This window comes from Sebastes umbrosus, chromosome 9 (assembly GCF_015220745.1).
Source record: "Sebastes umbrosus isolate fSebUmb1 chromosome 9, fSebUmb1.pri, whole genome shotgun sequence".
Taxonomy (NCBI): domain Eukaryota; kingdom Metazoa; phylum Chordata; class Actinopteri; order Perciformes; family Sebastidae; genus Sebastes; species Sebastes umbrosus.
This window is the reverse complement of record NC_051277.1, coordinates 24,348,810-24,409,757: the sequence shown is the minus strand read 5'-3', so window position 1 is coordinate 24,409,757 and position 60,948 is coordinate 24,348,810. Positions and strand designations below refer to the sequence as shown.

Genomic DNA, 60,948 nt, shown 5'->3' with positions numbered 1-60,948 from the left:
TTGTGGGAAATGAGTCCCATAACTGCTGTGTCGTCTGCAAACTTCACAATGTGACTGTTCGGATACTTAGCTGAGCAGTCATAGGTCAGTAAGGTGTACAGCAGGGGGCTAAGGAAGCATCCCTTGGGGGAACCGGTGTTAAGGATGATAGGGGAAAAAAAAGTCATAGTGTAGTATGTTGAAAAAAATAAAAAAAGTCATAGAGTATGTGGAAATAAATAAAAAAAACTATAGTATAGTATGTGGAAAAAAACTTCATAGTATAGTATGCTATAAAAAACAGTCATAGTATAGTATGTCGAAAAAAAACGTCATAGTATAGTATGCTATAACAAACGTCATAGTATAGTATGTTGAAAAAACGTCATAGTATAGTATGTTTTAAAAAAACAGTCATAGTATGTTATGCTGTAAAAAACAGTCATAGTATAGCATGCTATAAAAATAGCATATTATATTATGTCTTAAAAAATTTCATATTATATTATGCAATAAAAATATCATAGTATAGTATGTCATAAAAATGTATTAGTATAGTATGCTATAAAAGTATGTCAAAAACAATGCCATAGTATAGTATGCTATAAAAATATCATAGTATAGTATCTTGAAAAAAAATGTCATAGTTTCATATGCTATAAAAAACAATAATAGTATAGTATGTCGAAAGAAATGTCATAGTATAGTATGCTATAAAAATATCATAGTATATTATGTGGAAGAAAATGGCATAGTATAGTATGCTATAAAAAACAGTCGTAGTATAGTAAGTCGAAAAAACTCTATGTTATAGTATGCTATAAAAATATAATAGTTAGTATGTAGAAAAATATGTATTAGTTTAGTCAGCTAAAAAAACAGTCATAATATAGTATGTGAAAAGTATTTTTCCGACATACTATACTATGACTTTTTTTTCGACATACTATACTATGACTTTTTTTTTTGACAAACTATAGTATGACTTTTTTTTCGATATACTATACTATGACTTTTTTATTACTTTCCCATGAAATACTTCAATATAAGACAAAAGTCTTTCAAAAGTCAGAGTATAGGATGTCAAAAAAGAGAGAAAGATGAAAAAAGAGAGAAAGAATTTAGATTAGATCTAACTTTATTGTCATTGTACAGAATAAAGGTACAGAGACAACGAAATGCAGTCTAGCGTCTAACCAGAAATACAAAAGACGGTCAAGTGCCAAGTAATGTACAGACTACATACAGAATAAAATATATATATATCATAAATATAATGTGGGGTAAACAAAATGGGTATCAATGAACTAGATATATACAGTATGAGCATTATGAACCGTAAGAACACACTTGCATAGTCTGGATATGGTAAGCAGTGCAGGTATAAGTATAAAATATATAATGCAGAGTGTAATTACAGATAAAACTAACAGTAAACCAATAAATACAGAATAAAGGTGACAGCTGAGGGCAAGAAGTTGTTCCTGAGCCTGCTGGTCCTGGAACGTAGAGTCCTGTAGCGCCTTGCAGTTTTCACCACGCTCAGCACTGCTTTCCGGTCCAAGCAGGTGTCACACCATGTTGTGATGCAAAAATGGAACACTAAGCAGGAAAAAAGTCATAGTATAGTATGTCCAAAAAACGTCAGAGTATAGTATGTTGAAAAAAACAGCATAGTATAGTATGTCGAAAAAAACAGCATAGTATAGTATGTCGAAAAAAACAGCATAGTATAGTATGTTGAAAAAAGTCATAGTTTACTATGTCGAAAAAGTCATAGTATAGTTTGTCAAAAAAAAAACATAGTATAGTAGGTCGAAAAAAAAGGTCATAGTATAGTATGTCAAAATAATAGGTCATAGTACGGCGGAAAAAAAGGTCATAGTATAGTATGTTGAAAAAAAGTCATACCATAGTATGTCAAAAAAAAAGTCAAAGTATAGTAAGTTGAAAAAAACAGCATAGTATAATATGCTATTAAAAACAGTCACAGTATAGTATATAAAGAAAACAGTCATAGTAACGTATGTCGAAAAAAATGTCAAAGTATGGTCTGCTATAAAAAATATCATAGTACATTATGTAGAAAAACATATATTAGTATAGTCTGCTAAAAAAACAGTCATAGTATAGTATGTCTTAAAAAAGCCATAGTACAGTATGACGTAAAAAAGCCATAGTACAGTATGACGAAAGAAAGTCTTAGTATAGTATGTTGAAAAAGACAAAGTATAGTATGTCGAAGTTGGACAAACCTGAAGACTTTTCCATAGTTCCCACGGACCGTGTCAACACCAGTCCACCTGCAACACAAAACACAAAGAAACACAAAGTAAATAAAGTCATCAGAATTTTGAGTTGTGTTAAGTTCAAGTTGATTTAAAGGCCTTTACACACCGGTGGCGTGATGAATAAAAGAATCAAAAATGCGAAATACTCGCCTGAGAATATTCTAGGGCTTTGTGAGTGGATCTGGTATGCATTGCCTTTGTCAAGGTTGAAAGGAGTAATAAAGTTTGCCATCTTGGTTCGGACTAAAGAGGCCTCTGTGTTGTCGTTGTTTTATAATCTTTATATATGTAGGTGTAACTTAATCTGCTCTGCACGACCTGACTGGTTGATTTCTTTATATGCAACAACGACCGAACGTACGCCTCTGGGAAACCCTGCCCGGAAGCAACAAGGACAAAGCAACAGCATAGATGTATTAATGACAAGGGGAAGCAAGGCCGGAGGCACCAGACCCTCACGGCATTTTAGACTTGTTTTGGGACTTTTATTAATATAAACAATAGCCAAAACAATGTATGTTCAAAATGTTTCAAAAACATTCTGTTCATTCCAAACCATTTCCAGGCCTTGAAAACAGTTTTTCTAATTTCATAACTTTTCAATGAATTTCATGACCGTGGGAACCCTGATAGTCAGACTTTGTAGCCAACTGTGTCACATTTAAAAAGGAGAGAATGTTTAGAAATAACAGATATGCTGACTGATAGTTGTAGCCTATGAATTGCCTCAAGAAGAACACACACACCACTTGTTTCCAACTATGTTCAGTGTTTCCAACTATGTCCCTGCCAGCTACAATGGTGGAATAATTCAATCAATCAGCCATTAATCTATAAATAATCAGTCATGAAATATGTTCTCCCATCAGTGGTAGAAGATTTTATTGGAGAGGAGTGGCTGTGACTTAGTTTTTTAGTCTTTAGCATTGGCACCAAGTAGCAACCTCCTGTGTTGAGAAATTAAGCCAACGCGCAAGTGCCAAAAAACTGCAGCTCCTCAAATGACCACCTGAGGCTGGCTCCAAAAGCGAGTCAATCTCCATAGACCCCCATGTTCAAATACCCAACTTTAGAATTTTTATATAACTCAACCGTTTAAATTATATTAAGGCTTAATGTTAGGCATAATTAAGGGCATGGTCGCTTTGAGAGACAGGTGAGTGCCGTACCAGGTCAATAGCCGCTAGCTGTCCAGCCGTGTCACCCGGGCCTGCCTCAGCTCCACTGACGATCCACCTCTTTGTCCATCTTTGGATGAGCCGGGAGTTAGGCTGTGTCATCACTGCCAAGATGGCATAGGACGGAGCCACGCACTTTGAGCTTCACGACAGCTCTTTAGATACCTATAGGTGACGCCACGGAGACTACGTCCATATTTTATACAGTCTATGATTGCCAAACAAACAGACCTCTTCGATAAGCGTAATTTGCGCACAGCTGGCACAGGGTGGGTAACTTCACTTATTAACTTATGTCTACCAACATGGATTTCATTCATGAAGGTTATATTTAATATATTATAGCCTGCCCAGTCCTTTTTACCTGTTCAAATACCTTTAAAAGGGCCAATATAACCCATAACATGTAGATTCCACTTGCAAACATTTTTTACTAATAACCTTTGAAATCAAAATTCACCCCTGCTCCTATTATTACTTAATAAACTTTTGGAATGACTGCTGGGGGGTGTAAACAGGAAATATAATGTTGCTCTGGATTCAAATTAGCAGCATTAACAATATGTCGAATAAGCTATTAGCAGTTTCAGTTTGCAACATGAACATGGATGTATCACTGGATTACTTCGATACTGAAGAAAACTTAAAAACATGTCGATTCTCAGGCAAGTTCTGCAGTTATAAGGAGTTTTCTAGGATTTCTGAGTGAATTTCTGGATGTTTAATTGTAATGTGTAAGTCACACAGAATCTAAAACTATGTGTATGACATATGTATGTTCAGATTAGACAGTGTTATGACTCGAAAGTGTGCAAGTTTTGTCGCACATTGCGGCTATCGGGCGCTAAGCGCTTTGAAGGAGCTGTGAGTCACAGCTGCAGCTCCAACTCTGTCGCTGAGTGGGCAAAATCAGCAGGCCAAACTTCATCAACTAACTGTCAGAACATCGGCATGCACCTGTCCCTTTCACCCCACGCACCTCACCTTAACGTCTCTCCCACGGCCCCCTGGGGAGGCACGCCTCCCAGTTTGAAAATAACTAATGGCACACATACCCCCCAAAACACACACACACACCTGCAAGGCAAATCTGAGTTAAAGTCAAGTCTTAAGCATGCTGATACCTCTCAACAAAGCACACAAATCCAATTATAACCCCTCCTATAACATACACACATGAACCCACATACACACACAAACACACTCTCAGCCCAACTTTTATTGAACAAGAATCCAATTACTTAACCCAGCTTCAGGTTCCATGCCCTCTTTGCTCCTCCACCTTGACAAGTCTGCGTTAATATCTGCTGACAGCCTATGTCCACCATGCACACACTCACACACACACAAGCATACAGCTGATCCCCACAAGAGTCTGATTAAATGAAAACTGTGATGCCCATTTCTCCATCCCAGGGTCAATGAATACCAATGAGAGACAGATATCACAGTCCTTGGTATGTGCGTATGTGAATGACAAAGAGAAAGAAGGGGGAGATTCATGCATTCCCACCGTACTGAATATTGCTCCGTGGATCACCTTTTTTTTTTTTTAATCTCTGCTGTTCATATGTCTCCATGACATCTGGATCTTTATTGTTCCCAGTCCATAGATCACTTATTAAGCCAAGTAATGAGGAGGTCATGCATAATTTCATTTGCTCTAGCGCTACCTGGGGACATTTTCTTACTTCACTAAAATCTATGATAGTTTCCTTTTGAAAGGCCATAACTCTCCTTCAGTAGCAGGCATTGGGGTCACAGATGCTAAATGGGCCATTTATAGATTCCTGGTAGAAGGAGAATATTGTGTTGAGTCGTTTCAGACCTCTTATTGAGGCTATTTGACTCCACGTGGTTTAATTTGCTCCCGGTGATATATCTGATAAAGGACCAACCTTACAAATCATTCTTGTAGCGTTGCTCCTACACACACGCACTCTCCCCCTACACCAAGTGCAGGGCAGTGTATGACGGATGTTATTTAAGAAGAGCGACTTCAGTTAAGCAAATCGAATATCAATATTATCGTCCAATAGATATTCTTACCAGCAGTGGTCCATCGGGACTGGCAATGATTACTGGTAAATACAATTATGTCCAGAGCAATGGGGCTTCAGCCGGTGCACAATTTTGAGCACAGCGGTCCTGCATTCTGTTTTGCAGCTCAATAATCACAATTTAAACCCATTTCCATTTATACGAGATATCTGCAGGCATCATTATAATGCCTGTATTTAGCCACTGCATTAACACCACCGACTGTATTGTTTACATCGGAGACAAAAAAGCATACACAACCTATCATTTTCCCTTGTTCTGCATCGCTTTATTTCCTTTTGTTTATGTTTGTATAATGCATGTGATAACCCCACGTCGCTCGCTAGACGCGCCATCCGACAGGGCTTTCATATGGAGAAATATCAAATCACTGCAAACAAATAACACCAGACCGGCACACTTTAAAAAATTGATGTCCTTGGAGGCGGTTCATGTATGACAATCAGAGACTTTGAGAGATGGGGAAAGCGGTCTGTGTGATACTGCACGTGTTTTCCCTCCCTGTCCTTCTCAGCTTAAGAAGTGGGCCGCCATTGGTCAGTTGTCCTGCAGGGATGCTTGCCAAGCTTATCGGTCTGTTACAAATCAGGCAGAGAAATTGCAGCAGGAACATCTCTCCCTTTTCTCTCTGCTCTCGCTCACCAGGATCACTCAAGGGGATTGAGGCGCTAAGAACAGCACAAATCTTCACTTCCTTTTTTGCCTTGCATCTACCTCTGATTTTTCTCCTCTTCGCCCCTCATTCCGGAGAAAAGTTACATGTCCGTTTTCTGCAAAATGTGAAACTTTTTTTAACTCATGTGATTCGTTTTAGGCAGCATTGATGTCACATTATATATTTGTATTCAATTGACTGCAGTTTTCAGTTTATGATCCAGCATTAGTTATTCCAGCTTTTGTATAATCCACGTCTGAAAATGGCTCAAAGGTTAAAATATCCTACTGCAATGCATCCCCTCTCCCTCATCTAAATTCCCATTCATGACTGTAGTGAATTTACTGATAACACGTGAAGTCAGCGTGGGTGTAGCTTTCACCCGAATTTACCTAAAAGTATGATGAAAGGAACCACAAAACGTTTAATAAGGTTGGGCGCAAACAGCTCTAGGGAATTTGAGTTGCATTCATGGGTCAAATTTGTTTAATGGTGTATTTTTCATGTGGATAATTGGCCACATGAAAGAGGCAGAGATACCAATTTCACCACTGACAATAGCCTCGATAGTCCATGAAGCAGCCACAAGAAATGTTACATCTTATGCTGTAAAGAAGGAAAAGACGGATGGATTGTTGTCATTACCTCTTGTTTGGTCTCGAAGGACAGTGACAGAATTATTGTTAATTTCCAACCAAATCCTGTATAAAAGACAGAAGTTATCTTAATGCTGTAAATCCAGTGAATAATCCTTCCTCTATTTTAAATAACTTCTAATATGTGGGTTAAAGCTAACTTCATCCCAGTCATGCATTCATACCCGGTGAAAGTCATTCTGGATGATACAGGAAAGGAGAAGAAGCCAAGGCATGCTCACGGAAAATACACTTTATCCTCAAAAGTATGTGGATAAAGGTATCTATACAGATACTTTTTGCCCCAGGCTGGTTTTTATAGTTCAGGCTACAGGCCCCTTAGCTACGAGTAAGATAATGTTTTTATGCTACAACCCAAAACGATATTTTAGACCAGACCAACCTACAAGACTCAAAATGATATATGATTTATCTGATATTTCTCAAATCTTAGCTTTTTTTTTCTTATGAAATTGTGGATAACCTTTTTTAGACTCTAACAACGATTAAAATGAAGTAATCCGATTTGGGAACATAACACTGCAACCTGGAACAAAGGGATTTGTGAGTGGGCATTGTTTCACCATAAAGGATCACCAGCCAAAAAAGGTTTTGAGAAATAGTGTGCTTCCAACTTTATGGCTGTTTGGGGAAAGCTGTTTCAACACGATAATGTCCCTATATGCACAATAGTGAGGTCCACAAAGAAACGGTTTACCCAGTTTGTTGTGGAGGAACTTAACTAGCCTGCACAGGAACTCATCCAATACCTTTGGGATGACATAGAATAAGCATTGGAGCAAATCCCCGCAGCCATGTTCTTAAATCTTGTGGAGAGCCCTCCCAGGAGAGCAGCATATGCCCATTGTCTTAGAATTAAGTATTCAACAATCACAAACAGTGTAAGCATAATGTTCAGGTGTCTACATGCATACAACAAAAAGAAACTTCATGCAACACTGCATCACATGGTAACGGCGGTGCATGCAGATGCGGCAGCCGGTAGCTCCCATGAACAATTAGTTGTCTTTTCGCCTTTGTTACTGGAGCACGTATGGTATACAATAGAGATACACATCAATATCAGAGAAGGAAACACGGGGATTGAAATCAAAATTCCACCCATGCTCCCATCATTATTTAATAAACTCAGAGTTTTGGAACTACTGCTGGGGGATGTTAACAGGAAATATAATGTTGCTATGGATTCAGTGAGCTATGCTGTGAGCTACAGATTGAGCCAAATTTATTTTGCCTGTATTATTTTTGGCAAATTAGCACCATTAACAATATGTCAAATAAGCTATTAGCAGTTTCAGTTTGCAATGTACACATGGATGTAAAACAACCATCACTGGATTAGTTTGATACTGAAGAAAAGTTCAAAATGTGAAAATTCTCAGGCAAGTTCTGCAGTTATAAGGAGTTTTCTAGGATTTGTGGGTATTTATTTGCAATGCAACCTAAACCTAGATACCTAATCAGAACGTGTACGTCACACAGGATCTTTAAATATGTGTATCACATATCTGTGTTCAGATTTGACTGTGTTATGACTCAGCAAAAGAGTGTGACTTTTGACGAAAATTGCAGCAATCAGGCGCTAAGGGTTTTGAATGAGCTGTTTGTCACAGCTGCAGCTCCAACTCTGACGCTGAGCCGGCAAAATCAGCAGGCCAAACTTCAGCGGACCTTGGGACGATCAGTGGCAACTTCCGACCACCCAGTCGGTCCAAACGCAACGCCAGGGAGGGCGAGGGGAGGGAGGGCTGTTCCACTACCCAGCCTGGTCCTGGCTGATGTCCGGTTGCAGGAAAAGTGGAATGCATGAAATGGGACTCGAGCAGGACCAGCAACAGGAGATTAGAGACTGTTGTGCCCACATCTTTGAGACCTGGCTCCATCGTGGCATCCCGAATTGGGCTGTTGCACTTCACCGGTGGACCGACAGAGCACAGGACTTCAAAGCGAAGTAGACTCTATAGCCCCTTTCCCACTGGACAAAGAAAACCCTAACATCTGGCTCATTATCTTTAGTGGGAAAGGTAACAATCTGCTTTCATTCCCGGGACAAATGACTCTGCATTAGTCACAGGTATTTATCGGCTCCAGCTACACGTTGATTTTCACCCCTTTTCCAGCGCGCCGCAATGACACGCCCACAAATTCCATCCAAGCAGCGCTCCAACATCGCTCCAAATTAGTTGGCACCGGTTCAGTGCCTGTTTGCAGCCCCTCCATGTGAAACAGCTTAAGTAAGCACCATTTCCATATTTCAGATTCTGATAATGGACTGCCTTGCCATCACCAAATTACCCAACACCACACTGCCAGCCAAGTGAGTGAATTAGTAAATGTCCAAAAATGGCGGTATTTCCCTCCCTCCCCTTACAGTACGTTTAATGTGTTGTGTGTGCGTGTGTGTTTAGGGAAGCTTGTGCTTGGAGAGCGTGCTTAATGACTTTTTCACCTCTCACACGTGCTTTGAAGACACATTTCAGTTTACATTTGCGGTATTGAATTCATAATTGCTTGTTGGCCAAATAACTTCCTGTATAATGAAATGCTTTCATAATAATCAATAAAGGAAATAGAGCGGGTCCATTTAAATGTTGTGGCAATAGGAGAAACCCATCAAGCTGAACCAACGCTTTCAGTGCGGCAGTTTGCTTCCATACCAGTGAGTGTAGCGCGCAGAGGAGGAGAAGTGGAGTGGATTCCATTTCAAAAAATCTCCACTTGGTGACCGCTATTTGTCTTTCCTGAGTGATGACACGCAGGAGGCGAGGAAGGATGGATGTCTGTCTGCAGAGTTGGAACTGGTCCTGGCCCTTAGGTGCCCCCTCGCCCAATCTCTCTAGCCAGCTCACAGTGGATTGTGCTTACTCTCATTTAGTCAGGCCAATTTGTCTTCCCTCTAAAGCCCAACCTGCTCCAAAGATGTAATTCCATAAAAGCATGCAATCAATACACCAGAAACTGTACTCTCATCTATCATTTTTGATAAAAAAAAGGGGGGAAATTTGTGTCTCTGTGGGTGCATGTGTGAGTGCATGCATGTTTGAGTATGTCTATGTTCAGACACAAATATTGCAAATAAGCCAGAGCAGGGCAGGTCACAAAAATGCTGGCTCAATCATGAGTGCTGGCATCACACAAGGTGCACAGGAGAGCTGCGTCCACTGGATGGCACTGTTATGAGGATTTTTTTTTTTTTTTTCAAAGCGGCGGCAACAATCAATTCATGTGTGGTGTACTGTGTCAAAAACGAGGAAATATTAATTTCTTTGCTCCTGGAAATCTTAACATTTCCAGGAAAGATATAAATACAATATCCACACAGACACGTACACCCACACACATGCGAGGGCCTCATTAATCTCCTCTGTAACAGGACTCTATCCTCTGGCTCCAATATTACAGTAAATGGTGATGCTTATCTGCAAGCAGTCCTGCCCTTGAAATAGGTGCTGTTCCATTCCCGGCTAATTCCACAGCCATTAAATGGTTGGCACATTTTTCACAGGTATATAAATTGCTTTAAGCTGTGGCTTACTCTCAGCACATTGAAATACAAACACGGATGTTCTTTTCTTTTTTATCTCACTCTGCCCTCTGTCTCCCTAATACTTCCAAACTCCCCACCACCACCACCACCACTGCCTTCCCATCCTTCTTCCCACCCCTCCCAACCACACCTCCCTTCCACTGGCAAGTGAAATGAGCATGGATTGCCTTCTTGCTTGCAGCAAGGTTGAGGTAATAGCTTATTAGCAGCCAATAAACATCAGTCATTTCCATTTAAGCTAACACTCCAATCGTGTTCATAATCACCGAGACACAGATAGGGCTGGAAATCAATGGCACATTTTGAACAGGGTGTCCCCTGTGTAGTGTTTGATCTACCTGATCAAGGAAGTGAGCGGATGCTTTTTCTCATCCAAACATATGCAGATGCATTAATAAATCAACAGCAATAATGGCATAACGCTTGCAGGCTATACATCAATAAGAATCAAAAACAAATAGTCCACAGTTACTTGCATTTTATTTAACTTCCTCGTACCATTGTGCTGTACTAGTGCTGTCAAAGTCAATGTGATAATAACACGTTAACGCAAATTCGTTTTAATGCCACTAATTTCTTTAACGCATTAACATAACTTGCAATTATTAGGTTGTAGCGGGCTCAGTTTTAAATCTAGAGTGAAGATACTGGTATCATATGAATAGGGTGACCAGGTGTCCCAATTTCCGATGGACTGCACAGCATTTTTATCCCTTGTCCCACGTCCCACATATTGCTGTCCCACATTTTCTTTGGCTCTAGTTTTCAAAAGTCAAACCACTGCAGGACAGACGCTTTTTTAAAAATCTGGCTTTTATCTAAAGGAGAAAGCAGGGAAGGCTGTCATCATGGGGCTGTTTTTCCTGTCATTCAAACTGTGCACGCATGGGTCAAATGCAGGTTAACCTGTCACCGTCTTTGCTCCGCTATGCCCAACGGAGAAAATTGTGAGTCACCGAAAAATCACAAGCTATGCAGATTAAGGCGGAATATGATGGAAGCTACCACAAAGAAAAGGGAGAGCAGCTTCATAAAGACTGCAAAACTACTTATAAGTATTTATAAGCCGGTGGAAGGCGATTTCACACAGAGGGATTACGACATGAAGCGACACAGTTCATGCGAATCTCACAAGAAAATGTGCGGATCAAAAAGAGATGTGCCGATCTATGGATGCATTCGGGCAAAGCATAGAGATGTTACAAGATAAGGGGCAGAATTTAAATGTTTATTATTTAAGTTAGATGGACAATATATCAAAATTGTAGACTACCTCTCCTACATTTTCCCACACAAACATACTCTTTGTCCCACATTTGGTTTGTTGGGATCTGGTCACCCTACATATGAAACTAAGCTAAGGAATCCATTGCTATCAACTACCTTGTCGGTTAGGAGGCCAAATAACGCTCCAAACTTGCGCTAACTTTTGTAGAGGAAAAACTGTCCATTTTCAAAATGGTCTCTTGACCTCTGACCTCAAGATATGTGAATGAAAATGGGTTCTATGGGTACCAACGAGTCTCCCCTTTACAGACATGACCACTTTATGATAATCACATGCAGTTTTGGGCAAGTCATAGTCAAGTCAGCACACTGACACACTGACAGCTGTTGTTGCCTGTTGGGCTTGAGTTTGCCATGTTATGATTTGAGCATATTCTTTATGCTAAATACAGTACCTGTGAGGGTTTCTGGACAATATTAGTTATTGTTTTGTGTTGTTAATTGATTTCCAAAAATAAATATATACATAAGCAATATTTGCCCACTCCTGTGTTGATAAAAGTATTACATACTTGATAAATCTCCCTTTAAGGTACATTTTGAACAGATATTACTACGGACAATCATCATGCTATTAATTGCGATTAAATATTTTAATCGATTGACAGCCCTATACTGTACTAGTCTACTGTATTGTTTGGACTCTGCTGCATGCCAACATGCTCCAGAAGGAGGAAATGTGAATCTAGAATATGCCTGAAGGCGACATCTCCTCTAGAGAAAGGGGGTGTAGATCAAACATTCACATCACACCGCTGTCCATCCAGACCTGACAGCAGGACACCTGCAGCCTCACTGATGAGGGGATGAAGTACTCCTCCCCTCCGAAACTCTCCCATACTCTCATCCATCCATTTTATATTCCTCTCTCCCCGTGTGCCCACAGCCACAGAGCAGCTGGCCAGTTATTTGTGACCTGCCAGTCTGCGGGTGTAACAAGGTTTCGACGCAATTAAGAATACATTTCCCAGGTACCAACGCAACAAATCACTGGCTTGAGTCCCTGGATACGCGCGCACATAAACTTTGCCTCGCTAGTCGCACAAATCAAACGGCACACAAATGGCAACATGAAATAACTACTCATTGTTCGAGAAGAAAAGGCAATTATTAATCGATTCCATTTGTGTTGGGCTGAAAGGGGGTTCAAGCAGCCCCATTCTTTAGAGGAAATGTTTGCTGTGGTTGTGCAGCTTGCCTGGTGTAATCACCGCCTATTATGTGTGTTGATTTGAAAGTAAGAAGCGAAGTGGTCAAATACATCACTGGCAGCCATTACTGTGTCAATTCGACGACAGAAAAACAATCCATTGTACGCGATAAATTATAAACATGCAGAAAGCAACGTGAACTTTACTCAACGTGTTGATTTTACAATCTCGGCGGAGAAGTGCGGCTGACGGGAAGAATGTGTTTTGGTTTAACAAGGAAATGGTACACTGTCATATCAGAATTACAACCTAGAGTTTTCCTGTCCAGTCCGCTCTTCAAATAAGAGCGGCAGTAAAAGGAAAACAAGCCGAGATGGAAGGTAATTTACAATTATTAGTACTTGATTTTTTTTGTCTCGATTTTATTTGGGGAAGTTTGACAGCCTTGCCACTTTTATTATTCACGTAATGAGAGGAAACATGAAAGCTTATTTCAAGTTGCATGAATTTGAATTTGGCCAGCTCATTTTAAGCTTTGCATTAGTCATTTTAATCGTTTCTGTAGACACAGAAATACCTTTTAAACCTTCTTCAATAAAGTCCTATTACTCTTGTCACTTTCACTAAAGGAAGCACTTATGATAAACAATACATGTATAGGCTATTTTTGAGAGAATTAACTTTTATAGCGAAAGCTATCAAATAGTTATGTTTATGTTTTTAAATGATCAGAACACAGCATTTAAAGTGAGTGAGAAAGTGCTCACATAACGGTGTCAGTCTTCGGTATGTGGGCTGTAAAGTAAAGCAGTCCCTTCTGCACTCTGTAATTATTCAACACTAGTGAAGTGCACGTTCAGATCGCGTGCCCGTCCGGAACAATTCCTTGGCCGCCAAAAGTTCTGCTTGCAGCTTGTCGAGAACCGCAGTATGGCTGCTTGTACCTGCCAAGCGTGGAGTTGATAGGATGAACCGTTCTCGAACAGGGTTTACGTTGCGTTTTTGTCAGTATCACATATAGTTGTCAGGCACATTAAAGGATCAACGGCCAAAATGTCCGCTGTGCTTCTAATCCAATAAACTTTTTGGCAAATCCTGCTAATATCTCCACACGGTCTGCTGGCTGTCCGTTCTGTGTGGACGCTGAAAAAAACGGTCTCCAAACACAGCCAGCTGACTGTGTAAATGCGAAACAAACAATGACGATATAAATAATGATTACATCTATGTTTCTTCAATACATTTGGACTTTTGGACTTTGGACTGAGACAATTACAGAGACGAGGCGCGCGACGTTGCATTCGCTGAGTGGGTGCGTGTTTGAGAGAGAGACAGAGAGGGTAAGAGAAAGCAGCCCTATATGAGCCAAGCAATACTATTTGGAATTTGACAAATGCGGAAATTGGACCGAACAGCCTATTATTTAATCTTTTAGACCGCTTCTTCATTTATCTTATTTCCAAGTTATGTCAAATGTGGGTTATTATATGGCTATTTAAAACATATGTCCGGTAAATGTTCTACATGGCCAGAATTCTGGAATATTAACGGCTATATTGGTAAAAAAAGAAGTCTAACTTAAACCCTGTTTCTTGAGATATGCAAAATGCAGTCATACATACACAGACAGGCACCTATTGGCCAAATGACACCAAATTTGCCATGGTCACTCAGACTCCATGTCTACACAAGTTCACCAAAGCTGGTTGCAATAGCACAAAGCGTTCAGGAGATTCAGTGACATTTTTTGTAAAATATAACATATATAAGCCCTTCCCACAGCATTTGAGCTAACTTTGAGGGTCAGCTATAGCAGAACTGTATGGAACATTAACAATCCAAAAAAATAACTTTTTCCGGCTTGATCCAGAAATGTTCTGTACCAAATTTGGTGACAATTGCTCAAAATTTGTAGCAGAAAAAAAAGATTTGGGCAAAATTTAAAAAATCAGTCTACACACAAATGGGCGTTTCTGAGACTTACGGTTCAAAAGTTACAGGCCAAAACGTAAAGTTCATTGTTATAGCGCCACATCTGCACTCCCTTGGGTCCTCCCTCACTCCATATACGCATTCCATTGTACCTAACTGTAGACGTCCAGTGAATATTTCATTGGTACCCATACATAGGGCTGTGATCTAAAACATTACACAAAAGTAACAAATTCAGTGTTGATGAGCCACGTCTCTTCCTCACATACTACCTTTTAAATGTGTTTGTCTGGAGCTAATCACTTAGCATATGAGCATATCAATATTAAATTCAGCCACTGTCGGCAGAGAGCAGTAATCACAACACACCCTAATAATGGAGCACTGAAAACCTGCTGGAATAATCAATAAACATCACTACCATATCCAGCGTACACATCACACAGATGACAGGTATTGTTAACACGGACTTCATGTCTGCGCGCTACAACACGATTTCAACTGCTGCTCATCCGGTGTCACATCATAATTTGCTGGCGGTTGATTAAACTTTCCATCATTTATGTTAATTGCAGGATGGGTGATTTCTTTTTATGCTCGGCTCTTTCCTCGTTGGCAATTTTCTGGAGTCTACTAAATCAAACTATTAAGAAAATCATAAATTCTTTCTTTTATTGTTGTTAAGAAAATGCACACTGAACCGCTTTCAAATTCCACAGCCTGCAGTGAAAGATCCCTCTGATTACTGATTACACATTGTGCTTCGTGCAATTTAAAGAAGTTTCTCTGGGGTTTTAATGTTTTGGGGGGGGGGTTTTCACAGCTGTAGGGCACGAGGATTTCATTTTCAGTTTAAATGATATATCCCATCGTGTGAGTGATACAACCCTCACAATATATACTCATAGCATGAAGCACACAAAAGAGCACATTGATCATATGTATGGACCGGAAAGGGTTTGGAGTGCACCTCTTCAATCCCCCCTTTCCCCCCCGACTATTCTGAACAACACACTTATCTCTGCCTGATATAGCTTTGTACTGTAAGAAGCACATAATAAGCAAGCATGCACCATTTGTGTATGCGTGGGGGTTTTTGTGCGCGCACATGTGTGTCTGTGTGTGCTTTTCCTCACAACCCAGACATGCCGCGGAGACGGAGGGGGGCGAGTTCGACATCTGCAAATTGAATTCTGCCCAAACGTGACAGTGATGAAGTGTTGTTCATAGCAGCCGTGATTGTCTCTATCTTCACTCCTGTCCGTGAGTATTACAGCAGGTCTGCCCGCTCCGCAGGCCGCGAGCCCAAGCTCCAGCTAGCTCATCTATTAATGACAGTATTGAAAAATCAAATTCATACTAGATACATGTTTTATCAGCTCGAGCTGGCAGGAGAGAGGGGTTGGTGTTTGTGTGCCTCCATCATCTCTCACCGTGTGTTTTTCTCTCCTTCTGTTTCTCCTTGTAAGATCAGGTGTCCTTAGCCCTCGGGCCAGCTTTTAATAATAGGATAAGGTGCAGCAAAATTGATCTGGCTTCACAGGCGCAAGCTTTTAGGATTATGTCAATAATAAAACAAAGTTTGGCCTTTCCCTATCCTGCATTTCTCTTCAGGCGAGCAGAGGACCTCTGTGTTGCACTATGACTCTCTTTGTGGCTTATACCTTTCAAAAGAAGAGAGAAAAGGAGGAGGAGGACAGAGGGAAGGGAAGGAGGAGAAGGTGTGGTTACCTGGGGAGATAAAAGAATTTAGAAAGAAACCTGGGCGCAGGTATCTCAGCGGAGCTACCCTTCTCCTACAGGGTGTGAAAGAGCGTCGGGGAAGCAGAGTAACTTAAAGGGGAAAGAAGTCAAAAGTAAAGAGGGGTGGAGGTGCAGGTCCTGGAGAGAGGAGTGGAATACTCACAATGGAGGTCAAGTTGAATAAAGAAGCGATTGATCAAATGGAGGAAAGTAAAAAACAGGAGCATGGGAAACATTGTTAGCAGCTAACATATGTTCAACAGCAGCGCTGGATGCCCTCCAGGTGTGCTGAAAATAGTGCAGCAGAGGAAGGATTTCAATACCCGCCCTTCAAACAAACACTTGAAAAGGTAAAGTGGAAAAATATGGCTCCCCACATCCAGTTCCTTGGAAATCAATGTTCTCTGAAGTTCGGCTAACAACAAATAGTATACAGCATACGGGAGATCCTTCTTTTCTCTGCTGCTTTCCTCTTCTGTGGGTGTTTTTTTTTTCTTCCTGTTGGTATTCTGGACACAGAAGCACTCAGGCCCAAGCTTCCTCCTGTGATATGTGCTGTACTGCTCTCGTTCCTCTTTTTCCTCCGCGCCTCCACATCTCACTAAATGGCAGGCGAACACAGACAGGACTCAGCTGGTTGACTGACTCCTTGAGTTCACACCAACAATGGCTGGCGGTGGGAGACAGGGCTGCTTCGATGAATATAGCCCCCCATAAACTAGAATCATTTCTCTCCTTCTCTCTCTCCCACTCTCTATACGTCTCTTCCTTTTTCTCTCTTAGCGAAAGAGTGCTGCCGCTGTCAGAGTCTGAGTGATGTAAGGGTAAACTTGCACTGACCTCTGTTCTGGTAATAAGGATGGAGTGACAGAGCCTTCATCACGACACAAGCCCGGGAGTGAGGGAAAGGGAGATAGACTGTGTGTATGTGTGTGTTTCTTAAAAAATGGGTGGTGCCAGCAGTCCCTACATCATAGTTTATGAAGGTTAAGCAAAAATGTCTCTAAATTTCATCATTCTCAGCAAAAGCGCGAGAGAGGACCAAACAAAGAGGAATAAACCTCTCAGCGGCTGGGAACTTCTGAGGTTTAGGAGAAAAAGTCGCATCAAAAGCAACAAGCATCCTGGGTAATTCTTGATGAGTACGGTTGCCATGGTGAAGTCCAGTCAGTCCTTTCAGTCTCCGCGTCTGACATTAGAGCAGTCGGAGCTTCGGGGGCCCCCGGTGGGAAAAAAGCTACTTAACATTAACGGGAGGCCCTCGACTCCACCACTCTGCTTTTCACCTTAATTTGACTGAGGAGCACGCTGCTGTTTATTGAAATGCACAGAACAAATATAATGTGTACAGAGCAGCAGGCGGGAGGCTGAGCACGAGGGTACTTTAGGTCAACAATGGGAAACATTTTCATGCGTTTGCATGTCCCCTCGTAATACAGGGCTTCCTGCCCTTGAGCCATTAGAGAGGATTGAGTGAGCACACCACACACAGCACTTTCCCTGGTTACTACCAAAGATGACTAACATTGCACACTTTAAACCATAACCTTACATGACATCTTAGAGAGAAAGAAACAGTTGGAGATTTGGGAAAATAACTATTCAAAGGTCTTATTGAAAACATTTCTATGTAGATGAATCATTTTTTTTTAAATAATACATCCACAGAGCTTTTAGAAAGGTGCCAAATAAAAGTATTATTTTTCCTAAAAAAAAAATATTGTGAATTAATCATTTTAAAAATGTTGGTGGGTCCAAAATGAATGTTTTGTTTATAGTAGGGCTGTCAAAGTTAACGCAAATTTCTTTTAGCGCCACAAATTTCTTTAACGCATTAACGCAACTTGCGATTTTTTAGGTTGTAGCAGGCTCAGTTTTAAAGCTAGAGTGAGAGTGGAAATACTGGTATCAAACTAGAAAACCTAAGGAAACCATTGGTACCATATATGTCCTACTAGCTTGTCAGGAAGGAGGCCCAAATAATGCTCCAAACATATACTCAAAATTTTTGGAAAAACTGGCATGGCCATTTTCAAAGGGGTCCTTTGACCTCTGACCTATGGGTACCCACGAGTCTCCCCTTTACAGACATGCCTACTTTATGATAATCACATGCAGTTCGGAGCAAGTCATAGTCAAGTCAGCACACTGACACACTGACAGCTGTTGTTGCCTGTTGGGCTGCAGTTTGCCATGTTATGATTTGAGCATATCTTTTATGCTAAATGCAGTACCTGTGAGGGTTTCTGGACAATATTTGTCATTGTTTTGTGTTGTTAATTGATTTCCAATAATAAATATATACATACATTTGCATAAAGCAAGCATAGTTGCCCACTCCCATGTTGATAAGAGTATTAAATACTTGACAAATCTCCCTTTAAGGTACATTTTAAACAGATAAAAAATGTGTGATTAATTTGCTAACAATAGCACCTTTAATGTGAAGCTGGAGCTAGTTAGCTTAGCTTGGAAACAGCTAACCTGGCTCTATCCTTCCTATTTGAACACAAGGCAACAAGTGGCAGATTTTTTAACTTTTGGACAGGGCCAGCCAAATAAAGGCCAGCCACTTATTAAAGGCCAGGTAAAAAGAAATATAGAGGAGGGTGAAATTACCTATAGCCTACAACAACAGTACTCACATGGTGTAGGTTAAGCATTATCTACATTTCCAGGGCACTAATTCCATCAGTACAACAACAGAGCCATGCCATAGGTCCTACTCAACACTTTACTGCTCGGAGTTTCTGTTTCATCCACCTATTAATTCCCTTTTTTCACATTTCTGATTTTCCCAATCAGCATCAAGCTGTTGTAAATTAAACTTAACATTTTCTTCTTCTTCTTCTTCTGTTGAGTTTCATAGTTGCCATCCAGGAGTTGCTTACCACCACCTACAGTTTCTCAGTGTAAACTATTTACAGTGTCCACCAAAAGTGATCCCATTCACGAGTCACAACATTGTCCACTCCATTACCCAGCCCCAGTTGCTTGAGTTGTTACAAAACCTTTCCTCAGTGTAGTATCTAGGTCTTCTCCAGTTATGTCAACAGCGTACAAATGTCTCCTGGCAGCGTGCAGCATCATCTTAATCCTTTTCCGACTCGCCTTGAATTTCCAGAGCACAATTTATCACCATGCAATAAATGCCAAAAACCCTCTCTTGTCCATTCTCATCGAATTTTCTCGGCTCTAGCCCTGTGTTACTTCAACACACACTCAATGATCACCCTTCCAATTCTTGCGATCCTGACCCATCGTACAACTACAATTTTCCCTTCAACAAACTTTCCAACCACATGTGGCTCCTTGAAAATCTTGTCAGCAATCATTCCAACACAGCACACCTCTCTTTCTAACTGACTGACTGGAATCACTACAGCTATAACTCTTTTATTGTCCAATCCTCTCGTGTTCATTCTTGTGAAGGGCTCATTGCATGGTTGGTATATAATCTCAAAAACGTACAAAATGCAAGTCTCCTTCAAAAATTGCATTTCGTACTTTTTTGAGATCATATTCTACCCATGCAATGAGCCCTTCACAAGATTGAATAAGCACAGTACACCTGAAGGATCCAAGGAGCACCTGTATGTGATTACATAACTGTCATGGTGACTAAACCACTATTTGAGCCATATGACCCTTCTCATCTAACTCTCAGCAAGAAAGCGAAAAAGTGTATTTACAAGAAAGATGCGGCTTATGAAAGGTCCAAATCTCTATTAGCGTAACTGTGCTTGTGTTGACTTTGTCCTGACTTGTTCCTTTCCAAAATCTTGCTCCAATGAAAGGACCCTGAATGCCACACACACATTCACACAACAGCCATAATCAAAAACCAACACACACTCTTCCTCCTGCATGGCAGGACATCATGAAAGCTTTTATCGCACACTCCCACTGGTCAGTAAAGAGAGTGAATGAGTGGGACTGACCTTTTCAGATACACTAAATACCTGAGGCTTGCTTATGCACATGCTTGTGCCCTTATTCGTGTATGTGTGTGAGTAGGAGAATGAAAGAAAAGGAAGGAAAGAGAGACAGAAAGAGAGGACAGAGTTTTCACCAGTGGTGCAGCTATCAGCACCAATATGCATCAAGCCCAAAGCAGCCGAGCCCTGATGTCATGGATGACCTTTACAAGATCAGACCTGCCACTTTAGTTACAGATCAGTCCAGGAAGAGGCTCAGTCACACACACACACACACACACACACACACACCTGTACCGCACTTTCCCAGCCTCCCTTCATTCTCTATTTTCCCATGCATGTCCCACCTGTTAGTGTGTATGTGTCCCTGCTCATGTGTTTGTTTCAAAGCAAAAAAAAAAGAAGACTTTGGGGAGCTTTTTGACAAATAAAAGAAGACAAGTAAACCTGAGGGAGCAGCTGGAAATCCACTTTAAGATTTTGAGGCATTAACAAAAGATCTACTTTTGGGTAACTGCAACAGAAATCAATTTTAAAACACTCTTTCTTTCACATCTGTAGCACATGATTGTGTGCCTGATTGTAGAAAAGTATCTGAGTTTACACGAGTTTACACTTGTAGTTAAGAACAGGTATAGGAATAAAAATACTGTCAAGAGTGGATAAATGTACGCTGCTGCTTTTGCCTTAAACGCAGGTGGTACACTCGCTTTTATCCAACAAACCACTGCACTCAAGCAGCTCAGCGGCTACAGAGGCGCACTGCCTTGAGGTATCTTCCTGGGAGCTTTCTGTGATGCTCCTAGAAGATGTAATGTAAGTTGGGTCTGTTGTGTTGACGAGAGCATATATGGTATATCTGCAACAAGTCCACCGACGCTACACAGCCCACAGGGGATGAGAGAGTGAAGATGAAAAGAGGCGGAAATCAGAGGGAGGAACAAACTAGCAACTTTTCTTCCTCCTGAAAATAGCATGTGTCGAGTGAGTGACGCAGTATAGCCTTTGAGATGAGGATACATCCCCCCTGAGAGTGAGAGGAGACAGGGAGAGAGGTGGGGGAGGATCAGAGGAGGCTGCAGCTGTGCTCGGCAAGCCTAGCTTGTTGACAGGTCGTTGCCTCTGCAGGCTCAGAGTCTCACATTGTTTCATCCCCATTTAAGCCTAATCACAAACATCCCGACAGCCCGATTTCATTTTCTCATTTCCAAAAATCTTGCGAGAGAAGAAACAACAAGCCTGAATTGCATTTTACCTACTCCTCTTTTCATATGCTGAGCCTGAACTGGCAAAGATTCAAAATCCTATTAGATCACTGCAGCCAACAAAACTTACAAAGAGCCATGAAAGCGAGAGACCTTGTTAATGATGTGAGGTGGAAGCATTTAATCATAATGATGAGAGATTTAAAAAAAAAAACACAACGTTTTTTCTCGGAACATGACGGTAATTGCTCGCGTTAGAACTCTACAAAGGCACATTAAAGTGTTAACATGATCCCATCTGTTGTCTTTAAGATGTTCTGAAGAAAAAGCCCCTGAGGTCTTTTCTATGCATTGCAATAGAAAGCCATCATCCTATGATCTATAACAGGTGTATAGATCACTATTACGAGTGATCTACTGATGAGAGTCTACTGTCGTGTCCCAAGGGCAAATCTATTCGGCGTCTCACACCAGCACTCATCACTTAACCAACCACAATAAAGGACATTATCACCCAAGGACCATCTCTCTCCTCCTCCCCCTCGCTGCCATTAGCATAAGCTATGCACAGCGGTGTTTACCGCATATGACATCAGCTGTGATAGCAGTGAAATTGATTGCTATTTCAAGCTCCGTAGTAGGTTCCTGTGGGTAATTTGTGTGACTTTCCAGCAGCTGATTTTGATGAAGTGGTTTCTGTCCGGACCGAGGGACGACAGCTGCAGAATGTAGAATAGCTAACTAGTGACCTGCGAGTGATACGCTGCCTCGCATCTCTACTGTAGATGTGAGGTGCATAGGTGCATTTGCATGTGGAGTATCGTAGACTAACCAGTCCTGGGATCTGGTGCTGTAATTACTGGCTTTACAGGATGAGAGATATTGTAGTCGCATCACCATATTCAAATAGTGACATGACAGTGGATTGGCCATTGTGTTTGCTGTTTTCTAAAGCATGAATTGATTTGTTTTAGTCCACTTGGGGGCTGGGCAGCAAGCAGTAAACCCAGCACTGACATATTACGTCCTTATTGTTAGCGAACAGTTGCCTATTTACATCCAGCAGAGCAATATTAGTCAAGTACAACTCCAGTATTCACTGTCCTTTTAGCTCTGTTTTGGTCTCTACCAACTACTAAGGAAAATATCTGCCTCTTTAGCTGCTAAATGCTACGCTATGTACCTTTAGTTGGACTGCTAAGCTGAAATATTCGTAACAACTGTGATAAAAGCAATACATTTGTCAGAGATGTAGGTTTATATGATATGATATGGGTAGATATCGGGGCGCTGCTAATTTGGACCCTGAGGGCAGTGGTAGACATTTTTCAAAATGGCCGCCAAACAGGCACTTAATATTCCTAAATGTTGCAGAAAACTGATTTTATGACTTTTGATGAATTCTAAGGTGTGTTCAAGCTGATTAGATCAGATGTCAGAAGATTAGTTACTTAGCTAGGTGCTAACTCTGCGTGTCTGCCATTCGGTGCTCGGCAGGTACTATACGTTGGCTTTATCAGAACTTTTTCACTGAAAATAGCTGCCTGCGAGAAATGAGGTTGACTAAACCAAAACTGTAAAGCTGTGGGCCACAAAACCAAAACAATGAGCTAAAAGATGATTAAACTCTCCAGGGGAATTGCGGAGTTGGGTGATAATACTGTCAGTTTGTAACTACGAGCAGCACCCTTTCTAGTCATTGGATGAATTGTTAAAGGTTCTAAATGCGAGATTGGGAGCATTTCCATTGTGAAAACAACGGCAACACTACTGACAAAAGTAACAGTGTAAACCTGGGGGGGAACCAGAGGGTGGGTGCTACGCTTCCGCAACAGCGCCATTGGCTGTATGAGAGCAGTGCAAGGCGGCCACTCACATGCACTCAAATCACACAGAGCGGCCAGGCGATATCAATAAAGCATGGAGCAGCTCTGACTACAACACACACAGAGGGAGAGTGACTTCATTCTCTGCTCAGGTAGACATTACCCCTCTATATCTTTACATAGCAAATAGTTGTTTGCTGTTATATTAATGCTCAGGATATCGTATAGAGAAACTTTAATATAAAAAAAATATTGATTAGTGCAATTTTTAACTCTTGGTTTTATGCAAATACATAAATACTGAATGTAGCTTTAAATATTTTCAAAAAAATGTACCTGTTTTAGACCAAAACTTTTTAAACTTAGTGTTTCACAGCAATGGACGAGGTCATGCCACTCCGAGCTCTAGAGCTTATTCAAACTTCTATTTTGTTCAATTTCGAAACAGAGTACTCTTCAAAGGGTATGGAAACTGATATTTGAACACAATCATGTGAATAAGGCAGAATCTTTGCAGGGTTGGATTAAAGGGAGACTCTTAAATCCAGCTCAACCGAGAGATTTATTAAAAATTCCACATAATAGCACCTGGGAATAAAATGCTGCAGCAACTACCTTAAATATTTTATCAGCCATAAAAGTCAGTCAGCTGGTGTCTAGTAATGTGTATGCCCAAAGTATTGATCGTTAAAAAACACATGTGAGATGAAAATAAAACTCAACTGACCCGTTTTCATTATGCACCAGTGTTTTTTCAATCTATAGTACAGTTAATAAACATTTTTATAAACAGTGGTTTACATGTCAAAAGAATATAAAACTGACAAATCCCCAGAGTGTAAAGCGACAACAATAACTATATGCAAATGAGCTGACAGGAAGTTGAGATTTCAGAGAGAATATGCAAACAACATCAAATATAAAGAAGCCTCAAAAAGCCATTAGTGCAGACTACACAACAGGGTAAATAATATAAGCTTATTACAGCATGGTACAATAGTTCTACACGTCAAGGACAGAATGCCTCTGCAGCTGAAAAGGTGCCTGGCAAGGTTGATAGTCAGCATGACCCTTGGCGGTCTGACACACTTTGGTGCCTCTTAAAAAACTGTTATATTAAGTTAAGATGGTTGAGCATTAATCATTTAGGGAAATATCCATCGTGTGCGTCTTTGCCCAGGGTGCTGTTAGACCCCATTTATTGGGGCAACAGTAATATTTTGCTGTGCCCCAGTAAGTAAGTCAGTAAACAAGTAAATAAATAAAGTAAAGCTTATTCTTGATAAAACTAAATCCATCGGTACCCAGGACAACACACAGGGTAGAGACGACTGGCTCTATTGAGGAGCAGGGCACGACTGGTTCATCTGAAACTCCGGGAGTTTTTCCCAATGAGTCCGGCAGCACAAAATAGTCTGTTTGGTAGTTTTACCATAGACTGTGTGTGTGGCAGGGCAATAAATGCATCACATACCACAAGTCCATCTTTCTTATCCGCCACCAGTTTAACTTTTCTGCAATCTAACTTTCACAAAATAAATGCTGTTTTGCACATGAATTGACCTTCGAAGTGCTCTTCTTCAAAGAGAATTACAAGTTGCTCAAGTATGGATACCTTGTCAAGAGCTAATGGCAAAAGAGATGTTTCTTTTGTTTGTTTTTTGCTATTATATGTTAAAATACATTTTTAAAGGGGCCAAAAATATTCTTTAAACCCGCATAAACAGATTTTTTTTCAGGGGGAAATATGCTGTAAACACGCATATTATCACTATTTAAAGGCACAGTGTGTAGGATTTGGTGGCATCTAGTGGTGTGGTTGCAGATTGCAACCAACTGAGTACCCCTCCGCTCACTCCTCCCTTTCTAAGACTGTGGTAACGTGAGCCGCAGAGTGCAAAACCATGGTAACGTTGTTCGCCTCGCCTAGAGGCCATCCTTAAGAACCATAATAACACTACTTTAGGAGCAACGGAAGTCAGACAGCGGCTGGCGGTACCCGGTTTTGCACTCTGAGGCTCCCGTTACCGCAGTTTCACAAGCGTGTCGGAGAACTATGGTGACCTTCAGGTAACGCAGAAATGCAAAAGGCTCTCGCTAGAGCCAGTGTTTGATTTGTCCGTTCTGATCTACTGTGGAAACATGGCGGTGCAACATTGCAGACTCCGTGAAGAGGACCTGCTCACTGTGTATATATGAAGGGCTCATTCTAAGGTAATGAAAACAGAATCATCCTTAGTTTCAGGTGATTATACACTAATGAAAACAGTTATGAATATTATATTCCATTTCTGCTAATAGATCCACCTAAATGCTAAACACTGTTCCTTTAAGCTGATATGGCTAACTAAAGCAGAGATGGAGCAACATTAGCAGTCATTTGAAGTCATGTGTGAACTGATAAATGTAAGTCTAATATTCACTTGGGAAATATCTGGCTCTTTGGCCGCTAAATGCTCCACTGTGTTCACCAGCTAGTCGCTAACTTTGTCTGTCAGCTCTTTGGTGCTGAGAAGGTTCATTAGATTTATTAGAGCTTTTTTTACTGAAAACATCTGCCTGCTGCTGCTGGAAATGACGCTGATGAGAGTGGTGAGAGTGAATCAAAATAGTAAAGTTGCGGGTCATAAAACCAAAAATAATAAGTTATTAGGACTTGAAATGCTCCATATGCTGAGGGGAACTGCAGAGTCGGGTGATAATTATGTCTGGATTCATCACTGTGAGGCGACTCCTTTCACATACACACAGTTATTTGATTGTAAAAAAAATATTGATTACAGCAGCTTTAAAAAGGGAAAGAAAGAAATGTCTAGTCTCCAGTATTTTGTTGTTTATATGTCAATATTAAGAGAATTGGGTTGTTGTGAACTATATTTGCAATCCCCGAAAGCCGAGTTGAGTAGAAATCCCCATCATGGAATACATATTTAGTTTTCTGGGCTTTTATAGAACATGTCTTTTATCTATGGTTTGCCATGCATACACTTATTGTATATGACTTAAGTGCAAAGAGCACAGGCCCATCACACTCCGATACCAACAACTTTATTGACGCAATAATGTCTTGACAAGTATCAAAAATTATTTAGAAATTTTATGTTACCATTTTTCCCCAACCAACCAGTAGGAGACCTAAGGAATCAACCATTTCATACTAGCTTGTCGAGAAGGAGGCTAAATAACGTTCCAAACTTGCGCCAAATTTTGGCGAGGAAAAACTGCCATGGCCGTTTTCAGAGGGGTCCCTTGACCTCTGACCTCAAGATATGTGAATGAAAATGGGTTCTATGGGTACCCTCGAGTCTCCCCTTTACATACATGCCCACTTTATGATAATCACATGCCGTTTGGGGCAAGTCATAGTAGAGTCAGTACACTGACACACTGACAGCTGTTGTTGTCTGTTGGGCTTCAGTTTGCCATGTTATAATTTGAGAATATTTTCTATGCTAAATGCAGTACCTGTGAGGGTTTCTAGACAATATTTGTCATTGTTTTGTGTTGTTAATTGATTTCCAATAATAAATATATGCATACATTTTCATAAAGCAAGCATATTTGTGCACTCCCATGTTGATAAGAGTATTGAATACTTGACAAGTCTCCCTTTAAGGTACATTTTGAACAGATAAAATATGTGTGATATATTTGCGATTAATCGTGATTAACTTTTTGAATCGATTGACAGCCCTAATTATAATCAAAATTAGAAACTGCATCCATCAAATTGAAACTGAAATCACCACATTGTAAACACAAATAAGACCTTATAGATCCAAACTCAGATTCATGTCAGGTGATTATGATGTTTGGATTGGTAGTCCCTGAGGTTGTAAAGAATGTGATATACATGACTGTATTACAGATTACTTTTATAGACACCAAATTCCAACTGTAGGATTCATTAAGTACCCCAACATTTCAGAGTCCTGTGGTTATAAAAATCACCATACACTTGTATTTCATTGCGGTGATTTCACATGCAGGTGCATAGATTGAGTCTGATATAAAACATGTGCTTAAATCTTCACCACACCGAGTGCATCGCAGAGCGTTGCATCAGATATGTCTCTCGATGAATCCCAAGAGCGGCGTTGTCAGTAAATGTTAGTATTTATGTTGTACAGTATATGTATGTGAAGATTCATGAGGGCATGCGTGGATGTTTGTGTGTTTGCGAGCACCCATATGCACGCTTGCATGCGGCCATGCGGGCCTAGGAGCAGGTAATTACTGCACTGTGGTGAAACATCATTATTCACTCATCTGCCCACTAGCACCATCTGTCCTGCTGAGCACCACCTCATACACAATCAGCACCACACCAAGGACAACTCCACCCACACACACACCATCCATCTCCTCGAGCACTGGCTTATAGGACACCGCTCATCACTTCACCTTTCTCTCCGTCTATCCTCTATCACTCTCCTTTTTTTTTATTTCTTTACCGTATACCGTCTACGCATGACGCTGGTAGGTTATTCTGTTGCTCGTTAAGTAATTGAATTCGGGACTGTTCTTGCAGAGTTTCATGTATCACTCTGATGTATCAAGAGCTGAAGCCATATTTCATGTTGCAGTTTCACCTTTTAGCGCACATTAGTCTAGATGAGATCATTAACAGTCAGTTTGTAAAAATTGGCAACGATGCACCCCAGCTGCTGTTGGTTGACTGCAAATAACTTCATGGGAAAATATGCGGTTAAAACGATAAGGAAAAAAAGAGAAAGTAGTGATAAAAGTAGGCAGAAGCAGCACAGTCGGTTAAGACAAATTGAGAACTCGGACTCCAAAGTGGGCAGGAAGAGGAAAACCACAACTCAAACTCTGCAGGATACTCTTTGGATGTATTGAAAATTTGCAAGCTGCAATTAAAACCGTGAGATGACTAAATCTATCCTAATGATGTGCCTTATTATGAGTGTCCATTACTCTCCACTTGCTCCCCATGCTCTAGAGGGAAAAAAGGAACTTTAATAGCAATTTGCAGTAATGCACCATGCCATAATTCTGACTCTGTCTGCTGGCTGCATCGATGGCCGGGTGTAATTGCCGTTTTACTCATAGCTGATGGATTAGAACATAAAGTAACAAGAGAGGAACAATCATGTCAAGGAGATGGATGGATGGGCTCATAGGGGAGAGAGTGTGTGTGTGTGTGTGTGTGTGTGTTGGGGTCTTGTAGGGGGTTGGATAGATAAAGGCATCAAGCTGCAGATTTGGTTTGGATTGCTTCTGGGAATTTATCCCATTTCCTGACGTTCTTCACCCAGTGTCATTCTGACGTACAATGTGAAAAAACACGAAGAACTCACACACAGCTATACACACACACACACACACACACACACACACACACAAACACACAGATACAAAGAAACCCTTCAACATAAAAAAGAAGTCTTAACTCGAACACATTTTCTAATTTTCTAATTAATCCAGTCGTTTTTCAAAGCCAGCTTGGTCAAATAGATCAAGGAGATGACATTCTTCTCAAGTGTGTGTTCATAGGTATTCAAGTGTCTCCAACCCTCTTCCATCTCAGAGCCTTGAACTAAAGGTTAGTCTGCAGCAGCACTTTTAAGATTCGTCCCTGTCAAATTTGATCACCGAGGCCTTCCTGCTTTGTCGTTACCCCGAGGTCAGTCGCGAAAAAAAGCAAAGGGGGAAAAAAATAAGTCAGTGCAGTTGTAAAATGCCACGTATTCAAGCATCAAGGCCTCATAAGCAGCAACATTCAGTATTTTTCAGAGTAGTCGTGCTGCACAAAGCATTGGTAATAAGACAGCCATGCAGAGGCCAGTCATCCATCACTGCCATAGATTATAAAACACTGTATAGGAAGAAAAGACCCTGAAGCCTTAAAGAACATCACAGTGACTCAATTATTATCTTTTTTTTCAATAAGCTTTAAATATTCCACCTTGAAAGTACACAGCGCTGTGTTAGATTTCATCCCAGTGCAGGTAATTCCTTCTTGCGAAGTCTAAGTGAACGATCTACAGGTTGTCTGGCCCGAATCTGGACTGACATCCAGCCTGTCGATCCCCCACTTTGTCCTGACGCACCCGGACGATTAATGCTGCTTTAAAATCTACAGCTAGGTAAATAAATAAGAGGCCAGGGTAAATTAAAACTCTGATGCAATTACACCACCACTTCCAGTTAACCCCCTGGCAATTAACAAGCTGTCAGCTGGGATGGATAGGGAGTGCGCATGGCAGAGCGGGAATGTGTGTTTGCGAGCATGTGCTCGTGTTTATGCGAGTGTGTGTGTGCGTATCCAGCTGGCCATATAACACCCCACTGCTGATGCAAACTCAATACGCTTAATTAAACCGCACAGAAACTCTATCAGCATACTGAGAAGAAGTGGCGGGGTGCCGCCACAAGTGAAAAGTGCTCTTTTATGAAAGGTCAAAGGTCAAAAGTTCAGCCGCATTGATGTATGAATAAGAATTTCTGATAGAAATACACCTTGAAGGAGACAAATGCATGCTTCAGAATGACAAGGAAAAAGATTGAATGGAATTGAGAAAGAAACAATCATGAGTGCAGATTCAACTGGAGCCAGGGATGAGTTAGAATCATACAATAGCGCTGATGCTCCGGCAATAGTCTTTTGCAATACATCAAAGGCTGCAGCTATTTGGCTAGAGAGAGGGAGAGAATGAGACAAAAAAGAGCGAAATAAAGAGAGAGGGGAGATGAGAGCAAGGTCTTGGCTTGGTTTCAGACACCCTGCAGTTTGTGTGTGTGTGTGCGTGTAAGCGCATGTGTGTGTGCCCCATCCCTGGGGCTTAGCTTTAAGGAGCCATTAAAAGCCAGATACGAGCCAGGCTGACCTCCTTGCACTCCTAACGATTTTTGATGCCAGTGGAAAAAAGCAAAACATATCATCCCCCCTTACAGCCATATTGCTATCATAGCACTTTAATGAAAAAGAATGCAGGGTACTGTCCCAGAGGTCCCAGACAGATAGAAAGGTTAGAGTCTAGAGTTTAGGGGGAATTAGAGGGGTGGGGGGGGGAGAGGATCGCAGGACATGGATGATGACATAGGACAACATCAGCTTCCTTAGGGAAGTCCTAGACAATATTTGACCTCCTCGGGCCAATGTTAAACACTGTCCAAACCAATGTCAAATGCCATTCGACACACATGCATGCACGCAGCGGCTGTGTATGTGCACACGGTCGCACGCAATCAATCTCGAGCGCGGCCATGCGGGGAGCAGCAGATCAATCGTGAATCGAGTGCAAGCGCGAGCTATTTGCAAAACGCTGTCCTGCGAGGGGGGTAAGCAAACACGGAAAGTACGCCTTCCTTTGTAATGTGCATGCAGATGTAGAAAAGTGCACACATACATACACACACACACACACAAGCAGGCATTCTGTGAACCCAGTCTCCCGTCCAATCAACGCAAAGCTAATTACTGTGTTTCAGTGGTGTTATTCCAGCGTGGAAGTAGCTCGCCTGTTGATGGCGTCTAAGCTTAAATTACTGCTTTAATTACTGATGCTAATGTTTTCCCTGCTATTAAACATTTATGCAAAGTGGCATCCGGAGATGTTCAATCCTTATCTCCGCGGATCCCCAGGGGGGCTGCGGGGCTGGAGGGGAGCGGCGAGGAGGCCAGGGACTCGTGGTGGGAAAGTGCCGTCGCTGCAGTTCCACCGGCTCCTCCGCGGTAGTTCGTTGTAAAACACCGGCGCTGGCCTTTGGCTTCGGGCCCAGGGAGAGAAACATGACTGTACTGCTGCTGGAAGAAGTGTGTGCACCCTCGCAAGCATATATGCTCTCAGTAGTCCCGAGGGAATTAGACACACAGGGTGGGAGAGCAGAAAGGTTCTGTGGGGCGTTGGCTTCAGCTGAAGGCAGCAAGATAAAGGGCACAGAGAAAACGTGAGGTGGGAGGTGGACAAGGAAGAGGAAGTCGAAAAGTACTTACTGTACATTATGTGAGTGGAGAGGAGTCAAAAGGAAAGAGGGGAGGAAGAATAAAAGTGTGGAGAGATAGTGAGGGAAATAAAAACATGATTACAGTGAGCCTGCTATTAGCACAGTAAATGCTAATCAGAGTTTTACAGACAACTCATCTTGGCCGTAGGTGTCCCGTAGTGATACTCTCGCTAAATCAATAACTCTGGGCTCCAATTACTGTCCACTACTGCTCACTCGACTCATTCCCTTCTCTCTGTACTCTGCATAAGGAATGCAGACAATTAATTTATCAGGGTGACATTGGAGCTCAGTGAGAACACCAAGCAAACTACCCTCGTGGAGTACTGTGGCAAGTTTGACAAACTTGATAAATGCATGCAGACACTTCAACTCTCCAGATATCTCGAAACATAGTTTGCAAGATATTCTTTTCTCACTCCTTCCTGTGAAAACAAAAAAAAAAAAACTAGCAGATGTTGTCTTGATGTGAATAAAATATGAAAACTCCCCTGGACAAACTACTTGCAGGGATAGCTGTGCAAAAGAGTTGACATAAACCGCTAAAAAGAACAAAAAGCGCTGAATTCACCAGTGTCCTCACAATAACCTCTCAATTGTTTCATTTTATTTGGATCAATTTTAGAGAGAATCCACTTGTTTTTTCCCAAAGTTCATGTCCGTGGTGTCTGCGGTCCGTTGGGTATCTATGTGTTTATGATGCAGATATCTCTTTCAAAGTGTGTACTGCAGGGTGATTAGCATTTTAGTCAAAGTCCTGTGAATAAATGCTATATGGAGTAGAGATATATACAGGCAGATAGACAAAACAAACAAACTGTATTTAAAGATGTATGAGCAATTTGCATTTTTAGCCTTGGCTGGATCTACAGGGATGGTAATGACGGTCGTTGGGTCCACCACTAAAATATCTCAACTATATGGATTACCATGAAATTGTACAGACATTCATGTCCCATTGTATAGAAGTCTATGAGAAAATGAGCCTACTTCTCACTTGATTTATTACATCAGTAAACATTGTAAACATGAGTTTATGGTCTCAATCACTAGTTTCAAGTCTTCTTCAATACAGCATGATGTTCATTTAGTACATTATGGTCCCATTTAGAGTCCAATAGACCATAAAGCAGGCTATGCTTTAGGGCGTGGCTACCTTGTGATTGACAGGTCGCTACCACGGCGTTGTCCGGTCTTGTTGTTGTCCGTGTTTTCGTCTTAGAACTTTAACCCTTTCACAGTGTGTTTTCAGTACATGAAAGTTAATTATAACTTTTTTGGTCACCGAAAAATGTCTTATTCGGCGTTCGGTTGTGCTTAGCTCCACTCTCTTGTGTCACTTCTGGTTGCAAAGAACCAAGATGGAGAAGGCCAAAAACCAAGATGGTGACGGTCAAAATGCCGAACTCGAGGCTTCAAAACGTCAGTCCACAAACCAATAGGTGACGTCACTGTGACTAAGTCCACTTCTTATATACAGCCTAACAGCCCGTTCTCATTCCCAGGGCGTTACCGAGGCTTACCAAGGCTTTGTCACGGCTGTCGGCGTTTCGGTACCGCCGCACACAGCACCCTTTAGCGCCGGTATGAAATGCACCGGGCGTTCTATTAACTATAATGTAAATCCATCCGTGGCAATAGTTTAAAGAGCGAAAAAGACACACTGGACAGGCGGGAGGGTCCAACAATCACAGCACTTTCATCCAGGAGACCACTGACCACTGCACGTGTCCCGTGCGTCATGTGATGTTACAATCAGCAACATCCAGTGTCATTATCAGTGTACAAACGTAGTAGTTTTAAGCCCAACCATGTATTTCTTTCATAAACCTAACTATAGTGGTTTTGTTACCTAATCCTAAAGTGACGCCAAGGGTAACTATAATGGTTTTGATGATGAAAATAGCGTGACGTCAAGGGGCGGGACGTCAAGGGGCATGACAAAGCGACAGTATGTGACGAGTTGAGATGAGAACATTTTGGGTTCAAACTGAATGCAAGGCAATTTTTTTGAGGCAATGCATACAAAGTCAACGGAACGACACGATTAGACACAAAGTCGCCCGGGGATGTGCAAATGATGTGACCGCGCAAGTTCAAAGTGTTTCAAATTTGATCAAAAATGTTCCACCTATCCCAGGGCTTTTATGAATCTGCTTCATAAACATACAGAGACGAGGGGGGAAAGGAGAGAGACTGAAGGGAAATAAATAACAGAGAGAGCTGGAGTGTCTGGTGAGGGCTGAGTTCAGTTAGAGGCTGAGCTGAACACACACACACACACACACACACACACACTCCCACACTGTTGCAAGTTAGCTTTCAGCTAACGTCTGTACAGTTGGTACATTGGCTGTTTGAGGCGAATAAACACAGAATGCACAAACGGTGCCCAGCAGTCAAAATGACACAAATGACACATACAGGGCAAAAATTTGCTTCCATCTCTGTCTGAACACACTTTGTCTTGTTTTATTTAAGTTTCAGTGACACTCCCGCATCTTTAGAATTGTGAATTACATAGTTTGTGTGTGTCAAAGTAAGCATTACTAAGTGAAATCAAGCCTGAGGGAGCACTTTCCATCTGTGCATGTTTATTGCTGAATGTCCACCACCAAGCCTTATCAACGTCACAGCACCACTTACTGGCATCATTTTGATGCATAACAATAAAGTAGGAGCCCTGATTTGAAATCTAAACATATCAGGCAGCAGTGTTGGAGCTCACTACACATTGAAAGTGGGGCTTTTTTAATCGCAGGACTTAATGTTCAACTCAATGTGAAGTTAAATTTTGACATTAATATTCAGGATTTGTTACCTTAATTAGGACTCTCACCGTATAATTATCAAATCATTTAAATGTGCGGTTTTGAAGTGTTTATTCCACTCACCACAGGGAGGACTCAGGCAGGAACACACTGAGAAATCCCTTCAATTCCTCAATCATCCTCTCCATCACCTCCCTGAGCCCTTACTAATGTTTCTCCTCCGCCCAAATAGCAGAACTCCCTGAATCTTACTGCTTGTTGTTTCTCAATCCCGGTTTCATTTTCTGGAACACATCTTCACATCACTCCGTGTGTACACTTAGAATGACATGAGCACGAATGTACGCCGTGCGGTGGCATGATAGATAATAGAATGTGTGTGTAACCATTGAAAGGCTATTTCAGACCCAACGAAAACAGGGAATTGTGCTGACAGAAAGGAAATCTCTTTTGTGTTGGACTGGAGCAAAGTTTGTTTTCCACGGGCCTCAGGAAGTGCTGAGTAGAGAAGAAGAAGAAGAAGCCTCTCTTCACAGCCTAAAGCTTGCATAGCCAGCGTACTACCTGCCTGTATCCGTTCCTTGTTCCCCAAATAATACATGTGGGCTTCCAGCGACACGACAAGGGAAACCAGTCCGGTCTAGTCCAATCCTGTCTTGCGTGGCTTGGCAAAGGGTTCACAGTCTACTCAGCTCTGCACAGCTTGGCAAACGAACAGCGTCTTATGCTCGCCAGTGCTGGATCAGAATAAAGTATGTTTGCATCAGAAGTGAAGAATTGCAAGGACTCCTGTTTTCAATAGTAAAGCTCTCTGTTCTTGTACTTGTAGGTGCAGACATTTGTGCATATGTGTGGGCAGAAAGCACAGTAGAGACAATATGTTTTAGACAAGGCTGTTAAGAATGATACTTTATCATTACTTCTACTTTCTTTATTGGATTTTACTTGTGTCGCTGTTTCACTGCCTACCCCATCAATTACCCCCCAGGTATGATTAAATTGGATTGCGCTGTAATATTGAATTATGTCCTGGTGTTGTTTCATGGCGTGTCATTAAATGACTGGTGATCCTCTGCAGTCCTCAGTTAACCACTTATGAATCAGCACGGACACTCCAGTCCGGTCATGTTGAGACGTGGATCACAGAGAAAAAGGGGGGAGAGAGCAAGAAATAACTTACGCCAGTGGTACATGATCAGAATATTTCTGTCCCTTCCCGTCAACTGATTCTAAGTGAGCCAATGAGGTTTCTTTTCTGATGAAGGCATTTGCGTCTGTGAGCTGTAAAGGTTGGGGTTTCTTTTGTGCACGCACTTTCTCATTGCTATGCACCGTAGCTTCACTGAATCCCAAGTCAGTGGAAGCTCTATTGTAAGTAGATATATTGTGCGAAATTAAGCTTGTGTACATAGAATGAAAAAGGTGAAGTGATTTTTCTTCTTCTTTCCTATGAGGAATATAGCAAGATATTCAGAAAATAATTATTCAGAAAGGCCTCTGTGCTCAACCCTGTCTCCCACAAAAGGATGTTCCCATACAACAAAACTGCATAACCAAAATACATTTTGAGGGAAACGTATTTTCTCCCGGATTACGGTCGCAGTTTTAAACAGTTTTAAATACGTGATTAACATTGTAAATTGAAACAAAACAAAACAAATACGCAACAAAACTACTGGGTTAGGTTTAGTAAAAAAATCTCATCTCTCAAAAAACGTCAATCGATTCAAATATTTAATCGCGATTAATCGCATGATAGTCCATAGTTAATCGCACATTTTTTATCTCTTCAAAATGTACCTTAAAGGGAGATTTGTCAAGTATTTAATGCTCTTATCAACATGGGAGTGGGCAAATATGCTGCATTATGCAAATGTTTGTATATATTTATTATCGGAAATCAATTAACAACACAAAACAATGACAGATATTGTCCAGAAACCCTCACAGGTACTGCATTTAGCATAAAATATATGCTCAAATCATAACATTGCAAACTCAAGCCCGACAAGCAACAACAGCTGTCAGTGTTTCAGTGTGCTGACTTGACTATGACTTGCCCCAAACTGCATGTGATTATCATAAAGTGGGCATGTCTGTAAAGGGGAGACTCGTGGGTACCCAGAGAACCCATTTTCATTCACATATCTTGAGGTCAGAGGTCAAGGGACCCCTTTGAAAATGGCCATGCCAGTTTTTCCTTGTTAAAATTTAGCGTAACTTTGGAGCGTTATTTAGCCCCCATGGTTGGTATCAATGGTTTCCTTACGTTTTCTCGTTTCATATGATACCAGTATCTTCACTCTAACTCTAAAACTGAGCTCGCTAAAACCTCTTAAATAACGATTGCGTTAAAGAAATTAGTGGCGTTAAAACAAATTTGCGTTAACGCGGTATTATCGCTTAAACTTTGACAACCCTATAATAAAAAAACATCATGGTTTGGCTTAAAATGACTACGACATTGAACCAAAACAAAAACGCAACTAATGACATCATATTGGCTGCTCCTCATTCGCATAAAGTTGAGGTCTAGGCTATTTTATGCAAATCAGGGGCACCTGACACAACTCGCCGCCTCTGGAAGCTCCCGAGAAACTTTTAAACTAAACGCTGTTGATCTAAAATAAAGACAAATTCAGCAACTGCGTGGCTTATTTTTCACCTAAACACATTTCGGTGAACTATTTTCGTAATACAATGAGCCACCATATTGGTTCCGGTATGATAGCTGGGAGCAGCAGCCCAAGACTTAAAGTGTTCATCTAATCAGGTGCCCAGTGCCTTGTGTCTAGTAGTAGCCCATCAAATGTCCAATGCTGGGAAGCGAGCCGATCCGTCGTGTCCAAAAACGCCCCTGTGGACACATACCATTACAAAGGTATTTGTGATATGTAAAAGACAATCGTAATCCGCGTCGAAATACGTTTCCTTCCAAACATAACTGAGAATGCAATTTAGTTGTATTTTTTATGCGTCAGCCTCCTCTAAATCCCTCCACTGGTACTTATTACCTCTCAGCTGCAAACATGTAAACACACAACACACAATTGTGTTTGTATTTACCATATATTTCTGAGCAGAGCGCTTTGATTTCTCCCTGTTATTCTCTAGAGTTTTTTTTTTTTTTTTTCAGAGGGAGCGGAGTCAACCTCAATTCAAAAGTCCGCCAAAACATCCCCAAATGAAGGAGCTCAAGTCTGAGAGAACTGTTTAAGTACAAACAAGATAGACACCATAGGTGCAGGCAAACAGAATCCAGGGCCTTAACAGAGGGGGTACAGTACAGTGAGAAACTGTTTTCAAATTTCAAATTGTATACATGTGGTTCTATTTGAGCATAAGAGGTGTATTTCTAGAGATATTTTTCCACACAGCGTTCATCAAAGTGCCAGATCTATTTCAGAGGACATTTTCACTCAGTGCACCCACACACGTTTCTATACAGCTATACAGTACAGCCCACTGGAGTGGTATAGATGGAGTCAAGTCTGTTATCCCCTCCTCCTTATTCAGAAGTTATAAAACTGACCTTAACTAATGATTTCTGGTAACCCCAGGTAAATGTCACCAGGGGAATGGACTTCTTTTACTGGCAGCTGGATCCATACATGTGTGTCAAATGTCAGGAACGGTACAAACGTGGGCAAACGCGTATGTGTGTGTGTGCTTGTGTGTGTGTGTGTGTGTGTGCGCTCTGTCAGACAGTGACCTCCTGCAGCCCCGAGCGGAAAGCGCATCCTCAGCAGAACCGCGAGAACGGCGTGAGAAGCCGAGTCTGCAGAATGCTCATAGTTTACACACACACACATATACAGGCTCAAGATTTAGAGCATTAAATAACACACACACACACACACATAGCCGTACGCGTGCCTGCCCGCTCGCACACAATACACACACATACTGTAGAGCGGTGTTTTACACGTTCTCAGCAACATTTATCTCTGCTTTATTTCAGGTGATAAAGCCCCCTAATATAACTCAAAGGGGCAGACAGTAGGACAGCATGTAAATGCAGCCATGAAAATGAAAACTGGGCTCCTGCAGAATTCCAACTGCCCCCAAAAGAATCGAGGAGCTCCGCCGCGAGGAGATATATAACTACGGCTCTTCTAAGTCAGCCTCCGCCAGCTTGGTTATGCAAAATGCATGCAAATGGGCGTAGTTATTGGAGGCTCTTAAAAAAAGAGTGCTATAATTGAGCATTAACACGTATACGGAGAACTGTTGTTGACTCGTCGTTTTGACTTTGATTACGGCAAAAATGTAATGACGCATTAATGCAGAATCGTCAAATATTCTTCACGAGGATTGGCCCCATGGTTCAAGACGACTATTTTAATGTATGTTCCTTTTTTATCATCTTAGAAGGACAATAAAGGTCAAAGCATTTTGGTATGGACCAACATGACTGACTGCAGCCATCTGCATGCGGCTCGTGAGGCGCGGATGACTCGAGGACTCGTTGTTTGTTTCCTGCAGCATATGTCACTTTGCCAACTGGAAAATGTAAAATCATGCAGCCGACGAGCTCATAAAATCCCGCTCCCACAGGTGTTCTATAAAGTTGTTGTTGCAGAAGCAAGAGTGTTTTATACTAGGAGGGGTAACCTTCCATCAAGACACTAACAGTCCCGCCGAGATTCACAAGGACGAGGAGGTCACGAGAGGAACCAATAAACGCCGTCTTATCTTCAGGTGAATGCTCAAATAAAATCTGCTTGGCTACATAGATTTTGTGATTTCATGGAGGTCATGACCTGCGTGTTTACACCTTTAAAAATTGGTTATATCCCTGATTGGTTATGAGGTCTTATTTTAAAGTACCCAATTATCTGAGCAGATTATGAGTGGCTTTTATAATACATCTGCCTTTCACTGTAACCTCTGGCTACGGGATTTATTAAATCAACTACTCACTAGTCACATGATGACACAGCCCAATAAAGCTTATCAAGCCCGTTTAATGCACGGACCAGCAGGAGGTGTAACCAGCAGAATCTGTCTTTTCCTTCTGACACCCTCTAACCTCACAGCTGACCTGCTGTCTGCATAATGAGAGAAGGATGAGGTAAGAGGACAGTTTAACAACGGGGGCCGGCCCTGACATGTTTATGGTGACCGCATGACATCACCAGCTTTGTTTGGAGTATTTCAACACCATCAGTCATGGTTATAGAGGAAGGAATTAAACATGACAAACGCCTTAAATCCTGATTTTAATCAAAGATTGGAGAGTGAACTGGGTGGAGAAGAAGGCAATATCCAGATGGGATGAAGGTTGTAACATTTGACAGTTTAGTGATGGTTATGGATACATTTCTGGGAATCATAAATAACTGTATAGTAGGAAGTTGTATGTTTATAATATAACTGCAAATAAATTCAGTAACTTGCTAACAAATCCTAAAATGATGTCCTGTTCCCCTCAGCTCTACGGAGCATTTTAGTGTCTTTAAGCCCTCTATAGTTAGTGGAGACCAAAATAGAGAGTGAATATCGCACTTAAATTCGACTCAACATGACTCAAAATCAATGCTAATGTTGCTCAGCGTCTGCTGAATAAACAGTTAACTGTTTGTTAACACATTAGCCATATTGACATTAGCTTTACAGGCAATAGAGTAGTGCAGGAATGAGTCCTAAAACCTGGAAATGAGTTTTAGCACTTCCCTTGTCTCAAAATCAGTGTTTTTTTTCAATGGGTTTTTGGTTAGATGCTTGAAGTAAGTCTGTGGTTAACACAAATTTAAGAGATTACTAAACATCATCACGCCGACTTGTCCGCCTTTACAGCTTCGTTGTGTATACTCGCGCTCATGTAACCGTGGTGTAGTTTATTGATAGCCTAACATTAGCTTTTTACTTCTGGCGATTGCATTTACGCTTCAAAAATCATAAAAGTGGTGGTCATTTGTGGAGATTATTTTACGGAACAAAACGTGTAAGTATCATAAACGTGTGTTTGCAACAGCGCTTGTTTTCTGCAATAATCCAAAACACAATGGAAAAATCCCATTGACTTTTTGTCGAGGGAACCCGAACAATTCTAACTTCCAGGTTGGCCTACGAAAATACATCATCCCTGCACCGCTCTATACTTATTAGTTGAATATATGTATCATTGGTCTTTCAATTGGATTTAAAGGGACAGTGTGTAGGATTTGGCGGCATCTAGTGGGTACCCCTCTACTCACTCCTCCCTTTCCAAGAGCCAACGGGTGCAAAACCATGTAATACCGTTCAATTCGCTCAGAGGCCACCCTGACCATAACAACACTACTTTAGGAGCAACGGAAGTCAGGCGGCGGCTGGTGGTATCACGGTTTTGCACTGTACGGCTCACGTTACCATAGTTTCACAAGCGTGTCGGAGAACTACGGTGGCATTCAGGTAACGTCAAAAAGGAAGGCAAAAAAGATGAAAGGCTCTCTCTACAGCCAGTGTTTGGTTTGTCTGTTCTGGGCTACTGTAGAAACATGGCGGCCGGTTCCGTGAAGAGGACCTGCTCCCTATGTAGATATGAAGGGCTCATTCTAAGCTCACGAAAACACAATGATTCTCAGTTTCAGGTGATTATTAGTATTATTATTATCATGAAAACATAGTTATGAATATTATATTCAATTTCTGCTAATAGATCCCCCTAAATGCTACACACTTGCCCTTTAAGAAAAATGCAGCCTTGTCCTTTAAAATGACTTTTTGTCCAGTGTCATTGCTTTCAAAGTTTGCATCTAAAGTTCAAATTCCAAAACAAAGATGTCCTTGATTCACTTTCAGAGTGCTGCCATTAAACCGTTCAATTACCAAACGCTAAAATTTTAATGTTTCTCCTTCCTATGATATGAAAATAGGCCCCCCCATAAATGGATATGTGCTTCAGCAGGAGGGATTCGTCTCCTGCAGAAAATGGCCTCGTATTCTTTAATTCATCTGTCAGACTAATTGTCTACCAAGACAGCCAGGAGCATAATGCATCAAACAATGTTGTCCCAGCACAACATTAGTTTGGCGAGTCCAACAGAGAAAGCAAAATAAAAGTCACAATTCACATTGATAGCCATATCAATTGTGTCCTTCCCGAAATTTTAAACTCATTTGCGGGAGATTACGGTTGCTGAGCATGTTGTTTTATCACCGGGTTGTTAAGATGAAAAAAGGGAAAATATAAGTTACTTGACAATCATCAATCTTTCGGTGAAAGCTCATTTAACATAGTCTGGGGACAAATGTGTTTGCGACCAAACTAGTTACGCCTACACACAAGATTAAAAGCTCGCCTTTTATTTTGAAAGTGGCCATTATATCACAAAAACTTACATCAATTTTTGTCTCCCAGAAAAAAAAATGTAAGTGCCAAAATGAGATGTTTTGTTTGTGTGCTACTTTAGCATCTGCATTATCCCGCATCACACACCTCACAGACAAACACTCACACACACAAATTGCATCCTGGAAAATTACATCACTTCCCTGCCGCTGCCTGAAAATTACATCTGTCCCTCACCCATTCCACCAATCACTCCCCAGGTCTCCTTTTTTTTCCTCCTCTTTCCCTCTCTTTCGCCTTGCCTCACTATTTTAGGCTTTTCCCTCCACTTTAACTCGCCCTAAATTGCAAGGCCTGAATTGCCCTATGAACAGCGTGGGGTGGACAGGCCGGCGGGAGGTGTGTGTGAATGCGTGAGTCTCCGTGTTATCACCATCTCTTTTCATTTTCCTCTCCAAGTGGTGCTGTCAGGAGCCAAACAAGATATCACTCTCCGCCCGCCCCCCGACAGGGAGTCACAACACAGCATAGAGGAGATGGAATAAAAGAATAAAGACAAAGGTAAACAAAATGGTTGCCTTCCAGACTCCGCTACCTCTGCAGTAACCCACTAATCCCACGATTCCCTTTGTTCCTTAATCCCATCAGCTACTGGGGCCCTGCGTGGCTCTCTGGGCGCAGATAATGGCGCCATGCCGCGTGTCTTGATGAAGTTCAGGAACTTATTAAAGCGAATGCGAGCGTAAATGCGGGTGCGCTCACAGGAGAAAAGCACCCTCCTGATGCTACAGAGGTTTAACCTTTCTCCATATGATTCTGTAATTGTACATTTCCAATTTCGCCAGTATCGACAACAAAAACTTTCCTTCTCAGCTTGGTTTCACTCCGTGCCCCAGGATGTTTTTGCTCAGCTCAAATAACCTGCTCTTTGTTTCAAGGTAACTTTCTAAATAATGACAACCTCTGACTTTTAACAGTTATGGCACGCTTTTATTGCTTACATAAACCAGCGGTCAAGGAGAGCCGGACCATCACTGCCAAAACTGTGAATCAGTGTGTTCCTTTGTGTCATGTTGTAATAGGAGCATCACCCGGCACAAACAGCCTTACAGTATGCATTAAAGCAGCAGTAGGCAGAATGTTTTTGGCATCATTGGGCAAAAAATCCATAATAACCTTTCAGCGTATTGTAATTCAAGTGTTCTGAAAGAAAACTAGACTTCTGCACCTCCTCATGGCTCTGTTTTGAGGCAAATCTAGCATGTGACAAGAGACTTTGGTCAATCACAGGTCATTTCAGAGAGAGAGCGTTCCTATTGGCTGTTCATTCAACGGAGGCAGCTGTCATTCACTCGCAAACTCCGATCAAACGGTCAAACTAGGCAGCGCTGATCAAATATGAATTAATATTCTGTTACTGTAATGCGTATTTCTCGCTTCAAATGTTTTCAGAAACATCTTGTAGTGTAGTGTTTAGCTATAAAGTTAGAAAGTTTGCTCTGGCTGGTGGGCGGTGCTTGGTATTTCCTCAACTGATCTCAACATGTCTGCTGGGTCACAAACTTTCTCATTTTACAGCTAAACAGTACACTACAAAATGTTTCTGTTAACATTTGAGGCGAGAAATAGTCATTACAGTAACAGAATATTGATTCGTATTTGATCAGCGCTGCCTAGTTTGACCGTTTGATCGGAGTTTGTGAGTGATTGACAGCTGCTCAGAGACGGCAAGGTTCCAGATCAGCTCTGATTGGTTGTTTTCCTCCAGTCTGTGAAATCTTGCAGACGCCATTAGGAGCACTGGAGGACACAGAGGCACATATTTTTTTTCAGATTACCTGTCTCATGCACTATTGTCAGGATATAGTGACCGTTTTATAAAATAACTTTTTTTGAAATCATATTTGCTCCAACCTGCCTCCCTCAGCTTTAAAGACACCACGGACTTGTGTTTTAACAACTCCATCAACTGTAAATCTAAAGCCTCCTACAGTCACAAGTTACTACGCTACGAGGTGAATCAGGTGCAGCGTTTCTCCAATTATAAAGCATGTCATCTTACTCAGTCTGGTGTGTCAGGGTGGGAAGCCGGGTCATAAAAGTTGTGTGATTTAAGCCAATTGCTTGTGAGAATCCGGGCTTGTAACAGCTTCCATTCAGCAAACAGGGGAAGGCTAAATGAGGGCACAATGATGCACAAGCGGATTCACAGAGCAAGCCTTGTCTCACTTGGGAGCCAACAGTGTATTTTGAGTGAACAAGCATTGTCCAATATAAATACCTCACAAAGAATATGCCTGCATTCATTGTTTTGATAAAGAATCGCATAAACCGGCAAGCTGGTGCGTTTAATGAACGTGCAGCCTTAGCCAGACGCCGCTGTAAAGTATTCTCCGCTGCCCTGTTCCGTGAAGTTATAAAAGCCAATGCAAAGTAAAGCATGATGGGTTTGCCACGGAGGCAGCAGTGTATTTTGGGAACAATGGGTTGGGAGGCCTCCGAGTGCCACCAGGAGGTTACAAAATCAGAAGCTCTAGTGCCGCAAACAGCTTGAGTGGTGCAATTTCATGCTCAGAGTAAATAAAAAGCGTGTCTGAAATCAGCAACACCATCTACTAATGTTTGTGACTTGGCATCTCGCGCGCCATTTTGTAGATGAGCAAACAGTCTCCACACAACATCCCTAGCATAGTAAAAGCCATTGAACGAGCTCTTCTGCTCTACTCTGTGTACTCGGCCCTGTTTATAGGCACACAAATAGCCCAGTGCTGGAGTGATCACATAAAAGTCCGGGGTATTTGTCATGACCCCGAGAGGATTCCGGTCGTGCTTTCAAATAGAAAGTCCTTTCATCATCCTCTGCAAACTTACTAATGTGGAAGCATGTGCTTTCGCCGCGTCCGTCCGAGGCAGCATCCATCTCTGTAACTCAGCGTGCAGAGGTTACTTTAGGGGCAACCTGCTCATTACTCCAAGTGTTGTTAGCCAAAGTACGCACGCACCAATTCATCAGCACACACCAATTTGTCAGAGCCACTCACTCCTGCTTGTTAGCTAGTACTTCAGGTCTGAGAGTTTTTTAAGTCTAGTCTAGTGTGTATATGTCGGTGTGAATGTTCTGCATGTGCAATGCATGCTGAGTGTGTGTATTTTATTGTATGGGAAGAGGAGAATAAAATCACCAATCCGTGTGTCTGTGTAGGTGCACTTGACATCTGCAGCCCGCTGCTTGTACCATTGTCCATCTGTAATTCTTTCTGCCTCTGCCTGGCCATTTCCAGCGGCCCACCGTCTCCCCCGCAGCCGACGATGTGTGTGCGTACGTGCAGACTGCCTAATCTGTTGCTGCAGAGCTATGGCTGGGGGACTGCAGAGGATATCTTTTATCAGACTGATTAGAGAGGGGGAGAGAGGAGCGATGGACGGTGGGAGGGAGAAAAAGAAGGATAGGAGAGGGGGAGGGGGGGATGGAGCCGTCGCAGGTAAACACACCCCAGGCGCTGTTCGATCCCAACACTTAAACGCACGCACGCTCGGAGCCGCAATCCAATTATTCACCGCGAAAACGCTGCTTTCAACAAGCTCTAACCCCATTTAAGAGGTCTCTTCACCCAAAGGATCCTTTTTAATAAACAGCAGCAAACAAGTGTTGACCAAAAGGCAGCAAACCATTGCTCTGCGCGTTCTCCTTTAACTACTTAATTAATCAAGTACTTTGGCTATAATGACCTGAAGTTCATTCTTCAAAGTAACTATTTAGAAGTGTAAAAGAGAGGAGTAGCTTGGGAAGCTTAAAGAGAGACCTAGGGATGTTGCAGCAAATAAACACTGCGGCTCAGTAGTCTTTTGTATAATGATGATATGGAGTATATGAGGAAGTGCACTTAAGATGAGGGAGAGAGGTTTTCATGCACCTAACATGCTAATACCACAGTTTAAAAAAAACAAACACAATTTGCACATGTAAAAACAATGCCTTTCGAAACTCCCTTTTTTTTTCATGTGAATAAATAGCATCCATTGAGACCAGACCAGAGGGAGAGTTGCTAGCCAGCGCTCATTTACATAAACACTTACTGTTCAATACACAGAGAGCGGGCTGGCTAAAGTAGATTGACTCTCATGTACCCATCCAATTAAACATTTATTAAACATAGTTAAAGCAGAGATTGGGTCTCATTGTAGGAAAACACAGTTAAAAAGCCGTGCAGAAAACCCGGAATAGACATTTAAAAAATAAGATTGCATTTTGGAGAAGTGGAGGGAATTGAATTCCACCGACCTGTGCTTGCGTCACACTTTGCTGATATGTTGACAAGTAGCAGTAGTGCTCTCCATTTTCCTCTCTATTTCTTCTCCTTTTGTGCCCTTTGCTCGCCAACAGCTCTCCTGTAAACCACGAAGCCGGGGCCAGAGGCCAGTCATCATCTTGTCGTCATCTTGTCATTATCTGATGGGAGCAGCGATAACTTCCTCACTGCCTCCTTGTTGGGGTGGGAAGGGTCAAGAAGTCGGCATGTGTCAGAAATGGAGAGGAAACTGTTAGAGCTCGAGCTGCGGTATATTGATGTCATTGACATATGTAGCAGACTGTGATTTGAATTCGCAAATCCTCATTATAGCCTGAGCCTGTCTGAAGACAGCATTATTAACATAGTGAGAGGCACACATGCCCCCATGAATACTAAAGTCCTGTTTGCCTTCAGTGGAGGATTTGCTCCCAAATCGATTAGGAAAATATGTACTCTGCATCAGTATGAGTTTGAGAACTTGGCATTATTGAAGTTAAGTCAGTGTTTTTCACCTACTCAGCACATTAGCAAAAATGTTAAACTCAAGGTTAACATATTCACAGTGGACATCCTTTTTGTTAGTCAATGATTTATCACCATCATTGTTTTTTTTGTTTTTTTTTTGATCAGTCCATTTTGATCTGGGGCCTGCCAAAGATCACCATTTTTACAGCACATGATGATCTGGACGTGACTTCCAGAATTTGAGTCAGCAAGGTTTTACTCATCGCTGTCAAATTTACAAAAAAGTGCCATTATGCATGCACACACACACACACACACACACACGCACACACACACACACACGCACACACACACACACACACACACACACAGCCCTGTGATCTCCAGCTTTGGCTTGCCCTTGCTCTTCTCTCTGTTTGCAAACAGAGCTGCCCTGGAAGCCTCTGGCTGGCCTCCCCGCTGCTAATCAGAGCTCCCACACACACATTGCCTTCTAATGCCGCTGCCACAAACACAAGTGCAGTAGGGGAGAACGGGGTTGGTCGTCACACTTCTTACTCTCATTTGAATCCCTCAAAAACTGTGTCCTTTATAGATTCCCTTTCAATGTGTAATGGAAGCCTAAAATGTAAGGGAGGAATCTACTTAAGCTTATTCTGTTCACAAGATAGGGACTGTTAAATATGTCTTGCACACTTGTGACAACCATCCCCATCTTGGAGTTGTTTGTCAAACACTATGGGGTTGGTTTTCCATAGGTTATTTCAATGTGGAAAAATATAAAATGGAGACAATCTTAAAAATTAATTAAATAGTTGAACTGAAATGCAACAACCACACATCTCCTGCATTGAGAGAACATAAAGAGGAACAATCATTCCTATAAGTGCATTTTTTATCCTTATATAATAATACTCACCTCATCCGTCACTCACCATCAGTTACATGTGACAACCAACCCAGAAGAGAATGACAAGCATCCCCAACTGGGCTGTTTTCCTAGGGACTAAGCTAACAACCACATGTTGTAGCCTAGTTTGCTAAACTATCTAAACTATAGCTCTCTCCTCAAACCTTTTAATGGTGATAATTGTTTTATTATAAACCCATTGTGTAAAAGCCTAGATGAGAAACACAGAAGAGCTGTTTATGTACATTTTGACATGAAAAACACTAAAAGCCCTCTCACCTTAATGCCAAATGTCTTACTCCTGAAATGACCCTGTAGCTATAGGTGACTTCTGACCCCAATTCTGAAAATGTCAGTACCATCATTTTTTAACAGCGCCCTCTAGGGTGGAGATCTAATGAATGTGACAACCAAATATGACAACCAACCATTCTCCTCTATCCAATATTAAAGCAGACAATAACCTTTCTGAAAAGTTTTTTTCAAAATGTGGTCAATATGTGCCATCATATTATATTGCAGAGTTAAGTCTTTTATCCAGGGCTAGAATAGGCTATATGTGGTCAGTGGTAATTTTAAGGAGTCATGTAAAATGAAACCCCAATTGTTAAAGCAATAGTGTGACATTTAGGAAAAGGGAAATTTGCTTTCTTACCAAGAGTTGAGAAGTTTGATACCACTCTCACATTTGTCCAGTAAATGTGAATCTATCAGCTTAGCATAAAGACTGGAAACAGGGGGAAACAGCTAGCCTGGCTCTGTTCGAAGTTAACAAAATCTGCCTAGAAGCATACGGTAACCACACGGTTTTCACCACAATTTAAAGAAATGATAACAATATCATACTTACATAGACGTTTATCATATTCTATCCCACTCATTCATTCATTTGTGTGCACAAGATAAGTATACAGAGAGCAAGCATAGTGTACACTGATGTTGCGCGCTGTCAAGCCACTATTACACACAGACACAACAGATCCGCTAGTTACATTTTGTGCAATTTTGAACCACAGAACCCTCCGTGCTTATGTGCACATCAAACGTGTCGTTTTGATTAAATATTCTACACGGTTCCTCTGCTAATTACCCTTTCACATGGACGGTGTCGCCATCCTGGCCAAAATGTCGTCTGAGCTCCACAGTTTTAATTATAGTGGCTGTAGCGAGCAACATGATGTTCAGGTTCAAGACTGAAGTTGAAAAATTATTTCTGTAGTCCACAATAAGTTTCCTCTAAGGAAAACTCTCTACAGGACTCCCAAACTGTCAGTGAGTCATCAGGGGGATAGCCCTGTGATTAAAGGGGGTGAAAGTAGGGAATGTGATAAGTCATGATTGTCACAGCACCCACCTGTAATATTAGGCTCGTTCGAGATGAGCCAGGCCTGCGCAGAATTGATCACCGGTAATCGCTGCGCAATGCATGCCGGTTAGATTTGTGTCCGACTTGATGGCGACTTGCTCTGACGCCATGCACACGTGGGCAACGATAACCTCATGAGATCGAGGCGATCGCAGTTTTTAGAGCCAGGCGCCGCAGTTGCTCTCCACCGACAGCAAGACCCAGGGCATTATGGGAAACGCCTGGCTCATGCCTGATGAAAGAGCTCATGGGCTTTTAGTTTTGACAGCCAACACCACGTGTTGTAGAAAGTCAGAATTTTCTGACAACATGGTCACCCTAAGCTAGCTAGTTAATCTAAACTATAGCTCTCCTCTCTTGTTTTATTATAAACCAAGTGTGTAAAAGTCTGGAAGAGAAACACAGAGGAGCTAGATATTTAAATTTTGACATGAAAAACATTAAAAGTCCTCTCACCTCAATTTCATGTGTCTTACTCCTGCATCCTGACCCTGTAGGTGACCTCTGACCCCAATTCTGAAAATGTCAATACCAACATTTTTTAACAGCGCCCTCTAGGGAGGAGATCTAATGAATGTGACAATCAACTAGACTTATATTTTTTGCTTGCATGAGTGTGGCATTGATCTCCTCATCTAACTCAATAAGAAAGCAGACAAGCATTTCCCAAAATGTCTAACTATCCTTTAAAGAGCTGCTGTTAGCAGTCCATTTCTGGTTCTATTTTGTTGTTTGATGGTGTAGCCTGTTCATTGTTAGCTAGTTGATGGGACATCATGTTGACATTTTCCATGGCCGGCAGCAATGACAGGAGTTAACCTAATACAAAGAAATATATCTGAAAATGTCAAGTATTAGTGTCAGTTCTTCGAATTTGATAGGAAACATTTCTCTCTGGACTCACTGTTTTGCCCGATGAAAATCACACTGACAGATACTGGCATTGATTTCTGAATTGATTACCAGCAACAGTGACTCTCATGGTTTCTCAAGTGCAAACTTTAGCTGTCTTGCTGCTGCTGCTGCTGCTGCTGCTGCCCACACATAAAACAGCTGGACGCAACAAGTCCAGGCAAGTGCTCGGATATTGTCAAAAGTCATTATCTGGAAACACAGGACATTTCTTACTGAGGCAGCAAGCTGAGGGGAAGTAGTAGAATATAAGGTTGAAGCTGCACTAGGCAGAATGTTTTTGGCATCGTTGGGCCGAAAATTCCATAATAACCTTTCAGCATATTGTAATTTAATTGTTCTGAGATATAACTAGACTTCTGCACCTCCTCATGGCTCCTCATGGCAGGTCATTTCAGACAGAGAGCGTTCCTAGTGGCTGTTCATTCAACGGAGGCAGCTGTCAGTCACTCATCACTCACATAGTCTGATCAAAGCTGTAAAATGAGAAAGTTTGTGACACGGCAGCCATGTTGAGATCAGTTGAGGAAGTACCAAGCACCGCCCATCAACTGGAGCAAACTTTCTCATTTTACAGCTAAACAGTACACTACAAGATGTTTCTGAAAACATTTGAGGTGAGAAATAGGCATTACAGTAACTGAATATTGATTCATATTTGATCAGCGCTGCCTAGTTTGACTGTTTGATCGGAGTTTGTGAGTGATTGACAGCTGCTCAGAGACGGCAAGGCTCCAGCTCGGTTATGATTGGTTGTTTTCCTCCGGTCTGTGAAATCTTGCAGATGCCATTAGGAGCATTGGAGGACACCGGAGGACATAGAGGCACATGATATTTTTTTTTTCAGATTACCTGTCTCATGCACTACTGTCAGGATATAGTGACCGTTTTAAAAAAATCTGAAAAAAAATTATCATATTTGCTTCAATTCTACCTACTGCTGCTTTAAGTTACACGTCATCAACTTACTCTTTGAATGATTCAACATCACAGACTGATATGTGCATAGCAGTGTAAGACAATCCAAGGATTCAGTTTTCCTTTTTGCCTGTGTGTGAGTCTGTGTTTGCATGTGTGCTAGCTTGTAGGTCTCTGTGTGATCTCTTGCCCTCTGGGCTGTAATTAATTAGAGTTGCAACAAGGCCTGATTAGGATTCCTCTGTGATTCACAACCTCGGCGACCTTTCCATCCAGCCTGCAGAACTGATCCCGACCTAATGCAATTGCTCCTATTGCAATGTACTGAATGTGTGCACTGCTCATTTAGCTACTTGTCAAACATGTACTACAACCTATGGGTATGTGCATTGACCAATAGGAATTCAGAGTTATTTAAAAAAGCAGGCGCTTTTAAAGAATAAATAAAAATACAAAAATAAGCATGCCTCATTCCTCCTATGAATGTTGTTATGGCTTAATAGGTACATGGTTTATTAATGTGATTCAGCAAAAACTAGTAAATCCCCCTTTGCATTCTGCTGTGAAGCTGCCACTGGGGATATCTTGAACACCACAGCCTCTTGTCCTTGGCCACTAAGGATTACTTCCACTAGCCAGCCATTGAAATTGTTTCTTTTGATCTCACATTTCCAAATTAGGATTCTAATTCACACCATGAAAAATTAATTACCATTTTCTAGGGTTTCAAAGAGAATGGCCGTGATTAGATCCGCGCACACACGGTTGGTATTAAATATGTTAAACAGAGTCTTCCTTTTCTTTCTTGGGGACATTTTTGTTGCTTGGTCAGGGTGCAGAGTGTTGAATTAGTGATGACCTTCATGGCGTGACTCTCTTAAAGCGGCTGTCTGAGAGTCAGAGCCTAGGTTTAAGAGGGCACTCTGCGCCACTAATACAAATGGTGCTTCAGCAATTATTCAACAATCCAGCCGTAGAACTAGATTTGTAGAATCTCCAGTCCTGCTGTGACACTCGAGGAGGGTTTTATATATAAAATGCATAACACGTTGTCAGGGAACACAGTCCTAGTATCTGTCATAATATTTTTTTTTCTCCTTACAGCAGTCCGTGTTACTCACAGAATCTTAACATCTTCATATCATCCTATCCTGACAGGAAGGGAAAGAAACAAAAACAGACTTTTGTATACATGAGGGCTGCAAACACACTATGCATCGACTACCACATAAACCTCTGTTGTCTTCCTGCATATCTGCGGGAATAATCTTACTGTTAGGATTGATTGATGATGATGATATTGATTGATGATGATTGATGATTGATGATTGATGATTGATGATTGATGATTGATGGAGCTGTTCATTTATGTGATTCGTTTGATCAGCCGATTAGACTGTTGTCAGGCTATTAAATAGGCGTTATCAGTCACTATAAGCCCCATAGATGTGGGTCAGTAGGGGCATACTACACCCACTAGTAGGTTTTATCATCTATTCACATGGCAGATCACCAAAAGAAGGTATAAAAGAACATGACAGCGACCTCAAGCGACTTTAGTAATTATGACAGGAGCAGAAGAGGAAGTCAGGCACTGTAGTATAGACAGTGTGAAACTCCATAAGGGCTGGAGGTGAAAGGACGATGGATGGGACACAATACAGAGAACTTACACCGAGATTGTGGTTTGCATCCCGTGTGGAACCAGCAATCTGTAATTGTCTTTGTGTTCATGGTAACCCAAAACACAATGTTTTTCCCTAAACTTAACTGGGTTTTTTTGCCTAAACCTAAAGAAGTGAAGCTGTAGTTTTGTAGCCTTAACCTAAAAAAAATTTTGTTTATTGCCTAAACCTTAAGAAGTTATACTTTTATTGCTTTAACCTAACTGTTTTTTTTTGCCTAAACCTAAAGAAGCCTTTTCGTTTGCATCAAAAGGTGACGTTTCATTCAGTTTTACATGTAAGAATGTGTTACTTTCACTTTTACAACATAGTAGGCGTAGTAGGCTCCTAATGACCCATATCTATGGTGCTTATAGCGACTGATAACACCTAAACTTCCCTAAACTTAGCTTTTTGTTTTGCCTAAACCTAAAGTAATTGTAGTTTTGTTGCCTAAACCTAAAGAAGCCTTCTTGTTTGTGTTCAAAAAGTGACGTTTCATTCAGTTTTACAACATGTTAAACGTGTTGCTTTTAAGTTTCACTTTCTATGTAATGGCCTGATAACAGTCGAATCGGGTGGTTTGATCCGAAAGTTTCATTCAACTCAAGTGCTTTGATCGAGAACATGCTGTCACCCTTCGTTGTATCCTTCAAACAACTACTCTTATTGTCCTCGCTAATTAATGATTGTCTATGCAGTATTTCATTTATATGACAAATTAAGTCTCGACTGATTGCCGAGTGTTTAACTTCTTTGTCTATTTCAATAAGCGATATTTAGGTATGTAATTAATTTCTTTTGCAGGAAACACAATTGATTCATTAAAAAGAGAGGATTCTCCTTATCGTTTTCCCAGAAGGTTTGCACCTACAATTCCTGTGTTCTATTTCAAGCATACAAACTGCTCAGTCGAGGCCGGTCCCAATCAGCGCACATTTAAAGATAATGGTGGACTCTCACTAAGCTATTCAAAGTTAATTGACCTTACGAAATTGAAATGAAAGGAAATTAATTTTCATTGAAATTAACAATATGCTTAACAACCAATGGCAATTTAGCAAAGCTTGAAAGGTTTTCCATCACCTCACCTATGACTATTTTGAAAAAAAAATTTCACACTTAAGTGTTTATTCATTGAATATTATAGACCGTGAATAAGCCTTGATTTGTTCATATTGTTTTGATGAATAATGACACATTTTTCTAGATATTCAAGTGAATACAATTTTTTTTTTCTTAAAATGAGTCATTCCTCAGCGTGTTAAAGTATAACTCTTCAGGATTTGGAGGTGGGGGGTTGAAATAAGGAGAAAGAGAGATTCTTGTCTCTTTTCTGAAGCCATTACTGGACAATAGATATTGATTTCACCACACATTGGAATACTCTATGGTGATCCATTTATCTGTTAATCTGTCTGCGAACGGAGGTGAGGAGCCAAGCGGATGAGAGCCAATACACCAAAGTCTACACAACATTCCATAAACTAATTAATCAATGTTGGGCCTTATAGCAGAGGCCAAGAAACCTGTACGAGAACTGCAGAAGAGCAACACTGCCACCTGCTGCCGCTCTGCTCCAATTCATCAAAAACTAAAGGAAGCTTTGGCACCAGCAGTGGCATTAAGATGAGAAAACAGGCCCTGCCAAATGCTGTCATATTGTGTTTTCTGGTTAAAAGAGACGACCACTGATTCAGCTGTTGTGAAGCTGAGGGAGATGAGCATATGGCCACAGTAACTAATACTGGAGTCGCCGGCAATGTTAATTAAAATTCACGGATTTAATAGAGATGGAGAGTTTGGCTTGAGCAACGTTCAAGGTTAGTGTATGATTTATGCAGGATACATGGATTAAATGTTGTTGGTGCTGCTGGAATCAATTGCCAGCAACCTTTACAGCAATCTGCTAGTGGAATTAAGAAATAGGCGTATTCTGTTTCCCATGGAAAAAAAAATAGAAAACCAATCTGAGGCTGAACATACGGATATGTTTCAGACGTATTGAACAGTGCTCATTAGTCAGTTTGTTGATGCTCCAAATAACAGGTTTCTCGTGTATGTATTACCTAATTATTCTGTCTTACCATTTTACATTATCCTGTACTGTTAATACTAATGCTTTCCATGGTGCCATGGGTCCCACAGACTCTACTGCAAAATAATATTAATAATAATAAGAACAAATAATAAACAAACAATACTAATAATAATAACAATATTAATACTAATTTGCAAAATCAACCAATTGTTTTAAATATTTTTCTTTTCCTCTGACCTTATGAAAACCCAACATACAGAAAGATATTAAAGTGGTTACGCTAATTCCCTTTGCCACAAACAGAGCTTGCACATTTGAAAAAATGTGACAGAGATTACCATAAAGCATCGTTATTACACCAAATAATTAAATATATAAAGGTCTTATTGATAACATTTTTATGTATACAAATATTAAAAAATAATAATAATACAACTACAGAACCTTTAGAAAGGTACCAAAAAAAAGTAAAAGTATGGCTTTTCCTGAAATTTTCTTTTATGATTATGAATAAATCTTTAAAACATTTTGGCGGGTCCAAAAATGAATGTTTTGTTTATTTCTATGGAAGATATCTGACATTTGGTTCCCACTTCTAACAAGGTTTGTGAGCCAATAGTATAACGACGTTGGTATCACTTTGTATCCCTGGGTCGCTGGTTAGTGTGGAAAAAAACGGATAAATGGCTGAGACTGACGGTGAGTGCCTGGCAACGACATGTTGTGAAGTAAATGCAATGGAACGGGGGAGGGAGAACGCAACATCTAGTGGCTGAATGTTATCAATGTTATCAAAAGCATCTTTAATGTTTTATGTTGAATGGCCTATGTTTAAATAAAAACATATATTCCTTTTCCTCTGACTCCTCATTAGAGGAGCATGCTCCTCTGAGCAAATTGATATAGAAAAGGTTGTGTAAAAAGAGAAATTCAAATACACTTGTTGGGGATTTGTAAAACCATGTTTTACAGCCTCTGAGACCTCAAATGAGAGTAAATGTGTCATTTTCTGGACTTTTGAAATATTTCATCAGTTCATAATCATGTTTCTATGCAATTAGGAAAAGTCATGAAGTATAAAGCTGATTATACAAAGCTAAGACTGTTGCTGTGAGCTGTTAGAGAGGACTGGGAGTCTCCAGGACCCTAAACAGAATATTAGATTTAGTCAAACAAAAGCTCACTTTAGTTGGTTTTGGTTCTACAGTAACTACTCAGTATTCCCCTACATATTTCCAGAGACCATACAGCAGGAAATCCCAATAAAGGAATCACTCAAAGAGGTCCATTTTCAAAGGTAAATGTCTGACATTAAAAGCCTCTTTTGAAGTGAAATGAAACAGAATTTTAATGCAGCGCCATCCACCACCTATTCCTGCAGCTTATTGCGGGATAAATTGATTAAAGATCAGTGGGAACTTTATGTGTACTTTGTGTGCCTCTTGAGGCTGGAGGGAACTTCAGCAAATGTCATGCGTCTTTATCAACAACAATGATATGATTACCTCCAAATCCTCAAAGCATTTTGTTGATGTTTACAGCGGTGTGTCATCATAATATTAACAAACCGCAAAAATATGTTTAGTTTATCCTCAGTCCTGGCATAGGTTCATGCATCGCTATCATAAAACACAGGCCACTGGAAGGAGTTTATGCCCTACAGCATCTGTAGCAGTGATTAAATGGAGAGTCACTCTCAGTTAATTAATCAAGGACACTTGCCTTATCAGCTCGTATACTTATAAATGGCTTAAAATGTATGCTAACGCGTTTGTTTATTCTGCAGTCACAACATCGTCCTTCTCCTGCACAACTTTCCATGTTGCTCCCATACTCTTCTTTCATGTTTCGTCATCCTATTTTTTTCTCAGACAGTTTTTGCCCTATGGCTCCCAACTTGTTATTATACAGTCTCACTGCTCTAATCGAGCTTGTTACCAGCTGCAGCAGGTATAGCTGTTTTCTGCTCCGACCAGCCCGGTGTCCACTACCTACCCAACCTTAAACGGGAGACAAGGTTTGGGACTAGCTGGTGACCCTCGTGGGGCATTTAGCAGCCAAAGAGCCAGGTTTTTCCTTCAGGAGTTGGTGGAGATTCAAACAGAGCTGAAAGGAGAGTGAATACTCAGCCCGGTTGCACTAAATGGCATATGAATGACGAGGTAATTTGCTAGTAATTTTGTGTGCAATAAGAAAGCTGTTGTTGCTTTTTCCGTGTCATTTGTACGCCACATAGTCTGTATTAACTGCAATGTAAACAAATCTGCGTAACTATACTACACTCAGAGCTAGTGAGGTTGAATATGAAGTGAGAAAGACTGCTTGTTGGGAGGGGAAGCGGATGGGTCAAACAAACACTGAACTTTCAACCAGGAGACCGATGTGTTTGTGTCCCAAAGTGTTTTTGAGTTGTTTTGAACATGGTGTCTGTAAGTATTTTACTTAGTTTACATACTTATTTTAAGCCCAACCATGTTTTAGTAGTAGTAGTAGTTTTGTTGCGTGGCGTAAAAATGACATGCGAAATGTCCTTCTCATGTCGTGCTATTTATACACCTTCCCATGAGATTGGGTTGGAATACTGGACGTACATTCGCCAGGTGGACACAAACACAGCTCTGAAATGAAAGCTAATGTTTCTGCTAATTTCTGCTGGGTGTATAAATAGGCAGCACCAGATGTTCATTAATTATAAACATAATGACTACTACTATTTCTTATTAACACAAATATTTCCCCGTATATGTAACTGTTATTTTTGGAAGCTGTATTAGCTTGTGGTGCTTCAGTGACTTCCTGTTTACATAACTGATTGCTTCTGATTGGACAGAGCTGCACACAATTCGCAGCAATGGATTTGCACAATGCTAAAGTCTGTCTCCTGGTCAAAAGTTGTGTGTTTGTTGGACCCGTCCACCACCCCATCTGCCGGCCATAAGCGGTCTTTCATGCTTTTTATTCTACGTCACTAACTCTGAGCGTAGTATATTTATGCAAATGTGTTTATATTGCAGTCTGTACAGACTACATGGCGTACAAATGACACGCCAAAGGCAAGAGAGGCATTCTTAATGTACGCTAAATGCCTTGCACATTATCGCGTCATTCCTGCACCTTTTTGTGTAAACAGGCAAAGTGCAAAGTTTTAATGGTGCAATGGTGTAGTGTAGCAACAACAGCGCTTGATAGTAATCATTGTGCCACTTCCCTGTGGGTGAGACAGAAACCCTCAAGAATGAGTCTAGCCAGATCTCCCGTGGCCAGTCCACCTTCTTCATTTCCTCTGGCTCGGGGCGCTGATGTGCTAGTGGTGTATAAATGTTTTGTCTCACATCTTTGCCCAGCATCGAGCTGAGGCTCCCCCCGACCAATATAGTAGAACATAGTACAACTAGCTTCTGTCACATATGTGTGTCTGCATGTATGTGTGAACAAGGGTAATTGGTGAGAACACCACATGTTTTGCTAGCTTTGCATAACAGCAATTAGCACAAGTTTTTTTCTCATTTCCTCTTATATATCAATTGTCAAGAGCAACAGAGTGCCTGAGTAGGGAAGCAAGAAATTAACCACCGCTCGGCAGAGAATAAAATGAAGACACACTCTGCTTTTCCCCCAAAATTAACTAAATTAAATATACGAGTGAACCTGTAGGCTGCACAGCTTATACCACCAAACACAAAATTCACTGCAAACAATTAACCGAAACAAACGACTTGCATTCATGCCCGTAAGTTGTTGAAGCTTTTATAGGCTGTAGTGGGATTTTAGTTGAGGTGGCTGAGCCCTGATAAACTTTGATTGAGGAGGATGTCATTCGTGATCACATTCTTTCTTCTTTTAGGGCTGCTGAGTGCCCCTCAGCTCGGGATGGTGGGCATGAACACTTGGTACAACAGTACATGTGGACATTTTAAGGGGCTAAGTGGGACTGAACTTTTTTTATTCTTGTATTTTTCCACCAGCCTGGCATTTTAACTTATTTAAACCAATCTCATCTCTCCTGCATCCTCAATAAAAGATGGTAAAATACCAGTATTTCATCCTTTACTTGTGACATTTCCACACGGCTTTACCAGTAATCCTTCATGGCTACTGATCAACTATTCCCTAGATGTTTGCACTTTTCTCAAGTACGTGGAACCTTATTCCTGTGACCCAGTTCAACGAATGGGCCACGTCTAAGAATAGAGGGTCTAGTCTGTTGTACAGATTGAAAAGCTCTCTAAGGCAAATGTGTGATTTGTGATTTTAGGCGATATATATATAAAACTGACCTTGCCTCTCACCCAATTTGAGCTGGGATAGACTCCAGCCACCTGGGAACGCTGCACAGAACAAGTGGGTATAGATGATGGATGGATTGATGGATGGATATAAAATGTACTTGACTAGATAGTGCGGTTAACACAGCACTGCAAGAGTACCATCCGCACCAGGTGATAGGAGCTGCACATATTTGTGTTTACAGCTGCCATTGTGAGGCTTCCAGAGCTCGGACAGATAGCCGTTATGGAAGTAAAGGGGTTGGTGCAACAGAGATATACGGTGATCATGAGTGGCCATGACTACCTAACAGACAGCTTTCAAGCCTAAAGTTGTCAGGTGTACAGAAACATGACTCCAGTAGGATGATGTTTCTCTGTGTTTGCTGGATATGTAAGTGGACAATTCTTTGCTAACACATGAGCCATAAAAATTGTATAAGGCAAAAATAAGTAGGGCTGTGTATCTATCAGCTTGTTATTGAGGTTCTTCACATAGGAGCTTTAAGCAGTTGCATGTTGGTTTATCATTATGAATGTATTAAGTTATGCTTAATCAGTGGGGAGAGGTTTATTGATGGATGCTTCATGAGAGCAACATACAAATGTTAGGCCTTAATATGACTTAATCATGATGGATATGATTTGCAGAATAAATGCATTTAATAGCTATTGCTGAAAAAGATGCCGACCATAAATGATTTCCGGATTATCATTATGCCTCCACGCCAGCGACAGCCGTGGCCGGAGGCATTATGTTTTCGGGTTGCCTGTCTATGTATCTGTCTGTCTGGTGCATTCTCGCAAACGTGATATCTCAGGAACGCCTGGAGGGAATTTCTTCAAATTTGGCACAAACGTCCACTTGGTATCAAGGGTGAATTGGTTAGATATCGGTGGTCAAAGATCAAAGGTTACTGTGACCTCAGAAAACACATTTTTGGCCATAACTCAAGAATTCATGCTAATTATAACAATTTTATACAAATGTCTAATAGGATAAAACGTTAAATTTTGGACAGACATGGATTCAAACTGCAACTTGACTGAGCGATAATTCTTGTTTTTAAATATTGGCTCCATCACTCGTCTTGATGCTATGTTGTAATGTGAATGTGAAACAGAGGATGCATTTCTTGGGCTTTGCCTCCTAAACCTAGAGATCACAATACCATGCACAGTCTGTGTGACATAGTGCAATGGTTAATCAACTGCTGTGACACACTTTAATCACAGAAGGACCCCTCAAATAAGTTTCCTCGTCACTGGAGACAGTAAAGGATAGCTTTTGCCATTTTACAGCAACAGCCTTCTTTGGGCAGATTGGAGACTCAATCTTTTTACTGAGCATCTTCACAGATTTTCAGTGTAAAGATAGTATACAGTAGCAAAGGCTGTACATCACTATAGATGTCTCCACTTGTGATAATAGAACAAGAGTTTCAGTATGTAACCCTTGTCTATGTGCTGCTCTCTGAGTATCAAGTACAAGTATCACACTCAGGGTAAGTTGTTCACCTTACACTAAAGGGATCACCAGAGGGAAAATCTATACACTTATAACATTGTAAGTGTCCACCACATATCATATTTTGAGGGTCTGGTAGACAGCAGCAAAGTGTTCGAAAGACGGGTGGGTTATGAGAGAAATTAAGCTTAAGATTTGGCGCTATACCATAGACTGCTGTGTGTGTGTGTGTGGGTGGAGGCGGTTGTATTCTCCCGTCTTTGTGTGTGGCGGGGTGTAATGAATCAGATGCCATTTTGAGAAGTGATGTTTATGAGCGTCTGGATTGACGTTGGAGGCGACAAGGGAATATGGGGAATTAAGGAAGGAGTGTGAGCTACACTTAACAGAATGTGACAGGCGCAAAATGACGGTTTGGCCCAGGAATCAGGATGCCATGTTGTGTGCGCGCAGACACAGTCATAGACACACTCAAAACACACACACACACACACACACACACACAGTCTGCCATGGAAAAGTGGGTACAAGCATGAGGGGGACAATTTGATCTGTTCCACCAAACACAAATCAATGTCTATGTGGCTCTATTTTCGAGACACACACATAGAGACACACAAATAAACACACACACACACACACACACACAGTCCCAATCAGTTGGGCTTTCTCAGACAGGGACAAAACAAAGTCATCTGAGCCTGCAAGTGGCTGTCCTAGCCTGGTTGTGACAGCCAGAATAGTTGCTAATAGACAGATTAACCTGAGGGATTTCTCCCCCAACCCCTATTGCCGAGCAAGGACACAGCATTCTCGGTCCCTTTAAATTTTTTACATTTATACTGAGGAGTACGTGGCTCCAATATGTGAGCATTTACAAGTCCATGATCTTTAAATTGTGTGCTTTTGTGGTGTTATAATAAAAGGGAGAAAGAAAACTAAGAAAAGTTAAAGGTTTTGTCAGATGTTACGTCATAATCTTTGATATTTGATATCTTAAAACTGCACCTATACATCTACACACTACTGCATTATACGTTCGAGCTCAAGAAGAAATACCTGGAATCCTCTATTCTCTATCATCTTTGTCACGTAATATCAGATCATTGCTTCAAAGAAGAGATGTAGGGATAAGGCTGTTTCGTGCTCAAGCATTCACCTCACGCTTGTTTTAAAAATA

General features: G+C 41.2%; 1 long non-coding RNA gene across 1 annotated transcript; it reads right to left on the bottom strand.

Moving 5' to 3' along the window:
* Positions 1-1,099: 1,099 nt before the first annotated feature.
* LOC119494598 lies at positions 1,100-49,013 on the bottom strand. The gene is made up of 4 exons (XR_005208251.1): positions 48,957-49,013; positions 45,750-45,951; positions 2,235-2,282; positions 1,100-1,581 (listed from the first exon to the last, which is right to left on the bottom strand). It is a non-coding gene; the product is annotated as an uncharacterized LOC119494598 (long non-coding RNA).
* Between the last annotated feature and the right edge of the window lie 11,935 nt (positions 49,014-60,948).